Source organism: Vipera ursinii (genome assembly GCF_947247035.1).
Source record: "Vipera ursinii genome assembly, chromosome: 3".
Taxonomy (NCBI): domain Eukaryota; kingdom Metazoa; phylum Chordata; class Lepidosauria; order Squamata; family Viperidae; genus Vipera; species Vipera ursinii.
In genome coordinates this window covers 198976825-199048913 of record NC_139516.1, presented here as the reverse complement: position 1 = coordinate 199048913, position 72089 = coordinate 198976825, and positions in this window count along the sequence as shown.

Here is a 72089-nt window from a genome sequence, read left to right as displayed (position 1 = left end):
TGCTTCAGACCAGATTTCCACTTTGATTTGCCAAACAGCTTTCACCAAAGCTTCTGATCAAATTTACTATAGCCCTACCATGAAGGCATGCTTAATAAATAAATGTCCTACTCTAACAAACTATCCTGAAGCAGGAGTATGAGAGAAGCAGACAAAAATCCCCGTAAACAGAAATTTGGCGAGGAATAAAGTGGAAAGTTTTAGCAATGGAAAAACAAATAAACTTCGGAACAATGAATTTGAAAGTTATCTTGTTATATAATTAATCATTCCAAACTCATGAAAAGGAATGGCCAGAGCCTCCTTATGATTGATTACTTGATTGATTGATTGAGTGATTATTTGCTATGAAATCGTTTTCAACTTCTAGCGACTACTTAGGTTTTCTCCATGGTTCTAATTATGGCCCTTCAAATAATATGTAGATATGTCTGTAAACAGCTGAAAGGAAGAAAAAGAAAGTGATTAGGAAGAATGTTTTGGAAGCAGAGCAATGTTGTAACTTCAAATCACATGCATATAATTTATTTTATAATTAAAATTCCACCAATAACATTTATAAAAAAAATAGTAACCCATAACAGGTCCTCTATTCTTAATACATGAATATGAATTAGAGAAGAATTCATCAGCATCATAAACATGTTAATTTTGTCAGGCAAAATTAATTTGCAGGGGAAATCTCAGTTAACAACATAACAGAGTTGAAAGGGACCTTGGAGGTCTTCTAGTCCAACCTCTTTGTGGCAGCCCCTCAGATTTTGGAACACTGCTATCATCTCACTCCTAGTCCTTGTTTTCATTAGACTAGACATACCCAATTCCTGCAACTGTTCTTCATATGTTTTAGCCTCCAGCCTCCTAATAATCTCTGTTGGTCTTGTCTGTACCCTTTCCAGAGTCTCTACATCTTTTTTATAATATGGTGACCAAAACTGGATGCAGTATTCCAAGTGTGGTCTTACTAAGGCTTTATAAAGCAATACTAATACTTCATGTGATCACATAACAATATGAAGAGTCATGCCTTCCGCCTTTTTATTTAACAAAGCCATGTAATGTTTTAGATTTGATTCTGAAAAAAGTGCTTCTGGAGGTGAGTCCAGCATCTGTTTGACTCATTAAAGCAGGTGCATTTTGCATGATTGTGCAACTGCTGCAGCATCCTGACAAAAAATACAGCTGTATCAGAGCAAATGTTGCAACCATGCCTTTGGAGCTTGGATTTTCATCAGAATAAGAAGCAATGGGCAAAATAATTTGAAGGCATGGGATTAAGGCGGGGGGGGGGAAGGGGAGGGTGAGAGAGAGTATCAAACCAAACTTTAAGATGTGTGGGCTTCAACTCTACTCAGCCTTGCTGGCTGGTGAATTTTGCGAGTTCAAGTCCATACTTCTTAAAGTTGTCAAGGTTGAGAAACATTGAGTTAGAATCTGATGGACAAATGGCTTTGGTGATAGAGACAGTTTGCAAGTTCACAAGGAAAGGAGAAGAACAGAATAATCAAGTTGGAAGGGACCTTGGAGGTTCTTCGAGTCTAAGAGATGGGGGGCTCCAACATACCGGCCAAGGTTTGGATGGAACGTGGATTTGTTTGTAGTAAGCAAAGTTCATTCCAAAATATATGTATGTGAGGACAATTGGGAGGGAAACAAACGCTCGGCTTATTCTGAACCAGTTTGAGCTTTACCTGCGAAGGGAAGATCCATCCCTGCATGTTCTGCCTATGATGAGAGGAGGGGATGACACCGAGCAGGTTGGATTTTAAATGAGAAGCTGATGTTAATTGCATAGAGCCTTTGTGCCCATTTTTACTAGGACATCTGTTTCCTTTCTGCATGCTAAGACTTGCTCATCCCTGCTCTGAGAAATGTGTGTGTGTGTGTGTGTGTGTGATATTTCTGCTGTAGGCTGTATGAAGTGCAGATGGTTGGAAGCTGAGTGGACTTCCTCTGACTACAAGGAGCAGCTATTAGCACAGCTGTATAGAAACTGCTGCTTCGTCTCGCACAGAATTGACGGTGGAATAAGGAAAACCACTGAGCAAGTGAAGACCAAAGTCACTTGGGCAAACGTGTTTCCCTCCTGCACCTGGACAGACTCTACAGCCAGTCAAAAGATTGTAAACTGGAGCGGGGAGGGGGGAGGAGTGTTTTCAGCCTTGGCAACTTTAAAACTTCTGGACAGCTGGCTGGGGAATTCTGGGAGTCGAAGTCCACAAGTTGCCAAGGTTGGATAGTCCTGTTTAAAACCTGCTCAGTTCTATTGAGGCTGCCTGGTTATACAATTGGACTGCTAATTTTAGGCACCTTTGCACCACGTTCCCATTATCCAACCCCAACACAAATCTATTTGAAAGGGTCATCTTTAGTTCTGGTGATCTAGAAAGGCAGAGAAGATATGTGGAGCTTCATGAGCCAATCAATGTATCTCCTTTACCCTCCTCCCCCAACTAAGGGAGCACAATGAATCTCACCCAGTGGTGGGATTCAGCCGGTTCGCATCAGTTCGGCAGAACCGGTAGCTAATTTTTTGCTGCCCAGGCCCAGAATTGACTTCTGGAAGTGGCATCCACACAGAGAACCGGCTGTTCAGATATTTGAATCCCACCACTGATCTCACCCATTCAGGGCCCTGCACTTGAATTGTTGCTAGTTATGGAATGAAATAAAAAAACCTCCTCCTTATTCCCAGTACACCCAAAAGGAATTAAGTATATTGCCAATGATTGCAGAATTGGAAGATGGGGAAGTAATCCAAGCTTCTGGAATATAACATTACCCTTCTATTGGTTTGGGGGGGTGGGATTTCCAGGAGATGGGAGATGAAGAAGAGATCCTACCAATGGAAAATAGATTAGCTACAAGATTTAGAGAGTCATGACTCAGAGGAAAATATCAGTAATGCAGATATTCCTATACCTGAAATGTAGAATAAAGAATAGAAATAGCCAACCTTGGAAACATAGCAGATCCAAGTTTTAGGAAATGTAAAATGAGTTTCCTATGATTTAAGAATGAAGCTACTTTATCAGCAAAACCACGAGTGAATTTCTTTGTTCTTGTAATTGTCTGATCTAGTGGTTAAGGAACCAGGCTAGAAGCCAGGAGACTGTCAGTTCTTATCCTGCCTTAAGCTGGCTGGGTGATTTTGGGCCAATCACCAGGAGATTGTGAGTTCTAGTCCCATCTTAGACATGAAAGTCAGCTGGGTGACTTTTGTTCAAACACTCTCTCTCAACCCAACTTGCCTCAGAGAGTTGTTGTGGGGAAAATAGGAAGAGGACGGAGCATTGCATGTGTTCGCCACTTTGAGTTATTTATAAATAAAATAAAATTCCACCAATAGCATTTTTTTAAAAAAATAAGAAAAAAAATGCTGTAATCTGTAAATTCCAAAGAAACCAATAGAGTCAGAATACATCAGTTCAGCTCGTTAAAATAGGCAATAGTGTGAGATCAGAGAAGTCTAGAGCTAAGCCTGAAATGATGGGAAACAGATGTGGAAGAACCTGTTGTTCCTGGGAAACCCCTGCTCCCATGGAAGGTTACCAGGCACCCTCTTAAGGCTCTTTCTTGTTGTCATGCTACAGTGGTAATTATATTTCAGCCAACAGAACACTACACAGATGTAAAATTTGCTGTCCCCATTTGGCGTCTCTATCCTCCCATTGGCACAAGGCAGAAAATGGTGGTGCTATTCCTACTTACAATGTATAGGTCCTGCTACGAACACAGAGTGGTGGAGTTCCTTGGTTTTGGTTCCCTCTATTCCTACTAAGGGGTTACAGTGGCTCAGCAGTTAAAGAGGCTGAGTTTGTCAGCTGGAAAGCTGACAGCTCAGGTTCAAGACCCAAGAGCCACGCAATGGGGTGAGCTCCTGTTACTTGCCCCAGCTCCTGCCCACCTAGCAGTTTGAAAGCATACAAATGTGAGTAGATTAATAGGTACCAATTTGGTGAGACGGTAAGCATTCCATGCACCTTTGGCGTCTAACCAAGCTGGCTACTTGTCTATGGAAGTGTCTTCATGCACTACTGGCTCCCTCAACTAAAAAACAAAGATGAGTACCACCTTCTAAAGTCAAATGTGATTGGACAGGGAAACCTTTACCTACTCCTAATAAATATCACAAATATGATAGTGAAACAGTCTCAGAAAGAAGAAACTCCATGAAAGGATGTGTGGAATATCATAATCTCCAAGAAGAGTTGACATTATGCTTTTTTTTTTTTAGAGGAATAGATTTCCCTAAATTTCCACAGGCCTCCTGCATGGTGTAGGAAGACAGCACACACACCACCACCCCAGAGAAAGAAATATTTTGGGGAATATTAATAAGTAGAATATTATATTTCCCAAATAAATAGAGTAGTGGAGAAAGAAAATCTTAAAAGACAGAAACCAGCCCCCACAAACCAGCCCTAGACCCTCTCCCCCAGGGAGAGGCCAGCTCTGTAGAAATGCAGATTTGATAATCCTATTCAGAAAGCTTGGGGCCAGGAAGCTTGGAGCTGATGAGATTAGAAAGACAAAGACCCCTAAAATATACATACCCTACCCAAACTCTAAAGATATGACCTTTAGGACATAATAGGATTAACCCACCAATATCAAAAAGGGCACACTCAGACTCAGGTCAAAGTTCACGCCACAGCAACAGGAAACAACTCCAAACACAAAAGCCCAAGAAGATATAAAAACCCACCACTCCCAGCTACATGTGGTCAGCTTTCCCACAGCCTCATTTCTGTCTGGCTCTGCTCTTCAATAAACTACAACCTTCTTTCTAAAGCAGTCTCCATTTTGTTTATTTCCGGCTTGGACTGGACCCTGTTGAAGATTTTTTTTCTACAATGGAAATAAATTAAAATATAATCTGAACAGTTATTTACATGTTGTGGCACTTCCCTACATATTCTTACTTACATGAGCATAGACTTCAATCGGGGAAAAAATCTACTGACATTAATGAAGAAAATAAGGAAAAAGAAGTATTCAAATAAAAAGTCAATTCTATGGTCTCTCTCTCTCTCTAACCATTTCCAGACCATGGAGACAAAATGAGCTAGATGGGCCAATTGTCTGACTTAGTAAATGTCAACTCAGATGAAGCTTCTTTGAAAAGCATCATAAAGAGATGGATGGGTGGATGGGAGGGAGGGAGGGAGGGAGGAAGATAAATAAGAAGGGGATAGAAAGGAAGGGGGAAAGCAAAGGAGAGAGGGAGGAGAAAAGGGAATGGAAGGAAGGAAGGAAGGAAGGAAGGAAGGAAGGAAGGAAGGAAGGAAGGAAGGAAGGAAATTAGTCTGATTATTCTGAAGCCATGACACAACATAATTAAAGCTGCATCCCAGATGGACATGTTTTGCTGATGATATCTGCCTGTGAGCTCCTATCTCAGAGCCTTACAACTATTGGAGTCAGAGCTGACGTTGAAGGGTGGAACCTGTGACAACATCTACGATACATAAATTATCCTGACTGCAGTTAGAAAGCATATCCACCCCTTAGTTAACAGCACAGCTTTATAGCTTATTAAAGGCCAGATCCTAATCTCTCTGGAGTCCATGGGAGGCCAGCCATTGGTCTGATCTGGACTGGGACTTCATATAAGTAGTAAACACATTTGACCTTTTCAGACAAACTCTGATCCAATAAAGCTCAGTGGCAAATGCCCAGCTACTGAGCCAGGATTTTGACCTTCTGAAAAATCTGGGTTATATAGTTCTAGCTGAATTTAACAAGTGACAAAGAGTTCTAATTCTGGTAATTCCAGTGATGACTTTATTCTTAATGACACAATGTGAATCCTGCAGTTGGGATGTAATCTTTTCACCTGTGTAAAAGTATAGATCGCCAAGGTCAATCTTCCTACCTGCTTTGATATCTGCGGCTTTTGTCTGCTTTCATGCTGCAGAGCCAGATGTTTTCGTGAATGAAATTTTGCTTATAGTCACATTTCATCCTGGGTTACCCAGCTGTAAGAATTTACTTATTTATTTACTTAAGGATACAGTTATGTACATTATTTAAGGATCTTAAGGAAATGTGGAAATAGATTATTGTGGATTCTTCAGGACAGAATAATAGGATAATACAGCTGGAAGAGATCTTGGAGGTCTTCTAGTCCAACCTCCTGCTCAAGCAGGAGACCCTATACCAGGGGTGTCAAACTCACAATGTCAAGTGACGTGCCGCGATGTATTGCAACTTTTTTTCCATTGCTGGCAATGGGGTGGGTGTGGTTTTGGCATGATGCATCCAGCCCAAGGGGCCGGCAGTTTGACACCCCTGCCCTATAGCATTTCAAACACATGGTTGTCCAATCTCTTCTTTAAAACCTCCAGTGATGAAGCAGCCACTATTTCTGTATGCAACTTGTTCCACTGGTTTATTGTTTATTGTTTATTGTTCTCACTGTCAAGAACTTTCTCCTTAGTTCTAGGTTGGTTCTCTCCTTGATTAGTTTCTATTCATTACTTCAGATGCTTTAGGTTGACCCCCACTTCTTTGTGGCAGCCGCTCAAATATTGGAAGACTGCTATCATGCTACCCTGAGTCATTCTCTTCATTAAACTAGATATACCCAATTCCAGCAACCGTTCTTCATATGTTTTAGCCTCCAGACCCCTAATCATCTTTGTTGCTCTTCTCTGCACTCTTTCTAGAGTCTCAACATCTTTTTTATATTGGAGCGATCAAAACTGGATGCAGTATATGACACAGAAAATGGTTGGACATGAGAAAGTAGTTTAAAAAACCAGGGATAGTCCAAGGTAAAACAATTTAAAATATTTGAAGTATACAGAATATCTTATTATTTGTTTATTTATGGGCTCCTTTATCCAAAAGTTAGCAAAAAAAACACCTCAAAGAGAGCCATTTGCTGGTCTCCTTCAGGGGATGCTGACTTTCTACATTCCTCATGGAGGGGGGCCCTTCCCAAGCTGTGTTTCTTGCCTGTTTGTCGCTGCCACCTGTGTGTGCACCCGGCACAGAAGGCTGCCACAAAGTTGTAGATTGGCTCCCGGCCGGCCTGTTTTATCTCTTCCCCTCTCTCATCTCTCCTCCTCCTTCTTTTCGGTGCAGCTCCAGCTGACTCTTCCTCCTCCTCCCAAGGCTTCTCTCCCTCTCCCACCCAAACTGCCTCCTTTTATATCCCTTCCTGTTTCTGCCCCCCTCTTCCTCCTTTCTCTTCCAGGTGAGCTGGAAGTGCTGATCCTGCGGCATTTGCCTCACCCCAGCAGTCCTGCAGCTCCTGAGGACTCTCTCTCAGGGCAAGTCCTGCGCTGCATCGCTTTGCTCGTTCCCTCCCCCCGCTACACTTGGCTGGACTGGGCAGGGCCACATACCACCTGCCACGTGCCAATGTACCACCAGTTGAAAAGCCCTGGTTTAGAAAACCAGGGATAGTCCAAGGTAAAACAATTTAAAATGTTTGAAGTATACAGAATATCTTATTATTTGTTTATTTATGGCCTCCTTTATCCAAAAGTTAACAAAAAATTCAAAAGAATAAAAATAATTAGAGAAAATCAAAGAGAGAAAAATTCGTAAGAGTCTATATGGAATAGGAACTGGCACCAACAAACACACACACACACACACACACACACACACAGAGAGAGAGAGAGAGAGAGAGAGAGAGAGAGAGAGAATAGAATAGAATAGAATAGAATAGAATAGAATAGAATAGAATAGAATAGAATAGAATAGAATAGAATAGAATAGAATAGAATAGAATAGAATAGAACAGAGCTGGAAGGGACATTGGAGGTCTTCTAGTCCAGCCCCCTGCTCAAGCAGGAGAACCTATATCATCTCAGACAGGTGGATGTCCAGTCTCTTCTTAAAAAATCTCCAGTGATGGAGCGCCCACAATTTCTGGGGGTAAGCTATTCCATTGGTTGATTGTCCTCACTGTCAGGAAGTTTCTCCTTAATTCCGGTTTTATTCTCTCTATGGTCAGTTTCCAACCGTTGTTTCTCGTCCTTCCATTTGGTGCTTTGGTGAACAATCTGGCCCCCTCTACCTTGTGGCAGCCCCTTAGATACTGGAACACTGCTAGCACGTCTCCCCTATTTCTTGTTTTCCTTAGACTAGCCAGACCCAAATCCCATAGCCATTCTTCGTATGTTTTAGTCTCCAGGCCCCTGATCATTTTAGTTGCTCTTCTTTGAATTTTTTTTCCAAACTGATATATTTTCTTCGACATGCTGTTTATTTCTTTCCAATGCAACAATGCTGCATCCTAGCATTTATGAGTCTGGACCTCTGAGGAATGGAGAAAGCCAACAGAAAATTCCCTAGGATTGAATCATCACATCCGGACATGCAGGCAAATCCAATTTATAAGTACTTGGTGAAAAAAAGGGAATTATATACTATGCAAAGGGATACATATTCACTATGGGTTGGCAGAGATACTTGGATTTAATAGACTGTAAATCACAAAAGGAAGAAACATCCCAGATGAATACCAAGCAAATGAGCCATATCAATTTACAGAAATTATTTGTATGCTGTATTTTCCAGTCAACTAATGTCCACGAATATTTTTTAAGAATTAATTAACGGAATATAGGGTAGGTTGCAATGGGATGTATACAACATTGTCCCCATATAAAATCCCTTCACATCAAGGTCCAATTTCTCATCCTTTCCTATGTGGGGGGACAAATGGGGTACATTGAGCCTCCAGAGTAGTATGTCTATGGAGATTCTCAGTTATCCAGGACATAGTTATCCCAAAGGTGCTTTTTCAAAAGGCAACTGGACTTTATTTTTCTTTGAAGATGTTTCACTTCTCATCCAAGAAGCTTCTTCAGTTCTGGAAGAACTTTTGGAGAACTGAAGAAGCTTCTTGGATAAGAAGCAAAATGTCTTCAAGGAAAAACAAAGTCCAGTTGCCTTTTGAAAAAGCACCCTTTTGGGACTCCAGAGCAGTATTTCTCAATCTTAACAACTTAAGATGTGTGCACTTCAACTCCTAGAAATCCTCAGGCGGCCAACATTCATGCTGCCTGGGGAATTCTGGGAGCTGAAGTCCACTCATCCTTAAATTGCCCAGATTGAAAATCATTTTACAGAGAGATTTGGTGCATCTCAAACTGAACCTTTCATTCCAGAAATTCTGTTGTTTTAAATAAATTCAAGGGCGGGGGGTGGGTGGGAGAAATCAGTCCAGCCCGCCTTTCTGATGATGTGTCCGCTCTATCTTTCCCTTGTGATTCCTAAAGCAATATTTTTAAACTTGCAGCCTTGAATGCCGCCTTGTGATAGGCTAGACGTGAGTACTTGGCTCCTGACATGGCTTTTTTCTGACTGGCTGCCTAAAATAAATGGGAATGCTGGGAAGTGAAGCATAAGAATCTGTTATATGTTCAAACTGGTTGTGCTTTATATATTTTTAAATGATTTATATAATTTTTAATATTTGATTAGGAGCTGGCCAAAGTTGGCAGAAAGATGGGTGGCTACATAAATATTATAACAGTAGCAATAGCACTTGGACTTATATACCACTTTGTAGTGATTTACAGCCCTCTCTAAGCGGTTTACAGAGTCAGCACGTTGCCCTCCCCAACAATCTGGATCCTTATGTTACTGACTTCAGAAGGATGGAAGGCTGAGTCAATCTTGAAATGGTCAGGATCAAACTGCTGGCAATCAGCAGAAATTAGCCTGCTATACTGTGTTCTAACTATTGCACTACCATGGCTGGCAGTGGTTAGAATGCAGGATAGATAGATAGATAGATAGATAGATAGATAGATAGATAGATAGATAGATAGATAGATAGATAGATAGATAGATAGATAGATAGGTAGGTAGGTAGGTAGGTAGGCAGGCAGGCAGGCAGGCAGGCAGGCAGGCAGGCAGGCAGGCAGACAGACAGACAGACAGACAGACAGACAGACAGACAGACAGACAGACAGACAGACAGACAGACAGACAGACAGACAGATAGATAGATAGATAGATAGATAGATAGATAGATAGATAGATAGATAGATAGATAGAATCAGACAACAGGCACATTGTTCCACTATTCTGCAGATCTCAGTCTTGGGAAGTTTTCCTTATCTTTAAATGAAAACTATAGAGCTGCTCCTCGTACCCATGACTTCTGGTCCTAATTTCTGTGGCTAAGGAAAATAATTCTTCACCATTTTTCCTTAGCTTCCCTTTATCCACCAAAAAGTAACTGTCATGTCTTATTTTCTCCAAAGTGAACTGAAGTCTATCCACAAAGTGTTTCTCCCCAGATCTCCATATCATCTTTGTTGCCTTCCTCTGATCACTCAATATCTTAAGGTCCGGTATTCCAGGAGTGGTCTCACCAGTAGTGCCAAGAAGAGAGGAAAAATGATTTCACGTGTCATGACTTCATAACAAATGCTTTCCTATCTTGAACATCTATCTAAACCAAAACTATTTTCCTGCTCTCCACCCTGTCATCTGGCCAAGTTCTGATAAATGAGAGTTCCCTCCTGTGAAGGAAAACACATGCCCATTCTATCCATAAGGAATTCCCTATACGAGTTTATTTTAAAGTTTGAGAATTCTCTCGTTTTCTATGGTTCTGAAAATTGAAAGACTATGTATTTGACAGAGAGGAACCCACCAACATAGTGATAATGAATTTAAGGTTACCAAGATGACCCTGTATTTGAAGGCATTTTCTGAAAAGGAGATAAATCAAGATAAATTGGAATGGGTTCAGAGAGAAGCAATAAAAATGATTAAAAGGAAGGAGCCTCAGTCTGACAAGAAGAGATACAGGGCAGCAAATATGTTTAGTCTCAAGAAGAAAAGAGTAGAGCATGCGATGACACACTTCCAAGTACAAGACATTTGCTATCCAGAAGAAGCACAACACCTGTTCTTCAACATCTCAGAGTGTAGGGCATAGACCAGGGGTCTTCAAACTTGGCCCTTTTATGACTTGTGGACTTCAACTCCCAGAATTCCTCAGCCAGGCATGTCTGACTGAGGAATTCTGGGAGTTGAAGTCCACAAGTCATAAAAGGGCCACGTTTGAAGACACCTGGCATAGACTAATGGATTTATGTTGCACAGAGACAGTTTTTAATTGAACATTAGGAAAATGTTTGTAGCAGTGAGTGGACTTGACTGAGGAACCAACTACCTAGAAATATAGGACACAGAAGCATAGAGCTAGAAGAGATCTCAGAAGTCTTCTAGTCCAACCTTCTGCTCAAGACAAGAGACCTTATAGCATCCTGGTCAAATGGTTGTCCATTCTATCTTTGAAAAAACCCAGAGATGGAGCACCCACAAATTTGGGAGGCAAGCTAATCCACTGGTTAATTGTTCTCACTGTCAGAAAATTTCTCTTTATTTCCACATCGGATCTCTCATTTTTTTAAGCAAGCTTCCACCCATTGCTTCTTGCATAAGGAATGTTCTGTTCAAAAAGTAAAAGCTGTGTCAATCCTCTGCTGAAACTGAGCTGAGAATTGGATTCATAGATTTGTGTGGCATCTTCCAAGCTGTGACTGAGTTCACAAGTATCAGCTACATCCATAAATAGCGCCCACAAAATCCCACCTATATTTTAAAAACTTAAAATGGCATGAATCTCACGAATGGGCCAAACCATATGAGAATGTCAGGTTGCCATTCAGTGTTAAGTAAGCTATATATTATGGTCGGTTTGATTTTTGCTTAGTATGTTGGATGAACTCAGCCACTTGTGATTTATTCCACTAACAAGGTTGATAAGGTTGTTTGTTCCGGTAATGTGTGAATAGGTCTCTGTTGCTATAATTCAGTGAAGACTTTACCTAGTGCAGGTTTTCTTTCTGTCAAATCAAGGTGGTTTAATGGAGAACCAGGAAGTCTTTCTAGGCTGTCTTTTATAAGGTCATAAATAATAAAACCAATATCCATATTGTTCTTAAGAATGTTCTTATTTCCTCCAAATGTCCTTGACTTCCTGTCAAGCTGATTTACATTTCTTCTTCTGCTGACTTTGGCGGTCTGCTCTGCCTTTCAGTGTTCCTTTTGTGCAAGATTGTTGGCCTTCTTTTCATGAATAGGTCATTAGTGGAGGGTTGTGAAATGCTTCTTGTTCAGAGTCCAGGTCTGCCCACTTGAACATTGCTCAGGTGCATGGTCATAAGCAGTTTCTGGTGGCCAAAGGGGTCTGGCTTGAAGAGGGGGAATTTGATTCTAGTGGCCCTATTGCCCATTGGGCAAAGAGTACAACAGTATCTTCTATCTTCTACTGGTTTGTTTTTTTGTTAAGTGGGGGAAGCATGAAAAATATTTCTGAATGATTATAACGGGAGGGAGGAAATGGGAACACAGATGGAATCTTCAAATGATCTAGAAGACCAAAGAAAACAAATTCTCTTCATTGACGCCCCCTACACACACTGCACACTGAAGGTCTCTTGAAACAGAAATACTTGTGGGACATGTGGAATGAAAAATGTCAGCTCACACACTGCCCAGACTTGCAGAGTGTACTGCTCCTACCTCATGGCAGGCCCTAACATTAATATAAAAGAGTCTCTTTGTCTCAGCAAAAAAAAAGTATAATTCTCAGGGACAAGAAAAATCCACAAGCAGCCTCTCACTTTGACACAAAGGTCATGACATTAAAAGAATAATGCAAGGAATCATAAAGCCACCAACTTAATCCAGAAAAGCCAACCATTTATTTTGTTTTAAGGGAGACAAGGAGGCAACCCAAATGCAAATGAACTGCTTTTTCTGAATTTATTCCTTTTTAAAATAGATTTGGGGATTTTTTTTTAAAGCCATGCCATTAGATAAAGGTGACTTTTCGTTTTCTGTATCTCCAGCAGTTAAGGCCCAGGTTTACCTCCTATTCAACTATACACTGACTTCCTGTTGGGGGGAGAGGCAATTAGACTTTGGAATTTCACTTTTACCAAAATCTAGATGCTTTTGGACATGCAAGTACCGGTAATTGAATTGGCAGAGCAGGAATGGAGGGAGAGGTCTGGAAGTGGAGAATTAAATATTGTGGTGGTACAGTGGTTAAAATCAGTATTGTAGGCTAACTCTGCCCACTGCCAGGAGTTTGTCCTGATGGGCTCAAGGTTGACTCAGCCTTCCACAATCAGTAAAATTAGAACCCAGATTGTTGGGGGAAATAAGCCGACTCTGTAAACTGCTTAGGGCAGGCATGTCAAACTTGCGATGTCACGTGATGTTGTGTGACGTATCGCAACTTTTTCCCCATTGCTGGCAATGGGGTGGGTGCAATTTCAGCATGATGCATCTGGCACCCAGGCCGGCAGTTTGACATGGCTGCCTTAGGGAGTGCTGAAAAGCACTATGAAGCAGTATTTAAATCTAAGTGCTATTGCTATTATCCAAAGCCTTTGGAGGCCCATGAAGCTAGGGTGAAAACAAAGTAAGTTTTTACTTTTTCTTTGAGATCCTTCATACTCAAAGAGGACCCCATGTCTGGTCTGGAAGGCATCTTTATTGTTCATAGATGAATGCCTGCAGTCACGTAGTGATTTAATACAGGGAGCTGAAATTTCTGCCAGCTGTGCAGGCCACAGAAATTTGGTTATTTTTCTCCCATATGTCTTTGCATTGGAAGGAAAGCACTTCCTGGCACGTTTCTTCTGTCCTCTGCTTCTCAGTTACAGTGGCTGACTTCCCACCATGTTCCTTGGCACCCAACAAGTTCATGAGAACTGGGGGGAAAAAAACAGTGAACTACTTTCAATGCGATGAACACCAAGTGAATTAACCCTCCCTTGGCAACAGCTTCTAAAAACTTGCCATCCAAGAAAGTGTATCATCACAAAGCTCCTTATTGTAAAACCTTGGGGGACTTTTTGTGGTTTTTGTCCCATTATTTGCGGTGGTGGAAGCTATGTGTCCAGCTTCCAAGATGCCTCCTCCATTGGTCTTCCTTTGGTTTTATCGATACTGGAACTCTGAAGTAATTGGTAGAATAGATGGGAAGGAATTGGCAAAGTAAGATCTTCCCATCTGGGAGACATACAAAATCTCTCCCAGAGACTTCCCAGAATTTGTACCCAAAGATCATGCTAAGCTTCTCACTCAGTGTAGAGATTTCTTTTACCATCTTTTTCAGATGGAGAGTGGACTTTAACCTTTGAGAGATGGGTTGGGGGCTGCTTTTTGAAAAAGGAAAAGCCAGATCCTGCTTAGCACTTGGACAGGAGACTAACAGAAAGTTCTAAGATGAGATTTAAAGTGGAAGTCCAAAAATATCCCAAAGAAGGTAGTGGCAAACCATTCTGAAATTGTTAAAATGTAAACTATATGATATGCCCCTCAAGTCACTAGAAGCAAGCCTGACTCAAAGCAATCTTGAACCTTGTAGGAGAAAGATTGGAAGAAGATTAGGTCAAAACTGAAATGGGACTGAATTTAATGTACATTTAGATTTCACTAAAATTAAATTTTGCAATGTATGGCAGTGAAAGTTGGACCATAAGAAAGGCTGAGCGCCAAAGAATTGAAGCCTTTGAACTATGGTGCTGGAGAAGACTCCTGCGAGTCCCTTGGACTGCAAGGCGATCAAACCGGTCAGTCCTAGAGGAGATCAACCCTGACTGCTCTTTAGAAGGCCAGATCCTGAAGCTAAAACTCAAATACTTTGGCCACCTAATGAGAAGGAAGGACTCACTGGAGAAGAGCCTAATGCTGGGAAAGATTGAGGGCAATAGAAGAAAGGGACGACAGAGAATGAGGTGGCTGGATGGAGTCACTGAAGAAGTAGGCGTGAGCTTAAATGGACTCCAGAAGATGGTAGAGGACAGGAAGGCCTGGAGGAACGTTGTCCATAGGGTCGCGATAGGTCAGACACGACTTCGCAACTAACAACCACAACAACAACAACAAAAATTAAATTAAGGAATATAATTGTAGTTAAAAGAGTGGGCAGAGCTGGGGGTGGAGTTAAATGTACCCTCAGTTTAGAGTTGTTACATTCTCACAGATGTTCCAAGTCCAACCCCTCTTGAATTCCGTTGACCTTATCTGGTGTGAATTTAGTACTGAACTTTAGTTGACTAAATTCTTATGTATAGGCTTGAGCAATAAATCTTCTTAACTGCAACTTCACGTATGGTCCTGATCCTTTGCTCCTGACAGCAGTTAATATGGTTACAACGTGTGTACATTCATTGTTTGATTTGCCCCTTCTGGTTCCATGAAAAGTTAAACTGAATCAGCAAAAATTGGAAAGGGGCTTTGCTTATGTGGTGGGACTCAACAGGAACATGTTAAATTTATTATTAGGGATGTCTTTGTGAGGAAGAACATTGGCATGAAAGGAAGAAGGGCTAAAGGGCAGCTTTGAGATAGTTTCCTATTATTTCTAGAGAGTCTGCTCTCTCAAAATCATGGCACTAGGTTTTCATTGATTAGAAACTGGGATTTACTAACCCAAATTATATAAAAGTTTCTATCATACGTAGCATTATTTGTTTCTTTAATTCTGAGAATTGTAGGCTTACAACAACCTCATGCATTGCCAAAGAATACGTGTTTGCATAAAATTTGCTTTTTATGGGCATAGAGGGGAAGCTAATATATATACCGCCATGATTCAAATAGAAACACAAAACATTTCATTGCCAAGGTGAAAAGGGCGATCCGGATACTTGTTTTATCTGCTGATAAGCTGTGAATTGCTGATGACAAACACTGATGTTACGTAGTTTGGCTAATGAAACAGCTGCAGGAAAACAACCAAGTTCAGAGAACACCAAGGACTCCTGATGACAATGTCAAAAAATCCCATTTTCCCTTTTTGCTATTTTTTATTATTACACCAGACTTTATAATAGCAGACCCCTTTTATTGTGAAATTACTTCAAACAGCCTTCTTAATGCTGTGTAGTAAGATACATGGCCATTCAATAATATTTGAAAACTGGACTTAGAAGACCTAAATTAAACTATACAAAGCAGGAGATGAAATTCACTCCAGGTAGCTGGTGCCTGTATCATAAAACTGAAAGACAAAATTGTCCAGACAACTCAACAAGAGCATAATGTCTGTTAAGACAGGTTAATAGCTTTATTATTGTCAAAGTTGAAAACAATAGGACAAGATGAGCTATTCAATCAGAAGGTTGGCATATACTTATATTTAAGAGTATAAACTGGGAAAGGCTGACAAGTTTATGCAGTCAGCCATCTTGCCAGAATAAACCTTTCCTTATTCATTTTTTTTGAGCCTGAAATCCTGGCTGAAAAAAAAGTTGATTCTGGCAAAATTATGAAACACTCTCTTCTAAAAACTAAACTTCAGGAAAAGGGAAGAGAATTCAGCTTTTATTGCCAAGTTCTGCCAAATTTCTTTTCAACTGGAATTTGGGTAGAATATTTATGCATCTATGACATTTGTAACCCACTCCTCTACCATCACCAACTACAGCTCAAAGGAATTTAAAATTAAAATATTACGTAAGTTGAACTTCATCCAATAAAATTAAAATCTCATCTAAATTAAGATCTCATCTATTTGTGACAAATGTTTCCCCTCCTGAGATCCTTTGCTAGTGACAGCTCTGAGTTAGATGGACAAACACATTGACCTGGTAGAAAAAAAATATGACAGTTTTCATTTTCAACACACATGGCACAACCCCGACACAGCAAACTGTTAAAAAAACCTTGCCATTCACTGAGAGCAGAACTTGAAAAAAATACTCTCTATTCTGAATTCTATTAGCAGTGAAAAACTATATAAACAGTTAGGCATACTCAGTGCTTTTTTTGTAAAAGAAAAAGGTGCCGGAACTCACACATGTCATACAACCCGCCTTGCCTACACTACAAGGTTCCATTCAAAAAAGGTGCCGGAACTCCGTTCTGAGCATTCTGTGGGAAAAAAAGCCCTGGGCATACTACAATATTGAATGTATATGAATATGAAACAGATCTAGCTTAAGAAACGGGAGGGAGGAGAAGGAAAGGAGGAGAAAGGGGAAGGGGAAGAAGAGGAAGGGGAAGGGGAAGGGAATGAGAAGGAAAGAGGAACTTCTTTTCTATCCCACTGTATCAAATGCAATAAAAATATTTGAAACAGGAACATGTTTCCACATATAAAATGGAATTTACCACTGCATTCCAGTCTCAGATCTGAGACCTGACCAAAAGCAAAAGAGAATTTGAAGTTCCTTATCTACAATAGAGCTGGTCCTTTGCCCTTTTAAAACTGGGGAGAATTTTTAAAGCTCTGAAAATGTGTTGTAAAATGTCTGTGGGGGAGACTTGCCCATTCTTGAATTGACTGCTTGGATAGGGGCTCAAGAATTTCCAAACTAAAGATTTATATGTCACTTACTCTACATATCCACTTCCCATCTTCTGCTTAAATGTGCTCTCTACTAAACCTACTGACTTGATCTTCTTGCCAACACTAGATTCTAGCCATCTACTTATACTGGTTTTCCAAGAAAACTCACAGGAACCAGTGGATCACAATCACCTCCTTGAAAATAAAGACAATGCAGGAGGCAGGCATTTTGGTTTTAACATTTTTAATATGTATTTTTTAAAAAGAAAGCCAGCAGGGATATCCATCGGACCCTAGAGTAAGATAAATAATGATTCATAAATATTACACCATAGCTAGTGCCATCAATCAATAACTCGTGGGAGGTGGTTAGTTGTGGTTCCAACTTTATTGTGCAACCATTCTGCCTGATTCCCAGAATTTTATGGTATTCCATAGGCTATTGTCCTCTATTTCTACGTTTTCTTGCCCATCTTCAGGAATTTTTGATTCCCCCAAATCAATCTGATAAAGCAGGGGTCCCCAACCCCCGGTCCGTGGATCAATATCAGGCCACCGCATGTCAGCAACCGGTCCACCCACAAGCAAAGACCCATCCACGAGATGGAGGCAGCACACAAAACCACACACCCTCCAGTCCACAGAAAAACTTCTCTCCACGGAACCAGTCCGTGGTACCCGAAAGGTTGGGGACCTCTGTGCTAAAGGAAAAGACAGAAATGGCAGCCCAGTGACCATTTCTTTGTGGGGCTCAACCTCGGTTTGCTATGCTAAAAACAAAAAAAAAGAGAGAAACAAAAGTTTTACTGCATAGACTGGAGCCAAAACAGTACGCACATTTTATTCCTGCCTCAGAAAAGAAGGAGACAAAAAAAGAAATGCAAAAGAACATTTAACAATAGCAACCGACAACTTTTCCTTATGGATATTTCCAGCAAGCGGCAGCTGTTGCGTCAGGCATGATAGGACCTGTACACTAACTAGAAATGTTGCATTTCTTGAAAGATTTAATGAGCTTCTAGTTTTCTCAGCTGTAAGAAAGCTGATCTTTTATTCCGTCACAATGTTTATGAAAATGGTCAGTGATTATTTTTGGCTCATACCCACCAAAGTCTGAGCTCACCTCTTTTAAAATCCAAATTACACAGAAATATTAAATAATAATAATAATAATATGTTTGCCATGATACGTGATGTACGGCCATATTATTAGATTTTGGGATTTTATTTCTTTGCTTCTTTTCTCCAATCGTTTTGCACGATCTGCCTGAAAAATAACTTAAAGTAAACAAAATGAATGCTGTTGAAACTTTATTATTGAGGAGGGAAGTAAATGTAGATAGCTTTTCCATAAGATAAAGATAAAGGTTTCCCCCCCCCCCGCACATGCGTGTTAGTTTGTTTCCAACTCTAGGGGCCGGTGCTCATCTCTGTTTCAAAGCCAAAGAGCCAGCGCTTGTCCGAGGACGTCTCCGTGGTCATGTGGCCGGCATGACTAGACGCCAAAGGCACACAGAACACTGTTACCTTCCCACCGTAGTGGCCCCTATTTTTCTACTTGCATTTTTACGTGCTTTCGAACTGCTAGGTTGGCAGAAGCTGGGATGAGTAACAGGCGCTCACTCTGTTACGCAGCACTCAGGATTCGACCCGCCAAACTGCCGACCTTCTGATCGACAAGCTCAGTGTCCTAACCCACTGAGCCACCACGTCCCTTTCCATAAATACTTTTAAAATAAGTGTATGGAGAAGGGTAGATTTCCCATGTATACCCATTTCATGTGATTGGGCTAGCTCCACACAGCAAGAAAAATTGCCTATACTTCTAAATTGTGCATGAGAATCATTGTGTAGTGTTGGGGGGGGGGTTGTTTTTGTTTTTAGTTAACAAAATAACTTGCAGTGCAACCATGCCTGTTTCCACAATATTCCATTCTATTCCGTTCCATTTTTTAAAATTTATGCATCAGGTTTTTTAAAAAAACACCCATTTCCCTCACAGAGTGACTGTGGGTTGTATACAAACAGACATGAAAACATAAAAGCTAGCTATACTATTATAATAAAAAAAAGTTAAAAACATGAATAATGAAAAATTCAAAATTAAAAGGCAGGGAGGGATTTCATGGGGCCCCCAAGCAGGTTGGCAGATCCAAGGCTTTAAGCATTTATAAAAGGCCAGGAAAGTGGAAGCCCTCACTACTGGGGGGAGACTATTCCAAAAGATGGGGGGAATGGCAAAGAAAGCTCTTTCTGGACTCCCCCCCAATAAGAATTATTTAACTGACAGGGTCTGCAGCAAACCTTCCCTGCCTGACTGGAAGTCCTTCGGGAGAAGGGCGGTATATAAATCCAAATAATAATAATAATAATAATAATAATAATAATAATAATAATAATAATAATAATAATAATAATAATAATAATAATAATAATAATAATAATAATAGAACAAAGATGGTTTAATAGTTAACCTGGCCTTATGCCATGTAGGCTTTGAAGGTCATAACCAACATCTTGCATTGAACCTGAAAGAAAACTCCCCCCCTATGCAGCAGAGGTGTTACGTGTGCCGCACTTGGGGCACCAAGATTACTCATGTGGCCACATTCTGCACCAGCTGAAGCTTCCTTATACTTTACAAGGGTAGACCCAGGTAGAGCGCATTGCAATAATCCAGGCAGGGGATAACCATGACGTGAGTGACAGAGTAATTTCCTTCTGTCCTATTTACCTTCAACAGTTGGATTCTATGTCCACCAAGTAATCCTTTACTGCAGGCCATGTGACTGAAGTAGGATCTGGTGAGGTCATGTGTGTCATGGCCTCATGGGAAAGGAAGATCATTTCATTCTGTTGAGGGATCTGCTCTTCCATCTGGACTGTTTTAGATGTTATTCCTTTTTGAAAGCTTTTCCAGATTAGCCAAATCCAGTGTCAATATGTCAGCAAAATGATTCACTATTTTGCCTTTCTTTCCTCGCCTTTCTTCTGCAGCTGGCTGATACTTTATAGAATGGGAAACAGTGGATTAGGCTGTGTAAATCATGGGTACGAGAATAAGACATGGCCAGTGTCATGGAGACCAGAAAAGGGAAAGATTTTCTTTATAAAATTCTTTCTAACCCAACAGGATGTTGGAAACACATTATGTAAAGAGGTTTAGGATGTTGTCCATCTGTCTTTCTGTTTGTTTGTAAGCAGGATACAGCTCTCCCCAAACTGAATAGGACAAGACCAAGATAGGTATGGTGGAAGAAGCCATCAAAAGAAAAAGAAAAAAACATGTTTGAAAGTGGCTGCAGAAAAAATCCAGAAAAAAAGTCTCCAAGACTATCCAATGGGACAGACAATTCAGCAGTAGCTTGAAGGTTACCAATGGCTCCTTTCCCTCCTCTTAACCGCGTAACCTGTTGAAAGAAAAATCAGGTCCAGTTTCAAGCCGGGAGTAAATAAAATGGAGGCTAAGATGCTGGACATAAAAAATGGAGGCTGCTTAGGAAAGAAGGTTCCAGTTTATTGATGAGCAGAACCTGCAACAGCATGCAGTTCTAGGACAGCTGACCCAATGGAGTTGAGAGTGGATGGGGTTTTATACCTTCTTGGGCTTTTTATTTGAAGTGCCTGTTCCTGTCTGAGTACTTTAACCTGAGCTCGAGTGTGCCCTTTTGGTATTCTAAAAGTGGTGGGTTAATCCTATTATGTCCTAAAGGTCATGTCCTGTCCATAGAATTTGAGTGGGGAATGTAGACTTTAGGAGTCTTTGTTTTTCTAATCCCATCAGCTCCAGCCTTCCGTGCCCCATTCTTCCTGAATGGATTACCAAATCTGCATTTCTAAAAGCTGCTCTCCTCAAGTTTCTGCCCAAGATTTTTCTCCATTTCTCCTTTAGAGGAAATATAATATTCTGCCTCTTTAATATTCCCCAAAATATTTCATTCTCTGGGGGGGAGGATGCTGACTTCCTACAAACCCATCATGGAACTGCCAACAAGCAGTTAGTAAGAAGTCAGAAGTCATGTTCCACATGCTTACCTTTAGGTAAGGAGCTCTGTAGGTTTTCAGCTTTCTGTCTGGAGAAGAATGTGACAGTTTTGATAATGTTTTATTTTATTTTATTTTATTTCCATTTATATCCCGCCCTTCTCCGAAGACTCAGGGCGGCTTACAAGCTTAGCAGTAGCCTTCATTCTATGTATATGCCTGCTTGTTAGGGCTTTCACACACACACACCCCAAGCAGCATTATTACAAAGTCAGCTTATTGCCCCCAACAATCTGGGTCCTCATTTTACCTACCTCGGAAGGATAGAAGGCTGAGTCAACCTTGAGCCTGGTGGGATGTGAACCTGCACTAATTGCAGGCAGCTGGTGTTACTTAAGGAGGCATCAGCCCACTGCTCCACCAAGGCTCTTTAAATGCAGGGAAAAGGTACTTAGGACTTTCCTCAGTGTACTTTTCAAGTGAGATCATCTCATTCAGAGGTGAGGAACTACGGTCCCTTTATGACTTGGACTTGCCAACTCCCAACTTGCCCAGATTAAAGATGAAGAAGCAAGAAAAGCAGAGATCCAGAGGAGAGCATAAGAAGAATGCTTAAGGAGACCTAACAACCATCTGAGCACATACTGTCTCCCTATGTGATGCACTGAATTTGTGAGATTCACCAATGAATTGGTGAGTTGTACCAAGCTTCTATTTAGATTACAGCAATATTTTCTAAAAAGACATGCAATTTTTTGGTAAATCAGGCACCTTCTTCTCTACTGATACATGGAACCAGGGCTTATTTTTGTCACAGAACACTCAGAACGGAGTTCCGGCACCTTTTTTGGAAGGAACCTTGTAGGGTAGGCAAGGCGGGTTGTATGACATGTGTGAGTTCTGGCACTTTTTTCTTTTACCAAAAAAGCACTGCATGGAACCATCATATGACATGGGAAATACCATAAGGATCTCTCATGAAAACTAGTGGCTCAGGTGCTACTGTGCACATCTCTATGGAAGTCAACTGGAGGACAGAGAAAAAAAATATTAAAGAGGTCTCCATTTTTTTCACTCCTTGCTGACTCTTGCCATGTAGTTTGTTCCACTTGCTTGTCTAAACACTCTGAATCCCAGAAGAGCAAAACCATTTTATTTAAAGCAATAGTCCTCTGAATTGTTGCAAGCACATTCGAAATAATTCCTGACATGATCCACATTATGTCACTTTAAATAAGTCTAGGATGCTTTTCCCAGCGTGTTTCCCAGCATCTCTTCAACATCCAAGGAGTATCTGAATATTATCTGAACCTAAATTCACATGATACATAAATTGAGATTTGGATTTCTAGCATATGTGGGATCCACTGCAGGCATGGTAGGAAGGGCAAAGAGACAACCATCACACAAAAACTGTGTGGCCTATTATTGTGTCCCTACCCCCACCCCAGCTGGCAGCGGAAGGTGGCAGAGTGCCATTCTCAACCACACTGGTTATTTTATCTACTAGCTTAAACTCAGAATTATGTATGAAAAATTCTTTTTTCCAGAATATTCTGCTTCAGTCCTGACCAAATGAAGATTTCTGTTCCAGGCCATAATGGGGCTCAGCAAAATATATCAAATAGTGGATCAATGAACAGTCCAAACCACTTCCTCCTACAGAAAACTCTGGATAAATTATTTCTCAGAAGGGCTCCCAAGCAAGCGTTTGAAGCAAAGAAGAAAGAGAAGGAAAATGTACAGTAGCTGTACAAGCATTTTAGCTACACTTAGGCTAATGTCCTCTAAGCTAAAATGTTCATGAGCTGCTACTACTTGAGTGCTGAATACTGAAAACTAGATCCCACGTGAACAGAGAAAGAAGATAAAAAGTCTCCATTGAGCTGAACTCAATTCCTCTGGTGTCATCGGCACAGCCACATAGTTTTGTGACATATGTTGTGACATGATCAACATTATGTCAGTTCAACTAAACCTTGGATGTTCTCCAGCATCTTTTCAACATCCGAGTGATATCTGAATACACAACAAAATGGTATATGAATTCAGATTCCAATGATATGGAAATAGTTCACTATTGTTCTTTTCAACTCCTCAGTGGAATACAGAGCCCTGGGGCTTTTCAATGGTCTTTCATCCAAGACCAAATAAGGTCTGATTCCGCTTCTTTGAGATTAGTACTGTCAGCTAGATCAGGGCTTTTCAATCTTTTCACCCATTGTACTACTTTTAGGATATGGCAACATCCGAGGACCACCAGTTGCCTAGCAAGGTGTCAAAAACAAGATGACCAAAAAAAAAAGGAAAAAAGTGATGAAGTACAGGTAGTCCTCGACTTACAACAGTTCACTTAGTAACTGTTCGAAGTTACAATGGCACTGAAAAAAGTGCCCCTCCAAGCCACAGCCGAGCAAGACACCTGCCTGCCTGCCCGGTGGCGCTCTTCCTCCTGTCCAAGGTTTTCATTGTTGGAAGCATTTCTGTTCAGGATTGGCAGTGGGGTGGGGGGTGTGGTTGGTTTTTATTCCCCCCATCAGTGGGGTGGGGTGGGAGAGTTTGTTTTTTACCCCCACCCCCACCCCATATTCTGGGTGGTTGCAACACATTTTGGTCACTTCACATGACCCTGGGATACTGTGATCGTCACAAATATGAATCAGTTGCCAAGCATTTGAATGTAAATCACAAGATCCTGGAGACGCTGCAACATTCCAGCTGATCAGCACTTCTTCTGGGCTCAGCAGAAGTGCCAGGATCAGCGCCTAGCTCCAGCTGGAGCCTGGCGCTGATCCTGGTGCTTCCGCTGAGCCCTAAGAGACCTGAAGCTCCAGCCGTCTCTCGCTCAGGCTTGTGTGGTGCTGCCATCGGCTCAGCTCATTCCCCTCCCCCACTACCACTTTTCTAGGATGGTCGCGTACCACCTGCCAGGTGCCAACGTACCACAGGTGGTACCCATACCACTGGTAGAAAAGCCCTGAGCTAGATAGTGTCACGGGCTGTGACATGAACATATTAAATTGGTTAAATAATATCAGAATAAAAAAAATTCCAGTGGGAGTACAATATATCCATTCTTCTTCCTCAAGAACGCTTCTTTTTTTCCATCTCTCTGGAAATTTATCTATTTCTTTGTATCCCGCCTTGATTATTTTTACAAATAACTCAAGGGAGAAAACGTATCCAACACACCTTCCTTCCGTTTTTATCAGCACCACCACAACAAGTCAAGCCATTGTAGCTTCTTCACCATAGCAGCTTAAAAGAAATACTCTTATTTTATTGATCATTGTTTTCAAAGCCATTTGCGATAGTGCTAGATGTTTTCATTTAGGAGTGATTCGGAAGTCATTTAGGTCATTATTTCTTAAAAGTGTGGTCCTAGAAACTCTGGAGTTCCCCCAAAACCTTCTGAGAGCTCCATGAAAATCAAAATTATATGCCTGCCTATGTTGAAAAACAATACAATATTAAAATACCATAAATCATGAAAGGTGATAGCTACAGTGAATGTGTAAATTTTATTTTTTTAATATGGTAGATGTTGATAAATATAACCCATAGAAACAGAAGCTCTTTTGGGGTTCTCCGTAGTTTTTAAAAGAGGGAAGGAGTCCTGAGAGAAAAATATGTTTGAGAAACACTGATTTAGGCAATGAAGGCTGCTGGTTATAATCATAACATGCTACTGTTAGGCACAGAAACCAGGAACCGGGATAGAGTTCAAACTCACCACAAGTTTATTCTGTGCAACCTATACATAAGAATCTGATCTACTAATGATCAATGCAAATTGGCACCAGATAAGAGTCATTGGACTTCAAAGAGGGCTGGACTTAAATCTCTTTTGTGGGAATAGGAACTCCAGACTGATGACGCATTTGACCCCTCCCTCAGGTTTCGCCTAGTCATCTCCTACATCCATCTTTCGATAAATGAAGAGAGAAAAACTCCTCAACTCTCTTTGCAACTCTCAACCCTTCATGAAAGAAGGAACCTCCTTTTTCCTTTTTATATTCCTTTGGTGAGAAGCAAAGGTTTTATTCTACTTTAAATCTCAATCATTTCTGCCAGCCTTTTTTTCAGGAAATGAAACAGTCATATGCTTTTTATATCGGACTCTGAGGCTCACACAGAGGAAGAATGAGGGGTGGATATAATGCCTTGGTTGCCATCTTGAAGAGTTTTTGAGATCCTCTTGAAGACGTTCCTCCCTAACTCCCTGACATCAATGCCTAAATCACAAAGCTTTCCACTAATATCTTGATATGGTTAATGATTAAGACTTTCTGGTGTTTTCCCCTTAAGACATGGTCCTTTGGAGCATGGGATTTCTTCTGTCTTCCATGGTTTCTGTTAGCTGGCTCATGGTAGATCTGAAATTTAACACCTCTTCTGGTGATCTAACTCTTCTCTGTCTGCTGTGGTTCATTATAATTCCATGTTATCATCCAGTAAGATCTCAGCCAATTGATGTCACCACCTGTTACATGGTTGCTTAATTCAATATTTGGCTGGCCAGATCCATTGGCCCTCAAACCCACAGAGTTCAATAGCCCCAAATTCATAATTTTCAAGACATCTTCCGGTTGGCTAAAGTAGATGGGCTTCAATCTTTAGAAGTTGTGTATGAGGGGAAAAATCCTCTTAGTTAATTGATTCTATGTTCATTGCTTTTCCTCTCATATACTAATTGATATTAACTGTCAGTATTGTAACATATTTAACTAGTAACCTCTCATAGAACTTAGGGAAGGGAAATCTACATTAAAACAAACATTATATAACACATAAATTAACATGTTACACATAAAAGCATGACTTTAATGGTATATTACTTTGTAAAATATCTGTCTATGTATCATTTATCCAACTATCTCTATGTACCTACTTATCATCTATCTCTATCTGTCTGTCTATCTATCTATCTGTCTGTCTGTCTGTCTGTCTGTCTATCTATCTATCTATCTATCTATCTATCTATCTATCTATCTATCTATCTATCTATCTATCTATATCAATGCAGTTGATTTGTGTTACTCCTGAATTATCTAGAATTTGTATGTCAATGTGAACTGATTGGGATTTTTATTTGGGCAAATGTAGTGCTAGGAGCTCTTCAAGGAGGACCAAAATATGAAGAGCACATTGTTGTGTATGTCACACATACACTGGTAATGACCTATAAAGCCCTAAATGGCTTGGGTCCGGACTATCTAAGGGAACACCTGCTGCCGGCATCATCTTCCCATCGTCCTGTGTGCCCACACAGGGAGGGCCTTCTCAGGGTACCGCCGGTTAATGAATGCCGGCGGGTTATTCCCAGGGGAAGGGCGATCTCTGTGGGTGCGCCTGCCCTATGGAACCAACTACCCACGGAACTTAGGACTGCCCCCGACCTTTGCTCATTTTGCCAGGACCTGAAAACTTGGCTCTTTGATCTGTTTGGTCCAGACTGTGGGATTGTTAATTTAACTTGGTTTTAGTTTTACTCTTGGGGCTTGAATTTAATTTAATTGTTTAATTGATTTTAATTTTTTGTATTTCATGGTTTTAACTGCCCTGTAAACCGCCCTGAGTCCTACAGGAATAGGGCGGTATACAAATTCAATAAAATAAATAAATAAATAAATAAAATGATAGGCCTTTGTTTGTGTGGGAACAACCACCATCTTAACTTTTCTGACCTCCCCTGCTTAAGAAGCGCAAGAAAGGTAGTCTGCCTCTTTAAAAATCTGCTCCATGTATCCCCTCCAATGTTGTTTCTTCTGCCATCACTATGAATTATCCATGTTTATACTAATTGCTGCTTAAAATACATCTTCTTCACACTGTCAGAATATAAAGGAAGCCTACAGACAGTTCATTTCCTTTCTTCTTTATGTGACTGGATTTCCTGATGCCATTGTTCTGTTTTGATTTCTTTCAGAGAATAATTTGCTCTTTGTTCCCTGTAGAGTATTGTAGAGATTATATATGTATGTATAATGAATACATTGCAGCTGCTAGAGTCACCCTCCAAAATTCTGTGCGATCTTTTTCTCCTTGTTTCTCTAAATTCAATATCCTTTTAGCTTCCTTTTGGCTTATTTTGTTAGATTTCCCAGAGTGCCTCCTTACCAAATTGTTTACATTATGTTAAAGCTCTCCTCCTCTTTACATCTGTACCACTGTGGCTCCCTCACACATGCTTTATAACTGAATAAGAAAAGCAGACTTTCCCCAAACATCCTTATTTAAAACTGTGTCTTGTTCCCTCTACTCATTAGAGAAATCTAGTCAAAACAACCCTGGTTATTTTATGTTACCTCAGTGGGATCTTTGCTAATGTCAAAATGTTTGTGTTGGTCTATTCCTGCCCAAACTCTTAAACCTAACTGCTTTGAGGAACACCAGATGTTCAGTGAGAAGGGACAGGTCACTTCCTCTCTGCTAAAGGATGCTGCGTGGGACCTCAACTAAGGTGAGTTCCATTATAATGGAATGCAAGGACTAGAAAGGACTACACAATCTGATTCTTATTGGTATGAAACTATTGGATAGGGGCAGAGGGATCTGGTGATCTACAGAATGGGCCAAAATAGTCGAGATAGGGGCTACAACCATGTGATTGAAGCTATAAAGTTTTATACAACAAGGGTCACCCAGGAGGGACTCAAATCACTTTTGTTTACTTTGGCTTCAAATAGTATAGACCTCTGTTTAACATCAATGCAGCTAAAGACAAGGTCCATTGATGGATGTAGGCAACATCTAGGGTCTTGGCAGGAAAAAAAGAAGAAGTTACCGAGGCATATTTGTACCAGGATTAATGCATGTAACGAAAGCCCTTAGAACACAGAACATTAGATTAGAAATGTCTAGTCTAATGAAGAGAAACACTAGGGACAATATGTTAGAAGTCTTCTAGTACTTGAGGGCAGTGGTGGGATTCAAATATGTGAACAACCAGTTCTCTGTATGGATGCTGCTTCCAGAAGTCCATTCTGGGCCTGGGCAACAAAAATTAGCTACCAGTTCTGCCAAAGTAGTGCGAACCGGCTGAATCCCACCACTGCTTGAGGGGCTGTCACAGAGAAATGGGGGTTGACCTGTTCTCCAAAGTACCTAAACATAAGATTAGAAGCAATGGGTAGAAGCTTGTTAAAGGAAAATCCAACCTGGAGCTAAGAAGAAATTTCCTGACACTGACAACAATTAATCATGGAACGATTTACCTCTGGAAGCTGTGTCTGCTCCATCACTGGAGGTTTTCAAGAAAAGATTGGATAGCCATTTGCCCAGAATGTTATAGGGCAGTGGTGGCGAACCTATGGCATGCATGCCACAGGCGGCACTCTCTGTGGGCACATGTGCTGTTGCCCCAGCACCGCCTCCCCCTGAAGCCCCCTCCTCACCAGCAGCCCCACCCAGAGGAGAGTTGCCTCCAGGCGTGGCCCGTGCAGAGCAGCACAGCCAAGCACATGGCAACCAGGCAGCAGGGGCAAGACTCCACCCTCGTGCCCCATCGTGCACAGATGATGCTGCAGAGCACAGGCAGAGGCCGTGGCTGCCATGGCGCTGCAGGGCCACCTGGGCGAACTGCTGCGGCAGGCCATGGAGGCAGTGGGTGGCCCTGCAGGCAGGTGGGCAGAGGCAGGGTGCGGGGTGGTGACAGAGTAGGCAGGGCAGGGGGGTGGGGCAGGGGCAGGGCAGGAGGCAGGGCAGTTTTGGGGGCACTTGGTCTCTAAAAGATTTGGCATCACTGGTATAGGGACTCCTGCTTGAGAGGGGGTTGGACTAGAAAACCTCCCATGCCCCTTCCAACCCTATTATTCTATGTTATATGTTCTACATCGAAACAAATTACATCTGCTGTATGTAGGTCCTGTGCCCCAAGAAGCATTATAGTACTCCTCTATTACTTTGCTCCCTTGGCACACCTAAACTGGTATTGCTGCAATGTAGTAAGTAATTAAGTCAATGGCAAGCTACCAGTCCAGCACACTAAAAAGCAGAGACATCACCCTGCCAACAAAAGTGCGTACTGTATAGTCAAGGCTATGGTCTTCCCAGTTGCAATGTATGGCAGTGAAAGTTGGACCATAAGAAAGGCTGAGCGCCAAAGAATTGAGGCCTTTGAACTAGGGTGCTGGAGAAGACTCCTGCGAGTCCCTTGGACTGCAAGGCGATCAAACCGGTCAGTCCTAGAGGAGATCAACCCTGACTGCTCTTTAGAAGGCCAGATCCTGAAGTTGAAACTCAAATACTTTGGCCACCTAATGAGAAGGAAGGACTCACTGGAGAAGAGCCTAATGCTGGGAAAGATTGAGGGCAATAGAAGAAGGGGACGACATAGAATGAGGTGGCTGGATGGAGTCACTGAAGCAGTGGGTGTGAGCTTAAAGGGACTCCAGAAGGTGGTAGAGGACAGGAAGGCCTGGAGGAACGTTGTCCATGGGGTCGCAATGGGTCAGACATGACTTCACAGCTAACAAAAACAACAAGCTACCACTCAACAGAGCAATGGGTAAATGACATTAGTTGTTGGAGGAGGGAGATCAGCCAATTGTAAGCCCAGGGCTTCTGTCATAGTGCCTATTAATACAACTATGTCCATAGATATTAGCTCAGTGAATGGGAATGTGGATCAAACACCAACATATTAGAATAACTCTTCAGTTTATAGTGTAATGAATTAGTTTTGTCACACTAAATGAAAAGTACGATGATAATGAATCATCAAATCAGACTTGTATTTATTTCTTCCTTTGGATGACCCAAGGCAAGTGTTCCTATTGGTTCAAGGGTTCTGCTTCCCTCTAAGACTACAGTAACAAGCCTCCCATAGTTATTTGATAGTGAGATGGATAGCATATAACTTTAAATAAATAAACAAATAAAAAAGAGGAGCAGGCCCTCTGGAGGAGGACTATGTCTAGGAATGTGTCTAGAAGAAATCTAGTAGACCCTACATGGGTTTCCAAAGTCTTTGATCAAAACAGTATTTATTGAGTCCTGACCAGATTTTTTTTGCAGGCTTATCTCATTCTCACTTCAGGGAAAAAAAGCCATCATTATTCTAGGGGGAAAAAAATCTCTAGAACAAATCTCACTTTATTAATGACATTTAACTGCTTGAGCTTGCTTGCTAATGTGGTATAACATCAACTCTTAACTCCTTCCTCCTTGCAGTTGCCTTTTCCTTTCAGGAAATGCAAAACAATATTGACTTATATGTAAACTAGCACAGCTGCATAGAAAAGGAGCAAGCCAACATCTGGAAATTTGTATAAGAACAATTTTGGCTAAAAGCATGAGTGAGAAAGATGTGAGGCTTTTCTCTCAGGGTGGAAACCAAGCAGGTCATTTTTTTTTTAAAAAAATGCTTCTTCTATTATGGTGGAGTATTTTTCCAAGTAGTTTCTTTCCAAAGTGCTTCAGGAAACCTCTTCAATGCTAAAAAACCTTTGCACATCTGCTGTGTGATCCCACTGTGTCACAGAGGATTCTGGATCTATGTGCATATAGAGCATTGGCAATTTTTTTAAGAGTCACTATTGTCCCTCCTCCATAAGAAAGGCTGAGCACCAAAGAATTGAGGCCTTTGAACTATGGTGCTGGAGAAGACTCCTGCAAGTCCCTTGGACTGCAAGGTGATCACACCGGTCAGTCCTAGAGGAGATCAACCCTGACTGCTCTTTAGAAGGCCAGATCCTGAAGCTGAAACTCAAATACTTTGGCCACCTAATGAGAAGGAAGGACTCACTGGAGAAGAGCCTAATGCTGGGAAAGGTTGAGGGCAAGAGAAGAAGGGGATGGCAGAGAATGAGGTGGCTGGATGGGGTCACTGAAGCAGTAGGCGTGAGCTTAAATGGACTCCAGAAGATGGTAGAGGACAGGAAGGCCTGGAGGAACGTTGTCCATAGGGTCGCGATGGGTCGGACAAGATTTTGCAACTAACAACAACAATTGTCCCTCCTGAACTCTCTGGATCCTAGAATGATGATTTTTCTGGCCTACTAAAACTCAACTCTACATTTAATTTCAGCCTGAGGGGTATATCACACCTTAATTTTGTTTAACAATTCCATAAAGTCTCTGGAGGTAACACCAATATGCAGAAGATATCCAGTTATATATTTCCACCTGAGTCAAATGGAAGATCTGGTGGAGTTCTGACTCAGGGCCTGGAGGCTGACTGGGCTTTCATGGGAAGCCATAGACTCAGGCTCAACTGAAGCAAGCTGTGAGGATTGTTCACACAGAAGCCAATCAATTCTGGGATTCTACCATATTTGTTTCTATATGGATTGCATTTTCCCCAAAGAGCAGGCCCACAGTTTGAGGGCTCCTGGCTGCTGCTTAGAAAAGCATGTGGAAACAGAGTTAAGAAGGCCTAGAATGGGACTCAGTGGGGATCAGTGCTTCCCCATTCAAGAAGTGTATGCAATCTGGGATCTTCCTGGTTTACAGCTCTTGTTCGATGAGCAGGTGGCAGCTATGGTCAAGGTAGCCTTTGCACAATTTCATCTAGTGCAGGGCTTTTCAATCTTTTCACCCATTGTACCACTTTTAGGATATGGCAACATCCGAATACCACCAGTCGCCTAGCAAGATGTCAAAAACTTGATGACACACCCCCCCCCACAAAAAAGGAAAAAAATGATGAAGTACAGGTAGTCCTCGACTTACAACAGTTCGCTTAGTAACTGTTTGAACTTACAATGGCACTGAAAAAAGTGCCCCCAAGCCACAGCCGAGCAAGATACCTGCCTGCCCGCCTGGTGGCGCTTTTCCTCCTGTCAGAGGTTTTCAATGTTGTGACCATTTCTGTTGAGGATTTGCAGCGGGGGTGGGGTGGGGGTGTTTGGTTTTTATCCCCCCCCCATCTGCTGAGTGTTTGCAGCACATTTTGGTCACTTCACATGATCCTGGGACACTGTGACCATCATAAATATGAATCAGTTGCCAAGCATCTGAATGTAAATCACAAGACCCTGGAGATGCTGCAACATTCCAGCTGATCGGCGCTTCTTCTGGGCTCAGCAGAAGTGCCAGGATCAGCACCGAGCTCCAGCTGGAGCCTGGCGCTGATCCTGGCGCTTCCACTGAGCCCTGACAGCCCTGCAGCTCCAGCCATCTCTCGCTCAGGCTTGTGCAGTGCTACCACCAGTTCAGCTCATTCCCCTCCCCTGCTACCACTTTTCTTGGATGGTCGCGTACCACTTGCCAGGTGCCAATGTACCACAGGTGGTACCTATACCACTGGTTGAAAAGCCCTGATCTAGTGTGGCAGGTATGCCTTTTGCTAGATTGGGAGGCCCTTCAGAAGGTCACTCATGCCTGGTCACTTTGCGGGTTGACTACTGCAATATGTTGTACACTGGACTGCCCTTGAAGACCATCAAGAGGCTCCAGCTGGTCCAAAATTCAACAAAGCATGCAGTGGTTGATATGGCTCTCCTCCCAGAGCTGCACTGGTTGCCAGGTTGCTTTGGGGTATGAGTTAAGGAGACGTTCTTACCCATAAAGGCCTGTTTCTCAGAGCCTTGAAGACGAGATATTTAGCAAAGATCATTGAATCCTTCATCTGAATAATGCAGGTTTTATGTTGTGGTTACATCATTTTAGATTGATAAATATTATGATGCATATACTGAAATCAATAGAATCATCTACAGTTTAAAGAAATGAAGTTACTTTAATAAATTACATTCTCTCCTCCTCCTCCTCCTCCTCCTCCTCCTCCTCCTCCTCCTCCTCCTCCTCCTCCTCCTCCTCCTCCTCCTCCTCTCTTCTTCTTCTTCTTCTTCTTCTTCTTCTTCTTCTTCTTCTTCTTCTTCTTCCTTTTCGTCTTCCAATACTAGGGAAGTTGAACTATTGAATAGGATGCAACCCATTTTTGAGCTCAAAACTAACCAGTTGAAGATCAGTGTCTTAAATCAGGCCTAACCAATTATTACAGTCCTTTTGAAGCAGTTCCAAAAATCTGATACTTACAGCTCTTTTCTTCTTTGGAGATAAAAAAAATTGGACTGGAGTATTGTCTGCTTCATGTATCTGTTTCCTTTTGTCTTGAGTTGAGAAGTATGTTATGGAGTTTGTGTATATTTTTTCAGTCATTCATAACTTGGGAAACAGCTTGAAACCTGCAACTAAGTTTTAGTGTTGTTGTTGAATGTTCACATCATGGCCAATACTGTCTACTTTATGGCCTGTTTTGCAGGGCAAATTAGACAACTGAGAAATTTATACCCAGATTTTATATTTAAAAAATCAGAAATAATTTTCTACTCTGCATAGGATACAATGTCCAGGGCTGTTGACTCCTTCTAGTCTACTTCCCTAATAAAAATGTCTTCTCTAGTGCAGATGTTTCTTCTTTAAAAGAAAAAAAGAAAAAGTCCTCTGGTTTTCAAAGAATCTGGGGTGAAATCATTTAATATTCCTGTTGCCAAGAGAATGAAATCTTAGAATACTGTCAAACACGGTAGCAAGCTACACTGTGCGTGACTGTGTGATTTACATATAACTTTGTGGTTTTTTTAATAAACTACAGGTAGTCCTCAACTTATGACCAGTTGCTTAGTGGCCATTTGAAGTTACAACAGATCTCCCAAAAGGTCCTAATGACCCAACGGTGTCCCCCACTCCATGGTCACATGATTGAATTTTGGGCACTTGGCAAGTGGCCCACATTTATGGTCATTTGCATCATTCCATGGTCACATGACCATGATTTAAGACATTTTTGCCGAAAACTAGCATTTACCACTGCAAAAAAAACTTAAGTTCTCTACAAAAATCTGAGCTACTAACTGTCAAGGGAAATTAGCAGCAGTTAAAAAAGTATTGAAGGTGCTCTTGTAAGTACTCAGGACTGATGAGATGTTTGACCCCTCCCTTGGGCTCAGCCTGGTCATCTCCTATATAAACTACCCTGGAATAATCTTCCATGTCACAGAGGATAAGTCCATAAACTGGCTTCAGCTAACTACTTTTCTCAGTGGGCCCAGCAGTAAAACTATTTTGAGCAAAAGCTAATGCCTGACTCTTTTATGAACACAACTTGGTAGTTATTCCCATTTTTCAGAGGTTGCACCATTCTAGTTCAAGTTCCTAAGAAATCTTCCTCAAATCATCTTCAAATGTTTTAATGTGTACCTGATGCTGTTCTTCGTATGAAAGCAAGGCCAAGGTTGAATCCAGCACATGGATTCACATCTTCAAATATTGGCTAAGGCTTGTTATTTTTTTCCTAAAGGTTTAGCCCCATATACTGTATATTAGCCAACCCCTTTTTCTGACAAAAAGAAAAAAAGAGTCGGAAGAGAAACTACACCATTATGGCCTCTCTCCTCATGCACCATTGACAATGGGGCATGACCGGCCAGGAAGAATCCCAATGATTACTTTCAGCATCAAACTGACCACAGCCTAATCCCTAATCCCTACTAATGACTTCTTGTGAGTCATAGGTTTCCTGGACATCTTATTCTGAGCACCAAATCAAAATACCAAATGATTCTGATGTTTGCATGCTTTTCTCAGTCACATCCACCTGACCCTCCAGAGTAGGGAGGCAGGGAATGTTACAGGTCCCCTCGGAGGTCTATCTAACAGGATCAAGAAGGGCCTTCTCTGAGGTGGCTCCCTCCTTGTGGAAAATCATCCTCACAGCAATAAGATTGGTCCCCAATTTGGCACTCTTTCACAAGGCCCTGAAGACTTGGTTTTGCCAATGGACCTGGAGACCCCACAGTGAGATGGATGGTGGGGAGTTATTGCTTTTTATTGTTTTTGTATTGGACTTCTATCCTTGTGAGCACGTCATGGGCAATCTTGCACAATATGTTTAATAGTTTGAATATTAGCATCACAACTGCAACAAGGGAAAATCTTTCCATCCCCACCGATACAGGGCAGAGGCACTTCTTCCAGTATCACACCTAATTCTCTTCAATTCTGACCAGACAAAACAAGGTGGGATAAAACCAGGTGGTCTGGTAGAGGGATCAATAATGGCCTGGACACAAGAAAGTACCTTGGAGGTACCTGTATCATGTAAGATTTTCTATCATGTGCTTCTTTGGTTCCCTAGAGATCTGCATGAAGCAACATCAGAAGCGATCACATGGATAGCTGAACTGGATATCCTGTTATGAGGCCACAGCAATACCCCCACAGAATTTTTACTTAGAATTACATAGACTGTATATATATATATATATATTTACTTCTCTTCTTTTATGTTTTAATTATATACTAAATAATAATAATAATCCTTGTAAGCGACCAGGACTCATTGAGAATGAGTTGGGTAGCCATATCAACTTTAAGGAAGGAAGGAAGGAAGGAAGGAAGGAAGGAAGGAAGGAAGGAAGGAAGGAAGGAAGGAAGGGCAGTGTTAGAGGGAGTTTCCTCGAACTCCCATAGAATCTTTGTTACTGTAAGTCAGGAGCCATTGAAACACAGCCTGTGGGCTATTTTTTTTACTATAAATCCAGCTAAGAACTATGGCACAAATTGATTGCATTTTCATTACCTCAATATTCAAGTTGTTCAAAGTAAGGCACTCTTTTCTAATGTCACCAAGCTTTGCTTAACAGGCAGTTAAGATTCAACAGAACCTCACAAAGAACAATCTGACTTGATTAAACTGACTTGCTCCAGTAATAAGAGTGCATTATTAATCCTCCTATTTATCTGTTTTTAGTTAAATTTACACTGATTCCTTAGTGTTATTAGCCTCAGTATTCAAAGAACTTTATTCAAACTCAAAAGAAGTGTCTTCTGTGCTGCCTATGTTCAGTGACTCTATTGTTTTATTTGCCTTATTTTATCTTTTAGCTTATGTTATGTTGTTTACATATTGAATGTCAACGACTAATTAAAAGTAGTACCATTGGTGGTGGTAGCTGTAATGCATTATTTATTGATTTTCATATTCCACCTTTTGAAATAGATCCATGTTAAATTTATTAGATTTTTATCGTGTCTTTATTAATAACTCAAAGCCCAAACCTGCATAATACTGCATAATACAACGGCGGCGTTGTTGGTTCGTTCCGGGGACGGCGGCGGCGGCGGCGTTCTCCGGGGCCGTCCTGGGCCTGCCTTTCCATCGACCGTTCGCTGGGCGTCCTCGGCGGTTGCGGAGCCGGCCTTCGGATGGTCCCTCGCTTCTGGCGGTTTCGGTGGAGGCGTTTCGGGCCGTTCGGGCCGCTTCTGTGGTCGGCCTGGTCTCCCTCGGCTGTGGCGGCGGCGGCGTTCCTGGCTCGCTTGGATGGCGACGGGGATGGCGGCGGCAGCGGCGTTGTGCCGGGGCCGCTTTAGGCCTCCCTTTCCATCGATTGTTTATTCTCGGCTCCATCAGCGTCCTGGCGGCGGCAGCAATGGCGGCGGCGTCTGCAGCAACGCTCCGGTGGTGGCGGTGGCCCTGGTGGCTCAGCGGCGACGCTGTAATCAACTTATTGTTTCCTCTGCTTGCTTTGCTCTTTCTGGATGGCCTGGTACTCTTACTGCTGTTGGTGGCCTCGAGGGTTCCTGGGCTAGCCGGTTAATGCCGGTGGATCCCAGTGGAGCCCAGTGGTCCCTTGAAAGATCTATGTTTCTCGTGACACCAGTTGTGACTCTGGTTGGTGCCATTGGATTTGTGGACCTAAAAGAACTAGATAATTTGGAAGACCCCAATGATTGCAGAATTGGCCATGATCAACTTTTTCGAAGGACAGAGCAGCGGAGGATTTGGCCACCTAGTAGTGCAGACTTTGATGATGTAATACACTATCTCATCCCTGCCTTCGGACTGTTCTCTATTGCCATTCACATATCGGCCCCAAAGGATTCAGAGTTCCCTGGGTACTGGCCACAGTGAGAGGGTGGCCTGAACTTACATCTGCTGCCTCTAGAGGTGAGAGCTCTAGGGGACATGCTGTACCCAGGATGGATGTTTCGGACTATTCCCCCCTGGTATAGGCTTTCCAACTGTCGTGAGAGGGCGGTGGTTGGCCTGTCCTGGGGTGACACCCAGCTGAGTGGCAGTGGCTGGGTGGAGGCTCGGGACATCTATTTGCTCTCTGTTTGGTTCCTCCTTAAATCAACTGATTATGGACTGCCTATATCTGGACTGCTTTATGCCTTGTTTTAGGTACTCCTCTACGGACTTGCTCGCCCTCAGGGGTGCTCCCCCTTCCTGGAGGCGGCCCGCCTTTCCAGCCGAGTATAATCTCGAGGAAGGTCCCATCTATTGGGATCCTGAGAGATGGCCGGGCACGGTTATGGGCCTCCGACGTAAACCTAACAGGAGGTCCTTGATTTGTTTTTTGTCAAAATTTTTTTGGGGGTTAGGGAGGAGGGAGGGTTCTTTTTTTGGTTGTTTGGACGAGGGGGGCAGTCCAACTACCTTTGTTCAGGCTAGTGCTGAGGCTGATCGCGGAGGGGAGGAGCGGGGGTCGGCTGCTTCTGGGGCTCCAGGGCCAGTCGTGGGATTGTCCATTCCCACGACGATAGGGAATGGCAGCAGGTGTAGGAACAGAGGGCCGTATCGGTCTCAGGGAAGGCCTCTCCGCTGCTTACAAGCGGTGAGGCACTCCGACCCTCTGGTTCCGCCCCGAGGTCCCGGGAGTGAGGATGTGCAGCCTCCTGAGCTCCGGCTGGTGTATTTGAATGCCAGGTCGGTCGTTAATAAGGCTCCTCTCGTTCGAGACTTGGTCGAGGGTGAGCAGGCTGACCTGGCTTGCATCACGGAGACCTGGTTGGGCCCAGAGGGCGGTGTTCCTCTGGTTGATCTTTGCCCACCAGGTTTCCGGGTGCTGCACCGGCCTCGGGCTCAGGGTAGGGGTGGGGGAGTGGCTGTTGTTGTGAGGGAGACCTTGTGTCCGCGGGAGGCCACCGTTCCCCAGACAGTCGGGTGTGAGTCTCTCTTTTTGAGATGCGGCCCTGGTGCGCAGTTGGGCTTGCTGCTGGTGTACCTTTCGCCTAGTCACGCAGCAGCAGCCCTGCCTGAGCTGCTTGATGTCCTCTCTGGGCTGGTGGTTGAGTTCCCGAAACTTATAGTTTTGGGGGACTTCAACCTACCATCGCTGGGAGGATCATCTGAGTTGGCTCGGGAGTTCATGGCTTCCATGACGGCCATGGACCTGACGCAAGTAATTACGGGACCGACTCATGAAGGAGGCCACACCCTTGACCTTGTTTTCTTGTCTGGACGGTGGTTAGATGATCTTGGTGGGGGCTCTCCAATTATTATGCCCCTGTCATGGACCGATCATCATCTCCTGCGGCTGGTCTTCCGTTTTGCCACCCCCCGCCGTGGGTGTTTGGAACCACTCAAATGGTACCGCCCCAGACGCTTAATGGATCCCCAGAGGTTCCAGGCGGCGCTGGGGTCCCCACCTGCCTCCCTCGCTCACAGCTCGGCCGAGGCCTTAGTGGAAGCCTGGGAAAGGACGGCCACTGAGGCCCTTGACCGAGTTGTACCCTTGCGGCCCCTGACCCGGTGCAGATCCCGCCGGGCTCCATGGTTTTCTGCGGAGCTCCGGGAGATGAAGCGTCGGAGACGGGGCCTAGAGAGCGGTTGGAGGTCCAGCCGATCCGAACCCGACCGATTGCGACTAAGAGCCTATATTAGGTCTTATCTCGCTGCAATTAGGGAGGCGAGGTCCAACCACTTCGCCACCCTTATTGCGTCCGCAGATAATCGCCCGGCTGCCCTGTTTAGGGTGACTCGCTCCCTCCTAAATCAGGAGGTGAGGGAGGATCCCTTGCAGGGACGTGCCGAGGAGTTTAACCAACATCTGTCGGACAAAATCGCTCGGATTCGGACCGGTTTGGACTCTGACTGGGCAGAGTCTGACGATCAGGACACGGGTGGTCTTGTCGATATCATCTGGGAGGAGTTTGATTCTGTGACTCCGGAGGAAGTGGACAGGATCATGGGGAGGCTGAGCACCACCACATGTTTACTGGACCCGTGCCCTTCCTGGCTGGTTTATGCAGCCCGGGAGAGGACACGCAGCTGGTTCCAGGCAGTTATATCGGCTTCTTTGAGTGAGGGTATCTTCCCCGCCGTCTTGAAGGAGGCGGTGGTGAGGCCTCTCCTCAAGAAGCCTGCCCTGGACCCGGCTGTATTGAACAACTTTCGTCCTGTCTCCAACCTTCGCTTTCTTGCGAAGGTTGTTGAGAGTGTGGTGGCGCATCAGCTCCCTCTGGTCCTGGATGAAGCGGATTATCTAGACCCGTACCAATCGGGTTTCAGGCCCGGGCACAGCACGGAGACGGCATTGGTCGCGCTGGTGAATGATCTCTGGAGGGCTCGGGACAGGGGGCATTCCTCTGTCCTAGTCCTATTAGACCTCTCGGCGGCTTTCGATACCATCGACCATGGTATCTTGCTGCGGCGTCTCAGGGGATTGGGAGTGGGAGGCACAGTTTTACAGTGGTTCTCCTCCTATCTCTTGGGACGTTCGCAGTCGGTGTTGGCAGGGGGGCAGAGGTCGACCGCGAGGTCTCTCATTTGTGGAGTTCCTCAGGGGTCGGTCCTCTCGCCTCTCCTGTTCAACATCTACATGAAGCCGCTGGGTGAGATCATTCGTGGCTTTGGAGTTGGGTATCATCAGTACGCTGATGATACCCAACTTTTCTTTTCGACCCCAAACCACCCCAGTGATGCCCTCAACGTGATGTCCCGTTGCCTGGAGGCGGTTCGGGTCTGGATGGGGAGGAACAGACTCCAACTCAACCCCGACAAGACTGAGTGGCTTTGCATACCTTCATCCCGGGTTTATTCGGACATTCCACCTCTAGCTATGGGGGGTGAATTATTACCCCCCGTAGATAGGGCTCGCAACTTGGGGGTCCTCCTAGATTCACGGCTCACCTTGGAAGATCATATAGGAGCCGTGACTAGGGGGGCCTTCGCACAGGTTCGCCTGGTGCGTCAGTTGCGGCCCTATCTTAGCCGGGATGATCTATGCACGGTCACTCATGCGCTCGTGTCCTCTCGTCTGGACTACTGCAACGCTCTCTACATGGGGCTGCCCTTGAGGACCACTCGGAAGCTCCAACTGGTACAGAATGCAGCCGCGAGAGTGGTGCTGGGAGTCTCCCGATACTCCCACGTTACACCTCTGCTCCGTGAGCTGCATTGGTTGCCAGTTGTCTTCCGGGTGAGATTCAAGGTACTGGTAACGGTATTCAAAGCACTCCATGGCATGGGGCCGGAGTACCTCAGGGAACATCTGCTGCCGGCATCAAGCTCCCTGCGCCCTGTGCGTTCCCACAGAGAGGGCCTCCTCAGGGTGCCACCGATCAGAGAATGTCGATTGGTGGCCCCCAGGGGGAGATCCTTCTCTGTGGGCGCTCCGGAGCTGTGGAATCAGCTACCGGTAGAGCTCCGGACGGCGCCCGATCTTCGCTCCTTTCGTCGCGATCTCAAGACATTTCTGTTTGTACAAGCCGGCCTAGCCTGAGGGGGAGTGTTGGGGTTGTTTTATCTTTCGTTTTTTAATTTTTCTGGGGGTTTTTAGCGTTGTATTTATATTGTTTTTAACTAGGGCAATTGTTTAATCTTTTTTTAATGTTTGTATTTGCTATTTTATTCTGCCCTGTGAACCGCCCTGAGTCCTCAGGGAGAAGGGCGGTATATAAATGTTATTAAATTAAATTAAATTAAATTCTCCTCCTCTTTTCCCCACCACAACCATGTGAATTGGGTTGGCTGACAGAGAGTGACTGATCAAAAGTCATCCATTTAGCTTTCATGCCTAAGGCAGGACTAGAACTCACAGCCTCCTGGTTTCTAGGCCAGCATTATAACCACTACATATTGGCTCTCTGAATGTTGTATACCAGGGGTCCTCAACCTTGGCAACTTTAAGACTTTTGGACTTCAGCTCCCAGAATTCCTCAGCCAGCTTTGGGACTTCAACTCCCAGGAATTCTGGGAGTTGAAGTCCACATGTCTTAAAGTTGCCAAGGTTGAGGACCCCTGTTATATACTGTAAATGGAGACCCAGTTTGGTGTTGTAGTTAAGGCATCAGGCTAGAAATCTGGCTACACAAATTCTAGTCCTGCCTTGGACACAAGTCCAGCTTTGTGACTTTGGGCCAGCCACCTTCACTCAGCCCTCAGAAGGAGGCAATGACAAATCACTTCTGAAAATCCTTGCCAATAAAACTTCAGGCAGTTGTTCAGACAGTCTTGGAGAATTGGATATAATTAAATGGGAGCGGGTGTGTGGAAATACTAGTGGCAGTGTTACAAAAAATCCGCATAAGGGTCTTGCTGACCTTATGTGACACTCTGCTCCCCATCAGAAGTGACTGAGTCCATCTCTTTGTCCTTCCCTTCCTAACCTTTCATCTTCCTAGCTCTTATTTACAACAGAGCTACTGGTTTCCATAAAGCTAGGACAAGTTAAAAGGAGACAATTAAAGCCAAGCAGTTTTCCTTACAGGATGAAGGATTACTGTCCTCCAGCTTTTAAATGCCAAATACTCTTCCCTGCTTATCTTGGATGCAAAGCCGGCACTGAAGTGTGTTTCAGATTAGTGACTTTCAGGTTAATTAAGACAACTTTAAACATCTTCAATAGATAGCAAAGGGCATGACCCTGCTGTACAAAGGGAAAAAAATGGAAGAGAAGAAGAGAAGAATGGGGCCTCTCTAGCTTCCCCTGGAGCAATTTATTTCGAGAAAATGAAGGCAAGTTTAAGCCTCCGGTGGCAAAGACACCAAAAAAATTTTGACCCAGATTGCCGTGTCTGATGTAAATGAACATTAGTACTTAAGTGAAAATGGTTCTGGTTATTTTTTTAATTTTCTCTTATTTACATCCTGCCTTCTACTCCTGCCAGGGCAGCTGACAATGATTAAAAATTATCTATCTATCTATCTATCTATCTATCTATCTATCTATCTATCTATCTATCTATCTATCATCTATCATCTATCTCTATCTCTATCTCTATCTCTATCATCTATCTTATTATTTACTTATTAAGTTTATATGTCATCCCTCTCACTAATAAGGCGAATTAAAAAGAGTTATATAAAAATTAGAACCAAAGGGATGGACAGTGTGTATGTGTGTGTGTGTGTATGTGTGTATGTGTGTGTTCTCTTCTTCTTGACCTGTCAATCTCGTCCAGCAAAGTGTGCCCCGTCAGGTCCCCAAGTCAACTGACTTTTGGTTTTGAGATTCTTCCGGAAGACCCAAAGACTGGGATCAGAGTTCACCTCTGATGGTGCGATGGTCCACAGGGCAGGGGGCACAGGAGAAAAGGCTCTTCTCCTGAACCCCCCACCAACTGAAATTCCTTAACAAATGAAGTCAGCAACAGCTGCCTTCAGCTGGAACAAGTAGGGCAGGCTAAACCCACTGGGGTGAGATGGCACCTCAGATACCTGGACCAATAATTGTCTTGGACCTGGAAAAAACACTGATTTGCATTATTATAACATATTTTAAGACCCGCAGCTAGAGATCAACCTAGTTTGAAATCACTTCAGAAACATACATCAATGTCAGGTTCTTGGCTTGAGGCAAACAATTTACAGTCTCCAAATGTTGATAAACAGCAGAATTTGGAGATTCAGTCCAATTTTTTTTTCTTATGCAGGGTCAGACCCTAGACTGTTTTGCAGTCTAGTAAGATGGGAGGGATCCCATTCATCTCCAAGGGGTTACTCCCAACTTATGTTGTTATTACTGAGGATGTATCCTGACATTTAACTTGCAATAAACTTCATAGTAAATTAAAAAAAAAATCTACACAATCCAGCTGGGACAACGGCACTTCCACATCCATCATGTTTCTTGCTTTCCCTCCCCAGCTGATCTCGCAACTGAGAAGCCCTAAATTGTCATTGTTGTTCTTCCCAATTCACAAGGCAACAATTTAGTTCTTTCTCCTAGCCCAACTATAATAGTAGCACAAAGAACAACAGACACCATCCCACATACTCACACACACTTTGCAAATCAGGTGGGACTCTTAAATCATATTCAATGTTCTGGGAAGCCTCAGAGCCCAGTAGATTTACCTAAGTTAACCTTTCCTGTTTTTGAATTCATAAAACAACACAAACAACTGTTTGGCTCTGGTTTTAAATTCTTCCTCTCCCACCTCATTATCAAAAAACCATTTGGCTGATGGCAAGGGAAAGAAACAAAAGCATTTTTCATGGTGGACATACAGTAGCACTTTCTCTCACAGAAAATGGATTCTCCTCACTTCTTAACACATTGTCCTTCACAATTTGGGCCTTCTTTTCTAACTGAGAAATCTGATAGAAAATCTGAAAAAAGAGAGCATGAAATGTCTATCTTGAATATGAGAGAATATAATATTGGGGTTGTGAGGCCTTTAAAACCAGATAACGGGGATGCAGACATTGGTTTGATGACTAAATGGAAGCAAATGTATAACTTCTTCTGGTCTTCTGGGCTTTGAAGCCCAGGTCTGTAAGTCTGCCAGATAAAGATGCTGAAGAAAGAATCTAGTGGGTCCATGTTGGAAATCTGATTTTAGATACATCCTCCATATATATCCAACCACTCTTACTTCTCCTGTTGATGGGATGGGCTCCATAGGCAAAGAAAAATTATTTTCCAAAGGACAAAATTAAAAAAACATCCCAGAGTTCGGTGTAGTAATTAAGGCATCAAGTTAAAAACTGGGAGACTGTGAGTTCTAGTCCTGCCTTAGGCACAAAGCCAACTTGGGCCAGTCCCTCTTTTTCGGCCCTGGGAAGAACAAAGTCAGGGGAAACTACTTCTGAAATCTTGCCAATAAAACCTGCAAGGATTTATCCAGGCCAGGAGTCAACACTGCAGGCAAACTCTGCCCACAGCCTGGAGTTTGATCCCGACAGGGCTCAAGGTTGACTCAGCCTTCCATCCTTCCAAGGTCAGTAAAATGAGGACCCAGATTGTTGGGAGCAATATGCTGACATTGTAAAATGTCCAGAGAGTGCTGTAAAGCCCTATGGGGCTGTATATAAGCCTACATGCTATTGTCATCTTCTGTGAGTACAAATTTTGCCATATTTACTGGACAAAAGCAGTTACAAATTCTGTTTTTCATTTCTGAGCCTAAGAAAAAGCAAGTCCTTTCAAGTCTGGCCATTCTGAGCCCATGAAAAGCTCCAGAACAATCCAAATGAGAGTTTTACGATCGGCAAAATATTGTACAAATGTAACTATAACAGGCTGTTTTTTAAGCCAATAGAACTTACAAATCATCAGTGATAGCAGCTAAAAAATTAACCCTAGTTTAGAGAGCTGAGATAAATTCTGAGATAAAAACATCTTCTCAGTATTTACAAAATTTGTCAACTATTATTCTTAACCAGTTCCAGGCAAATTTTATAATTTACAGTACCCAAGGAAGAAACTTTACCTCTTACTGAAGCTCCCTAATTCATCAGCATCACTAGCAAATATACCCGATTACTGAGGTTTGTCTGCCTTGTCAATATTGGAGACATAAAAGTGTTGTGCAAATTTCTCTGTAGTACACACTAAAGATACGTCCATCATATTTTCTCTCTCAATCCATCAGAGGCACCAATGCTCTATGTATGGGATCTTCTGATTTATTTCAGAGTTTGGTCTGCTACTCCCCATGCATGCCTCTCAAACACAAATGCAGGTAGCCCTTCACTAATTCATTTAACAATTATTCAAAGCTACAAACAGCACTGGGAAAAACAAATGACTTACAATCGGTCCTCACACTTTAGACCAGGGGTGTCAAACTGCCGACTTGCAGGCTGGACGCAGCACGATGAAACCGTGCCCACCTCATTGCCGGCAATGAGGGAAAAGTTACGCTACATTGTGCAATGTCACGTGATGTCGCAAGTTTGACATGTCTGCTTTAGACTATCACATCATCCCAACAATCATGCAATCAAAATTCAGTTGCTTGGCAACTGGCATATATTTATGATGGTTAAAGCATCCCAGAGTCATGTGATTACCATTTGTGATCTTCCCAGTTGATTTCTGACAAGCAAAGTCAAGGGGGGGGGGAGTGTGAGCCAGATTCACTTAACAACCATGTGATTCAATTAACAACTGCAGTGACTTGCTTAACAATCGTAAAATCAGTTAGAACTCACTTAACAATCTCCTTGTTTATCAGTGGAAATTCTGTCCCAATTGTGGTCATAAGTCGAGGACTACCTGTAACAAAAATAAAAGTTATTAAAATACACATTATCATTATAGTACATGGAAGCTGTTTAATATAAAACATTTGTATTTTAAGGGTGGAGGGAAGGGAAGGCAACATTTGAGTCAGGGAACACATAATACCTTAAACATGCTTAACCGTGTTTTTTTTAAAGAAAAATAAAGAATACTCTTAAAACTTCACTACTTAAAGATCCAAGTAGGTCATTCTGAGTCACTGACCCCTTCCCTTCTCCTGCCCAAATGTTTATAATTTATGGCTTATTGCAATGTGAGAATCCAGCCAGTTGTGAATCATTCATATCATTAGTAAAATGACGCTTAAGAAAACTGTAGCTTAGAATGATGTATGAGTCCCTTTACTGCAGCAAGAGGGGCTTGGAAGAAAAAAAACAACCCCACTATTTCTTCTCTGTCCCCAAAAGTACTGAGATGTCTCCAGGTAAACAGGCAACACTGAAATTTAAGAAGCACATATCACAATAACTATTTTACAGCCACATATTTCTCAAGACAGAGTGGTGGATAGACTGTATACAAGCCTTTCTAGGAATCAACTTACAAAGTCAGCAGATGTTAACGTGTGTGTGCAAAACTGTGCTTTTTCTCCATACTGATAGAAGTAAGCCCAAGTATTGTCATTGTTAATTAACAAGGCAAATAAATCTGAATGCCATCCTGCTTTAAACAACTGTATGAGAAATCGCCTTTCCCAGGCTTTGTGTATGCCGATGAGGAGAGCTAAACGTGGGAATCAGACTGTAAGGAAAACAGATACTACTATAGCTGCTGCAGATAGGTTTTCAGGGCAGGTTCAATGCCAAACCTGCCTCTAAAGTTAAAATCTAATTAAACAATGACAATTAGATTCATCTGCTCTCCATTTCCTTCCCCCAGGTTGTTTGCTATTTTCTAATATCAACACAGAACGTGCTTGAACCACATTTCTGTTAGGGGTTTCTTCTCTTACAGTTTCCTGTCGAACATCTGTTTTCTTAAATTATTCCCTATGTAGAACAAGGCACTGATTTTTTTATCCCCATGGCTATCACATTATTTGAATTCATCTGCTGGTAATTCTTTCTTTCTTTCTTTCTTTCTTTCTTTCTTTCTTTCTTTCTTTCTTTCTTTCTTTCTTTCTTTCTTTTTTTCTTTCTTTCTTTCTTTCTTTCTTTCCTTCCTTCCTTCCTTCCTTCCTCACTTCCATCCTTCCCCATGCACAAACCCATGTCTAGCACTTCATTTGAAATGATCTAATGGTAATTCCTTCCTCCCTTCCCTTCCCTTCCCTTTCTCCTCCCTCCCTCCCTCCCTCCCTCCCTTCCTTCCTTCCTTCCTTTCTCCTTCTTCTTTTCTTCCCCAGCACACACACTCACGGAGAAGGTGCAGTTCCAGCAATAAAACAAGATGGTCCTACCTCTGCTGATCAAGATGGTCCTGTGACTGAACCCATCCATCATGAGATTTCTCAGAATATTCCTGTTTCATTGTGAATGTTCTGGCAAGGAAGAAATGAAATCTTCCATAGTGAATGCGGTCACAAATGTGTCTGCATTTCAATATCTTGTATTCCAATGTATTCCAGCCTAAGGGGACATCAAATAAACAGCTAGTACAGACTGGATGACAGTTGTCATTGCAGTTTTATAGTAAAATAAGAAAAGTTGGATAACAGAAAATCTAGTCATCTGGAAGTTCATTAAACATGAGTTCATTAAACATATATAAGGTAAAGGTTCCCCCGCACATATGTGCTAATCGTTTCCAACTCTAGGGGCCGGTGCTCATCTCCGTTTCAAAGCCGAAGAGCCAGCGCTTGTCTGAGGACGTCTCCGTTGTCATGTGGCCAGCATGACTAGACACCAAAGGCGCACGGAACGCTGTTACCTTCCCACCGTAGTGGTCCCTATTTTTCTACTTGCATTTTTACGTGCTTTCGTACTGCTAGGTTGGCAGAAGCTGGGACGAGTAACAGGCGCTCACTCTGTTACGCGGCACTCGGGATTCGACCCGCCAAACTGCCGACCTTCTGATCGACAAGCAACGTTTCGACGAAATCTCATCCGTCATCCTCAGGCTGGTGACTTCAGCTTTGTTCTTCTTCGAAACGTTGCCCTGATACCTCAAATTCTACGTGGGGAAAAACCCGAATGACCAAAGATCTACATACAAACACCTGCAAAAACCTCAGAATATATATATATATAATAAATAAATAATATATATATATATAAAATATATATATATGAATTCTTATGGTTGCTTTTTCTTTTATATTAGCATATTTCTAGGTTTTCTCTGAAAATATATAGCTATTGTCTGGTGAAATCCAAAGACACAGTTGGTTAAGATACTTCAAGGGTGGCAGAAGGCTGATTTACATACCTGCAGAGTCCTTCTTCAAGAGAACCTGTAACAAATACCAGTGTGGAAAATCTGCAGAATTCATTATAGAAACTTAATGGATCTAATTCTTAGCACACTTCAGGAATCCAGTCCAAAGTAAACAGCATACTGTATAACTTGGTTTCCTTTATGACTGGTTCTTAGCTCGCCTTCCTTCAAGCCATTCCTGGTGGCTTGAAGGAAGGCTATTCTTTCCACTTTTACACCTCACATTACTTTTGCAACTACCTTGTGAGATAAACCAGGCTCAAGTGAGAACAACTGTCTGAACGTCATCTCAAAAGCTTCAATGTTAAAAGGATAAGTTTTTCTTGAGATTTTTTTTTTGATCATGTTATCTGACATTCCTCATCCAGATCTAAATGGATACACACTTGGGATGGGTCCTAGGACAACTCACCACAGCCAACTCGCTGTGGTTAACTTACCACAGCTGACTCTCCACAGCCAACTTGACATAGAACAATTCAAAGCTGTACTAATCATTGCATTCAATTACTTTTATCATTGACCACGTTTTTGTCAAAATTATTGTAACTCTTCCATTTGTGGGTTAACCATCAAAATTAATTTAAGTTTTGTATTTGTTGAATTGTCTCAAGGTGAGTTGCCCATGGTATTTTGGCCACAGCAAATTGCGCGCAGTGAGTTGGCCCTGTCCCATTCCAACTTGGGACTTGGGACCACATCTGCCTACTTCCACATTTTTTGATAAAGTTCTATAGCCTTGCAAATTATTTCTTCACATTTTTTAATGCACCAGAGTGGAAACTTACTTCAAAACACATGGATAATCATAGTAATTGCATTTAATTTTAACAACATTTGAATGAAATGAAATCAAAGTGAACATTTCTCTCCACCGGTTATTAAGCCCTTTTTGGAGTGCAACCACTATGCAACGCAAGTGTCCACCTAGAAACATGGCTGCTTATTCTTATTACAATCTAAACTGTGGTCTCTTGGCCTGGTTCTTTTTCTCTAACCAGCTTCAGCCATAACAATTTGAAATTATGGTAGGCAAATTTTTTGTTTGCCATCCCAGGAGTTAAACATGAAAGGAACACCTTGTGAGCCTTGATCTCCGGGTTGATGTGACCCAGCCTATAATTTGGTAAAAGCTTACACTTACTGAAAACAAAAGGCATTGTTTTGTTTTATTTTCAAGTGTTATCTTTAGATTAAGCAGGAATAGATTTATTCAAGGATCAGAACCTTCATGATCCTCATCTTCCTCTTCCTCCGCATTCCATTCCCATTTAACATCAATCTTCTTCCATTTTCCTCTCCAAATGCACCAGTCCAATTGCACCAGAGATCTAAGGCATTATTTTTCTTCCCTAAAAATGATTCACTTATTGTCTGTCTCTTGGATGACACATACTTTAATTATTTTAGCAGCACCACTGGAAGCACTGGATAGATTTTAAAGACAAGGACCAACTTGGATTTTTCTTGTTTGCATATCAATTTTTTCCAGCTGTGTTAACAAATTGACATAAACCAGATGGTGGAGTGAAAGAGGGATACTGAGAAAGCTCAAAGGGTCTCCAATACTTATGCAGTCATTAACACCTCCAAACCTTGTGAATACCTTCATTAAGTAAACTTACACCTCTTACTAAAGTCAGCAGGGAATTTTGACTGCTGTGGTGTTTCTATATCTTACGTGGGAAGTGGTTACACCTTAACCATCCTTGTATATTTCTAGAGAACGACAACTATCTTAATCAGCTGCAGCAAAAACAAGACAGAAACTATGTTTACATCTCATTGTAAGCTATAGTTTGTTTAACTATAATTTGTGGAATAAATCACTGAGTTTGCAAAGTATGGGTCAGCAATGGTTTAGAATCTGCCGTTGTTGTGTTCATGCAACACAGTTCCACAAAAACAAACAAATCCTTTAAGGAATTAAACAAATGAAGTCAGTGGCGTAGCGTGGGTTGTCAGCACCCGGGGCAAGGCAACCGGAAGCGGAAATAGAGGGGCAGGCGGGCGGTGACGTCACGGCACCGCCGAAAAGACACGCCCCGCAGCGGCGTAGACTTTCCAAGAAGAGTCGCGCGCATGCGGGATGCTTCCGGGTCCCTCTCGAGGGCGGCTGGGCGGGGCTCCGACCTGCAAGAGCCGCTGCATTCAAGCTCGCACGTGAGCCCCGCTAAATAAAGCCACGCATGCGCACGAAGCTAGGCCGGCCGGCCAGCGGGTCCGTCTTCGCTCGGCCAAGCCTGCCGGGGCGCCTGCGGGGCGCTTGCGGTTGGCCTGAGCCTGGGCGGAGAGTTGGGCGCTTCTATTTATTTTATTCAGTTTATGTGGCCGCCCATCTCACCTGCCGGACTCATTTCGCTTTGCAAGAAAGAGCAGCTCAAGAGCGGAGCCAAGCCAACTCTGTGCAGCCCTTGGGGCTCCCTGAGCAGCTCAGTGCGAGTGCGCCCCCCCGATGTTGCGCCCGGTGTGGCCGGCCCCCCCTGCACCCCCCACGCTACGCCACTGAATGAAGTCCAAAATGTGTAGATCCTTGAAACCTGATTTTATTGTGACTTATTTCCCAGTACAAACAAATTGGTCAGTCTTTAAGGTACCAAAAGATTCCTTGGTGTGTGTTTTTTTAAATCATTTGTCTGATATTCTGTGACCTCCTATAAACAGGAATAAAGCATCAGCAATGCAAAGATAAATTCGTCATAACACCCTGTAGGTTAAACAGCTGCAAGCTTCTGTGATGCACCAAACCCTTCTTCAGGCAAAGCAAATATTTGAACTGTATGACTTTATGCCCTTATCTGCTACACAGTGAATTACAGGTCTATCTGGTTTAGTTAAGATGGAAAAACTATGGTCTTCCAAATTTTCTTCTAGATATTGTAGATTCCAGTTCTGGTCTTCTGTCTTCCTGGCACACTGCCTGTGGGTGATAGGAAGCTCAAACTCCAGCAGTCTTTGGAGGGTGAACATATCACAACTTTTATTAAAGAGGATCAGAACAGAATAACAGAGTTGGAAGGGACCCTGGAGGTCTTCTAGTCCAACCCCCTGCTCAGGCAGGAAACCCTATACCATTTCAGACAAATAGTTGTCCAATCTCTTCTTAAAAACCTCCACTGTTGGAGCATTCACGGCTTCTGGAGGCAGGTTGTTCCACTGATTAATTGTTCTAACTGTCAGGAAATTTCTCCTTACTTCTAGGCTGCTTCTCTCCTTGATTAGTTTCCATCTGTTGCTTCTTGTCCTGCCTTCAGGTGCTTTGGAGAATAGGGTGACTCCCTCTTCTAATACCCCATCCACATTGTGTGGAAGAAATCACCCAACATTTACTATCAGAGCACAACGTCAACAGTTTGCTGCTATAGATCACTCTTGGCATTTATTCTTCAGAAAGAGAATACACTGAACTGAACATCAGTGGCTGCTGATATTGATAGCATGACCATTTTTCACACTTACGACCATTGCGGCATCCCCGTGGCCATGTGAACAAAATTCAAACGCTTGGCAACTGACTCATATTAATGACAGTTGCTGTTTCCTGTGATCACCTTTTTCAAGCCTCTGACAAGCAAAGTCAATGGGGAAGCCAGATTCACTTAGCAGCCTTGTTATTAACTTAACAAACTGCAGTGATTCACTTAACAACTGTGGCAAGAAAGCTCGTAAAATGGGACAAAATTCACTTAACAAATGTCTCACAGCCACAGAAACATTGGACCCAGTTGTGGTTGTAAGTCAAGGACTAACTGTACTGGATCAACTATGTTAGGCATATGGTGTTAGCCTACAATGTTGGGTTGAAAATATATTAACCATGATGTTGTTATGTCTTTAAGAAGTTAATTGGCCAATGGGTGTGTAAGTGTTCTCATGGCCATAAGAGGAAGCTAGGAACGTAGCTTCTCTCTCTCTCTGAATTCACTGATCTCTACTATTACTGTTTTTGCTCTGCTGTTGGTTTACTACTGTTGTAACCTGAACTGTGTATTGACCTCTGGACCGGTAAGAAGACTTTGTAGTTTGGATTACTCCTTGGACTGTTGCTATTGTTTATGACCTGGACTGTTTATTTTTTGACTGTGCATTTTTGTTTTTACACCACCTCAAAGTAAAATACTTTTTGTTTTTACAACTCAGTGTACTCCTGTGTGTGACTCTTACTGCTCTCAGTACTCTTCCTTGTCTGTGCAACTCTTTGGTAGCACAAGGAGACCTCTGCACAACAAATTCCTTAACAAACTACCCAGAGTTTTGTATTTAAGAAAGACAGCCATCTGCATTTTGGAAATGAAGAAATATGTTTTGTTAAAAGTTTTCATGAACTCAGGTTGTGAGAAGGGGTTAGCAGACACCTTCCCATGGCTGTCTACCTGAGCCTGAGGACACAGAAATGTGTTAAGGGCCCTGTAACTTGGTTTTATTACTAGTTGACTGATCATCATGGCTGCTATTTGTACTTATTAATATTGTTTGAATATTTTAAAAACGGCTTTAACTGTTTTATCATTTAAAGTGGTAAGCTGCCCGTTTGTTCTCCTTATTTATAGGGTACTAGGTATATTAAGGACAGCATTTCTAGAATTTCCTTAGTTTTTTCCCTTCCCATCAAACGTCACTAACCTTTGAGAAAACAACTAATCATTCTCCTTAATGCAGGCTAGGTAAGGAGAGAAGTAAAAATGAAAAACCAGCTATCTGTCCAAATGTGTCCATTCTTGTCTGACAGATAACATTCGGGCTCCTTCTGGACATGGGTTTAATGCTAGACTAAAAGAGTTCTAAACCAGTGTTCAAAAATAGTTTAAAAAAAACAACAACCAGCTGCCAGATTCAAGGAGTGTTGTGAAGCAGCAAAGACAGATGTGCTCTCTCCCATTTCAGCAGGACCATCACTACACGGTTGATCAGCTGCCATTCATGCTGATCCAGGTCTCTGTGACATAACCTAGATTGAAAGAACTGGATTCAAATGCTACCTCTAAACTGAATGGCCCTGGAAGACAATGACCAGAGGCTGGAGGGGAGGAGATATGCCCCTCCCCACCAACTGAAAGATGGGGTCACCAAAGTATGCCACCAGCCAAAAGGACAGTGACGTGCATCAGATTTTAGCCATTAGCACAACTAATTCTAGGATATTTAACATTGGTGCAACTAACAATGACTTAAGGCTGCCTTGGGTGTGGGTGGGGATTAGATGAAGCAATGTGAAGTATTAATATAACTTTACAATACCTTGGTAAGGCCACACTTGGAATACTGCATCCCGTTTTGGTCACCCCAATGTAAAAAAGATGTTGAGACTCTAGAAAGAGTACAGAGAAGAGCAACAAAGATGATTGGGGGACTGGAGGCTAAAACATATAAGGAACGGCTGCTGGAATTGGGTATGTCTAGTTTAATGAAGAGAAGGACGAGGGGGGACATAATAGCAGTGTTCCAATATCTCAGGGGCTGCCACAAAGAAGAGGGAGTCAAGCTATTCTTCAAAGCGCCCAAAGGCAGGACAAGAAGCAACGGATGAAAACTAGTCAAGGAGAGAAGCAACCTAGAACTAAGGAGAAACTTCCTGACAATTAGAACAATTAATCAGTGGAACAACCTGCCTCCAGAAGCCGTGAATGCTCCAACACTGGAAGTTTTTAAGAAAAGACTGGACAGTCATTTGTCTGAAATGGTATAGGGTTTCCTGTGTGAGCAGGGGGTTGGACTAGATGACCTCCAAGGTCCCTTCCAACTTTATTATTATTATTATTATTATTATTATTATTATTATTATTATTATTATTATTATTATTATCATTATTATTCATAAAGCAGGAAACTCAGTCAACTGAACACTCAAACTGACTGGCACTAATGGTTGACAAGGGTTGCTGCCAGCATCCTAGGTATCAACCAGGTATCTCCTTAAAATGTAAGATGTTCCGAGTAGCGCAGTTTTTTGTAGCTTTACTGGAGTTATTGCAGGAAGCTGCAATTTCTTGATGTATTTTGCAAAGTTTTTGGACACAGTTCCCAGTGCCCCGATGACAATGGGTATCACTGTTACACGTTTCATCCATAATCACGCAGTTTCAATGGCCAATCGCAATTTTTTCCAGTTCTTTTTCTTCGACTCTGGCATCTCCTGGTACAGCGATGTCAATCAACTATACACTTAGGTCCTCTATGACTGAGATATCTATTGTGTTGTGTTCCAAATTATTATTATTATTATTATTATTATTATTATTATTATTATTATTATTATTATTATTATTATTTGTCATGAGAACACAACATTGGACATGTGGGTGCAGCAGTGAGATGCAAAGAAGGAAAAAGCTCTCAATCTCACATGCAAAAATAAAAAGAAGAGTCCGAATGTACGACTGACATTTTCCGTAAAGCCAGCCTCTTTGCCAGGTCTCTTTCCCTTCTAAGCCTTGGTGGTCAAGCTGCTGTTCTTTTTCCTTGAATTGTTTCTTCAGTGGGCCACACATGCACATTGGCTTCGAGACCACTCCAGCTGTGTGAAGATCCTCATGTTGCAAAGCTGGTTGCTGCCAGGAATTAATCCTGTAGACGTCTGCAAGTGATATTTCATAGGGTCTACTGCCTTTGCGCACGGAAGTCAAACGTTTTTGGATTTTTGCAGGATTGATAATCACTGTTTGTCTCAGATATTTGGACTTCAGTCTCACTGAGCGTGCGTGCTTGAGAAAAACCAATGTTTTGTTATTTGACACAGTCATACATATAGACTTGAAGAGTCAGTATTACACAAGAAGGATTAAAGTAAAATAAATTAGCTTGTTTGGTTTGCTTTAAAAACTGTGCTGTCCTTTATTCAAACAGATTCCAGATCCAAGAGCTATAAAAACCGTGCAAACGACACAAATCACCATGATGCAAACTTTAAAACTGAGCAGCACTGATATGTAAAACGGTACAACAAGCAATTGGACATAATCTGCCTTTATGCTTACCAGGTTTCCAGTCCTGCTGTTGTACTGCCTTATGAGGAAAAAATTAAATAGACAAAATCTTTGCCACCATATAACCAAAAATTAAAAAGCCAACCCTTGTCAATAAAAAACAACCCCAACCAATTCTACTCTGACCCTCTTTATAACCCTATTTGTTTTCCAGATGTACATGAAAATGAGCAGAAAAATCTGGCCTATAGCTTCAGTAACTTTGAGTCGTCTTTATTTTGTTCTTTGAAGAGAAATTTTATAGCTGAACTTTCCCTCATACCTCTTGTAGCTCCTTTTGGGAAATATCATCTAGCAATAGGCACACAGGAAGAAGCTAAAAAGACAGACATTTAAGTTGTACCTTTATAATACGTAGCTGTGGAAAAGGCCTTAGTAGAAGCATAGCTAGTAAACCCCATGGCCACACAAAAAATATTAAATATGAAAGCCAACTTAACAAATGTAGACCCTCTGTTCAAACAACCTACTATTCTCCCAGATAAAGCACATTCTGGGTTAATGTGACAGGTAAACTTGATAATAATGGCTTAGTTCCCATGACAAGGAATGCGGTAGCTCAGTGGGTTAGGATGCTGAGCTTGTCGATCAGAAGGTCGGCAGTTTGGCGGGTCGAATCCCGAGTGCCGCATAACAGAGTGAGTGCCTGTTACTTGTCCCAGCTTCTGCCAACCTAGCAGTTCGAAAGCATGTAAAAATGCAAGTAGAAAAATAGGGACCACTACAGTGGGAAGGTAACAGCGTTCTGTGCGCCTTTGGCGTCTAGTCATGCCAGCCACATGACCACGGAGACATCCTCGGACAAGCGCTGGCTCTTCGGCTTTGAAACGGAGATGAGCACCGGCCCCTAGAGTTGGAAACGACTAGCACGCATGTGCGGGGGAACCTTTACCTTTACCTTTTACTCCCATGACATATTGAATCAAAAGCAAAGAGTGTCTTGAATTGATCTTAATCCTCATGACTTCCCTTCAGTTTCCATTGTCTTTTTCTTAGATTTGGGTTGTTGTTACTTCCCACTTTGTCTATAACTCTACAATTTCCTGGTGATCTCCATCTAATCAAATCCATAAATCGGTTTGGGTAATGTATGATTCCTTCAGTTGAGTCCATTGGGTGACAGAGAGTCAGGAATCAGCAAATAACAACTTTAAGATTTGGTGGGAATCCAATATTGCCATAAGTTTTTATGTGAAAGTACCTGCTCAGGACACTACAATTCTAGATATTTTTGTATGCTATCCAAGAAAAGTTGTGGTTCTTTCTCCCTCTCCAAATGTAAACTATCAGTTTGAAGAAGAAGAAATTGTTCTTCTCTATTCTGGTCAGACCATTTTAGACACCACACCTTAGGACAGCAACTAAAATAACCTGGAAGGAAAAGCTTTAAAGAACACCTGAAGGGATTGCGTACGGAGAAGAGAAGATTGCAGGGAGATGTCATCAAGTATCTCAGGTACTGTCAGTTCTAGGTAGTCCTCAAAATACGATAATTTGTTTAGTGACTGTTCAAAGTTATAACAGCACTAACAAAAGGTGCTTATAATTGATCCTTGTACTTAACGACCATCACAGTGATCAAAATTTGAGTCCTTGGCAACCGGCATGTATTTACAACAATTGTAGCATTCAGTGTTGGGATTCAAATATCTGAACAACTGGTTCTCTGTGTGGATGCCACTTCCAGAAGTCCATTCTGGGCCTGGGCAACAAAAAAATTAACTACCAGTTCTGCCGAAGCGGTGCGAACCGGCTGAATCCCACTACTGGTAGCGTTCCAAGGTCATGTGATCAAAGTCTGGGTAGTTACAACAGTGTGTGTGTGTGTGTGTGTGTGTGTGTGTGTGTGTGTGTGTGTATGCTTCTCCTTCCCTCCCTCCCTCCCGGTCAATTTTTTTACTCCTGGCCACTGCCTGGGCAAGTCCCTGTAGTTTTCTTGGCAAGTTTTTTCAGAAGTGGTTTGCCACTGCCTCCTTCCTAAGGCTAGCAGAGAGGGACTCTTGCAAAGCCAACCCAATCGGCTTTGTGGCTAAGGTGGGACTAGAACTCACAGTCTCTTCATTTCAACCTCATGCTTTCACCACTATACCAAACAGGTACAGTACTCAGTTGCAACTTTTTTTTTTAATCCCGTTTATATCCCGCCCTTATCCGAAGACTCAGGGCGGCTTACAATCTAAAGCACAAATCAATGTGCTTAGCAATAGCCTTCATTCTATGTATATGCCTGCTTATTAGGGCTTTCACAGACCCCCCCCCCCAAGCGGCATTATTACAAAGTCAGCTTAATTGCCCCCAACAATCTGGGTCCTCATTTTACCTACCTGGGAAGGATGGAAGGCTGAGTCAACCTTGAGCCTGGTGGGACTCGAACCTGCACTAATTGCAGGCAGCTGGTGTTACTTAAGGAGGCATTAGCCCACTGCTCCACCAAGGCTCTTATAGGAACTAAATCCAGGAAATGGCTTTGATCATGGCAGTCATTCTTCCCATCCTTTTTCTTAGCAGATAGAAACAAGACCAAGGCTGTATCTCAGTTTGCTAACTTGTCCTATCCAGCCTTTCTCTTGAAGGCTAGAGAGGAGCCCTTCCTGGGAAATGATAGAAAAACCGGGTGGAGTTGAGACCCAACTTCAGTTTTGGGCCGAGTGTAACCTCTTGTTCACAGATGTTAAGTTAGTAGGTAACCTCTCCTTTCCTTGGCTTCCTTCCAAGACTAATAATAGCTCAGGGAGAAAGCAAGCCTGTTCCTGCACACTTCTATTTTGCTTTTACACACACACACACACACACACACACACACACACACACCCCGCTCTGCCTTTTCCCTGTTATAAAAACATCCCTGATTTCTTTTGACAGAACTGTAAACAAGGAGACTGGATGGCCCGGGGAATCTGTAACAGGATATACTGTAGAGCCTTTCACCCCTAAGTACTGAATAGACATGATTAGCATATGATCCATATGCAGAGGCTTAGGACACAAAGCAGAGTTGGTGGTCTGCGTCTCCTGTGAAGTCTCAACACCAAGAAGCCATCCTGACTGGGCGGGGATTAGCCCAGAGACAGCCCCCCCTCCCCCCCCTCCCAGGTCTGCTTAGGCACTTGCATGTAGCCAGCAGGCAATATCCCAAAGTTGCTTTTTCAAGAGGTAAACTGGACTTTCTTGTTTTTCTTTGAAGACGTTTCGCTTCTCACCCAAGAAGCTTCTTCAGCTCTGACTGGATGGTGGGGAATGGAAGGATTTATATTCCTTGCAGAGAGATGGCCATTCGCATTCTTTTAGAGCGGTCGTTGAGGCCATTTGGAGGTTTGCCTGTGTCCTCAGGGTCACCTGAGTAGTGCAAAGGGTAGTGCAAATGGGTGTGAGTAGTGCAAATGGGTGTGGAGCCTTCTTGGCTGCAGGATGTTTTCTGCCCTGTTGAAGACAGGCACAGGCTGTTGGGGATGAGTCTGTGTTGTCTGAATCTCAAACTGAAGGGCAAACGGTTCTTGTAGTCTGCAATGTTTTCTGGAAATCCGTTCATACTCCCTCACCATTCGACACGTGTTCATTCCAAAGTGCATAGCTAAATGTCTATGGAGATTCTCGGTCATCCAGCTGTCTGCAAGGAATAGAAATCCTTCCATTCCCCATCATGTAGTCAGAGGTGAAGAAGCTTCTTGGAGGAGAAGAAAAACTTCTTCAAAGGAAAACAAGAAAGCCCAGTTGCCTCCTGAAAAAAAGCAAACCGTTACTTGGATGACTGAGAATCTCTGTAGACATCCAGCAGGCAATATTGTATTTATTTATCGTATTAGCCGCCTGTCTCTCACACAAAAGTGACTCTGGGTGGCCTAGTATACTTAATCACAAACCAATCAATATATAAAAAACAGTCACTGTTTTTTAAAAAAAACTATCAAAGGGCACCTAGAACAAGAGAAAACGATATTAGCCACAGTAAGGAAGCAATGACAAAATATCGCAATGTTGTAAATGTTGTAAAATGTGCTGATTGTGTGCATTGTGTTTCACTGCACTTGCTGGAAAGTCCCAGTTTGCTGAGATATTTGTCCCATACCGGACAGAGAAATTATCCGTATTAATATTTCTTTTTTTTTTCTTTCTTTCTATCAGCCCATTTTCAGTTTGACAAAGCATAACTGGCTTTTGAACCTTCTTTCAAAGCGATGGGAGATCTTAATGAAATTCCCCTAAGCAAAACTGGACATTTTGGCAAAGTGAGACAGTCTCTTTTTAGCACACTGTGACTTCTCTGCCTTCCTACGTTCCCATTAACTCCCATTTGAACAACTGGGCACTTACTGTGTGGTGTTATGACTTCTGGATTGCCCTTCCTTCCATGGAAGCCCAGAGTAATTTCAATAAATAAATACATTAATGAATGTCTTGGGGTGCTGTGATTAACCACTGAAAATGATTGAGGGGATCAAGACTCTACATTCAAGCAATAAAACTACATCTATTGAAATATAATACACTTCCAGTATGATGGTTCTCCAGACCCTCCTGTTGAGATACCTTTGACTCCAATGGGGCAAAAAATAAAAATAAAAATAAAGAGAGGGGGGGGGGAAACGTCCTTTGGCAAAAGATGAAGTGAGAAGAAAGGAACACTCAGTAATCTTCCCTCTCCTCCTGCCTCCATCTCTTAAAGTCTTAAAAGGATCCTGGGTGGTTGAATTTATGATAAATGTTCTGTTTCCAACTTGGTCATAGGTCAACATTTACAAGTCTACTATAAACTGCTAGTCTGCAGTCCAGTTGGAGCATTTGGAGAAGAAAAATAATGATATTTTTTTTTTAAAAAAAAGAGCTGCCCAGGAGGGGGGAAAACGTGCCCCTTAAACTCAGCTTTTAAGACTTCTCCATATTTTATCTTCTGCAGAGTTTACTTGACCCACTGAGATGGGAGTCTTGGCCTTTTATCAAAGCTAGTCCAGGTTAAAAGATGGATAAAATCTCCTCACCGTTTCTTCCTTTGAACCTTGCTATTCCCGGGGAGGCATCTTGAAGACTTATTAAAGCTTAGACTGTTCCTCAATTAGCAAATCAGAGGCATATTCGGTTCAACGAAGAGGTTAACGAATAGGGAAACCTCTAGGAGCTGTGGATCAGGATGAAAGCTACAGCCAGAGCCCCCTTATCGGAAACACAAGGGCCATTCTGCTCATTTTGAACAACTGAAAAGAGCACCATCGGCAGCTCTTTCATCTTGGCATGAAAGACAAATCCAGTGTGTACATTTGTGCATGGATCTCAGAATATTTCAATGAAGGCGGAAAGGGAAATCCATGAACACTCGGAGGAGATAATTGACTCCTTGACAAGGTGCACCAAGAAAAAAAAAGGGTAGCAAGAGACGATATTCAAGGTTTCGACAGAATCATCTCATTCTTTCCTGCCTTTGTTCCATGTTTATTGTTGTTACAGTTTTCTTAATGGCAAAATTAAAATGGTTGCACCATTGGGTAGAGTTCCATTTCCCCCCTCCCTTCATGTAACAAGGCATCCAAAAAAAAAAAAACACCCTGCAAACCAACTTTTCTTCTCTGCGGTAACTAATTACAGCCAATTAAATTTCATTCTAATGTTGCCAAATGGCCAAGGCTGCAAGTTTTAATTGGTTTAATCGGCAGCTTAATAATCAGGGGCATCATATCAGAATTTGGTGGAGGACAGAGGGGTACAGAGGGGTTGGATTCACAGGGGAAAGTTTCAGAAAGGCTTGCTTTGGGATATACTCAAATTCAAACAGAAAGAGAAAGCAAAATCGTTTAGGACCAGCTTCTATAAACTACATTCTGTAGAATTATAGAGTTCTGCAAAAACCTAATAAGGTCCCGTAAGATTTTTTTTTTAAAAAAAAGTTAATTCAGATACAGCCAGTTTTGTTGGGAAGTTTAGGACTTAGGACTCTTGATCTTGAAATCTGCCACGTTGGACTGGTGTCTTCAAGTAAAGGAACATATTCTGTACAGTAGAATGCCTGTCCAATGTGGGCACCTTACTTTTTGGTATCTGAACACACCAGCACTGCATGGTACAAAGTCCTTTGGCATACTGGATCGCTTTACCCTACGTGCTAAGCCATAAAGCTAATGATTTGATAGTTCAGTATAGTGAGGAACCCAGCCAGCTGAAGATTATTAAATAAATCACATTCATTCATTCTGTACCATCCAGTTGTTGTCAACTCCAAGCAACCACAGAGTTAGATTTTTCTCCATGATGATCTGGTCCACCTTAACCTGGTCCTTCAGCTCTTCTGATGGCACTCCCATCACCACTGTAATAGTCTATCCACCTTGCTGCTATGGTCGTTCTCTTTCCTTGTACCACTCCCAGAATTATAGCCTTCTCCAGAAAAGCTAGATCTTCAATTGGAGCAACACAAAAATCATTGGCTACGCTACCACCAGCCACGCTCATGAGTTCTTCGAAGCCAGGCACTCCACAAGCAATTCCATCAACAGACACATTGATCTACAACCAGTCTACAAGCCCCACAGAATCCAAATCAACCGTACAACCAACCAGAGACAGCACCAGCCCTCAACCAAGCCCCCACTCCCCCCCAGCTGTTCACCTCCCAATGACCTAATGTAACCTCCCCATCACAAGATTCTCACTGATGACTCACACCTGACCCATCACAAGACCCCACACCAGGCCGTGATCTGAAACACCCACACCTGAAGCCCTTATAAACAGAAGAACACCAACACTGACATCCCCTAAGCTCTGCTGAAGAGGCTACCTAGTCTGTTAACAAAACATTTGGAAACCAACCCACAAGCTCAGAGAACAAACCTTCATCCTTATCCTACACCCGAGCTACAGATATCCACCACTATTGCAAGCTAGATTTTTGCATAATGTGCCCAGAGTAAGATAATTTGAATTTGATCATTTGTGTCTCGAGGGACAATTCTGGGCTGGTTTGTTTGAAGATATATTTGTCTGATATCTTGACAATCCATAGTAGTCTCAAAGGAAGTGAGATGGTTTAATATGATGCATGCATGATTATTTATGTAGACATTTGAATCTATTAGCTGATAAAGGAATTTATTTGTAGCTCAGGGTTGAATTGTGGAGTCTTTGGTGCTCTCTGAGTTTGCTTGTTTTCCTGCAGACCTTTCATTACCCAAACTAGGTAACAGCATCGGGGCTAATCGTAATTCCAGTGATTTTGGTCACTAAATTGGTTCACAGATAACATTAAATTAAAATGCTTGCTTTTTAATGAATTATTATGTTCACCCATGTGGTATACAAGAGCTAATAAAGTAAAATTGCTGTGCCCATATACCATGTAATATCTAAAGACACAAACCATAGTTTGGCTTAACATGAACATCTGGTTCTAACTTACTAAGGTAATGGATGGGTTCTTATAACGTGCTGAACTACAAATAATCTAGTCACCTTTTAGCCTGGCTTAAAACTATTGTCACCCTGCTTATGTTTCACAGGTGGCATATAAACCATGATAATTGTGACACATTTGATGGCGGACGTGCTCGGCTGAGCTCGGCTGAGCTCTGCGAGCACCAGCTGTTAGGTGTCCCTTGGGAGCCCCTCATGAGCCTTCGGGCTTTTTGAGTATGGGGATTGAGGGGTTGGGGAATTAGGCAGCGAGACAACTAGGAGGTCGACGAAGCTGGCAAGGACTTCTCCATCTGCTGAGCTGCCCGTCTGCTGGCCCTGCTGTTTTTCGGCTGCTTCCTGTTGTCCGCCGGCTGTTTCTCTTTGCTGCCGCCTTTTTCGGACTATTTACGGCTGCTTGGGGCCGCCCGCTGGCCCTGCTGTTTGTCGCCTGCTTCTTGCTGTCTCCCGGCGATCTTTTCCAGCGGCTGCTTTTTCGGACCATTTGCGGCTGCTTGGGCCGACGCCGGCTGTCTTCTTCTTTGTCAGCTGTTTCTCCCCGGTTTGTCTGCGGCTGCTCGGGGCTGACGCCGGCGTTTTTTTTCCTGCTCCTCGGGCCTTTTGGGCCGCCTAGGCGTTCCCGGACTGGCCCCGGTTGTCGGGGTGGACGCCGGTGAATCTGCTCGGGCGGCGGCGATTTCGGGCGATGACGAAGGCGGCAATGTTGGTGATGGCGGCAATGGCGGCAATGGCGTGGGCGGTGTCCCCGGCGCTGGTTGCGGTGGTGTCTGGGCCGCGCCTGGCGCCGACGGCGGCCTGCGCTCGGCAGCAGCGGCGGCAATACGTGTTCGGCGGCGACGGCGAAGATGGTATGTTCTGGCCGTTTTTAGCGGCCCAACAGCTGATGAGACATTTCTGGGGCCTGCTTTTGGACTGCTTACGGCTACACCAGCGTTTCTTGGTCCGTGTGCCCGTTTGCCGGCGACTGACTTCGAGCTTTCTCGGCTTTTGGCCCTCTCGCCAGCGGTGGGATTTCCATGTTGCCCTATTTCGCCTTGGGCTGCTCTTTAGCGGCACTGTCGCCCTCGGGCCGTTTCGACGGTGGAAAGGGCGACTGTTAGTCATCTTGGCGGCGACGGCGTCTTCAGTCCATTTAGTGGCGGAGAAGATGACCGCGGATCATCATAAGGGTACTAGGATGACGTGGTTCCCCCACCGCCTTTGGACTGCTTTTGCAGCGATGTTCGCAATTTGGACCATCTTCACTATCCTGGCCTGCTTGCCCTTTTTGTCTCGGACATATGGACATATATACTTATCATCTTATCTGCCTACCTTCCCCCTCTCCCCTTGGATTTTTGGGACATAACTGGGTATCGGCCACGGTGGGAGAGTGGCTTGACTTTATCCATCTGCGACCCCATGGAGGTGAGAGCTCTATGGGGTTGCCTACCCAGAGGATATCTGGCCCACCTCCAGGAACAGAGTTGCAACCCGTCGTGAGAGGGCGGGGGGTGGCCTGTCTCTGGGGGCACCCAACTGAGTGGCAGTGAAGTTGGGTGGGGACCAAGATACCTGTCTTTATGCTTCGATCCTCCCACTAATTGGGACGCCTTTCCTGGACTTGCTAGACTTATGCGGAAATATACTAGCACGGATTTGTGTGCCCTCAGGGGAGCCCCCCTCTCCTGGGTGCGACCCGCCTCTTTAGACACCTTCAACCTCGATGACGGGCCCGAGTTTTGGGACCCTGAGAGATGGCCGGGCAGGGGCAGGGGCCGTCAATATAAAGTTAACAGAAGGCCCCTGATTACTTTTTTATCTAGATTTTTTATAGGGTTAGGGAGGGGGGTGGGTGATAAGGGTTGTCTGGCCTTGGGGGGTGGCCAATCAACCATGGTTCAGGCCGGACTTGGGTCTGACCACGCGGCGGGAGAACGGGGTGTCGCTGTCTCCGGAGCTCACGAGCGGGTCGTGGGATTACCAATTCCCACGACGGGGAATGGCAGCAGGCGGATAGACAGGGGGCCGTATCGCTACCGGGAGGGCCATCTCCGCTACTTGCAAGCGGTGAGGCGCTCCGACCCTCTGCTTCTTCCCCGAGGTTCCGGGAGCGAGGATGTGCAGCCTCCTGAGCTCCGGCTGGTGTATCTGAATGCCAGGTCCGTGGTTAACAAAGCTCCCCTCGTTAGGGATTTAGTTGAGGGTGAGCATGCGGACCTGGCCTGCATCACGGAGACCTGGTTGGGCCCAGAGGGTGGGGTCCCTTTGGTTGACATCTGCCCACCAGGCTTCCGGGTGCTGCACCGGCCTAGAGCTCAAGGTAGGGGTGGGGGAGTGGCGGTTATCATTAGGGAGACCTTATGTCCGCGGGAGACCACCGTTTCTCAGATAGTCGGGTGTGAGTCTCTCTTTGTGAGATTTGGTTCTGGGGCGCAGTTGGGTTTGCTGCTGACGTACATTTCGCCTAGTCGTACAGCGGCAGCCCTGCCCGAGCTGCTTGATATCCTCTCAGGGTTGGTGGTTGAGTTTCCCAAACTTATAGTTTTGGGAGACTTCAATCTACCATCCCTGGGAGGCTCATCTGAGCTAGCTCGGGAGTTCATGGCTTCCATGACGGCCATGGACCTGACGCAAGTAATTTCTGAACCAACTCATGAGGGAGGCCACACTCTTGACCTGATTTTTTTATCTAGACGGTGGTTGGATGATCTTGGTGGGGGCTCTCCATTTATTATGCCCCTGTCATGGACCGATCATCATCTCCTGCGGATGGTCTTCCGTTTTGCCACCCCCCGCCGTGGGGATACGGAACCAATTAGATGGTACCGCCCCAGACGCTTAATGGATCCTGACAGATTCCAAGCGGCGCTGGGGTCCCCACCTGCCTCCATTGCTCACAGCTCGGCGGATGCCTTAGTGGAAACCTGGGAAAGGGCAGCCACTGAGGCACTTGACCGGGTTGTACCCTTGCGGCCCCTGACCCGGCGCAGATCCCAGCGAGCTCCATGGTTCTCCGCGGAGCTCCGGGAGATGAAGCGTCGGAAACGGGGCCTAGAGAGCTGTTGGAGGTCGAGCCGATCCGAACCCGACCGGTTGCGGTTAAGAACCTATATTAGGTCTTATCTCGCAGCGATGAGGGTGGCGAGGTGTAATTACTTCTCTACCCTCATTGCGTCCGCAGATAATCGCCCGGCCGCCCTGTTTAGGGTGACTCGCTCACTTCTTAATCAGGAGGTGAGGGAGGATCCCTTGCAGGGTCGTGCCGAGGAATTTAGTCAACATCTGTCGGATAAAATCGCTCGGATTCGGACCGGTTTGGACTCCAGCTGGGCAGAGTCAGGCGATCAGGACACGGACGGTCTTGTCAATGTTATCTGGGAAGAGTTTGATTCTGTGACCCCTGATGAAGTGGACAGGATTATGGGGAGGCTGAGCTCCTCCACATGTTTGTTGGACCCGTGCCCTTCCTGGCTGGTTTATGCAGCTAGGGAGAGGACACGAGGCTGGCTCCTGGCGGTTATATCTGCTTCTTTGAGTGAGGGTTATTTCCCCACCGTCTTGAAGGAGGCGGTGGTGAGACCTCTCCTCAAGAAGCCTGCCTTGGACCCAGCTGTATTGAACAACTTTCGTCCGGTCTCCAACCTTTGCTTTCTTGCGAAGGTTGTTGAGAGTGTGGTGGCGCATCAGCTCCCTCTGGTCCTGGATGAAGCGGATTATCTGGACCCCTACCAATCGGGTTTCAGGCCCGGGTACAGCACGGAGACGGCATTGGTCGCTCTGGTGAATGATCTCTGGAGGGCTCGGGACAGGGGATATTCCTCTGTCCTAGTCCTATTAGACCTCTCGGCGGCTTTCGATACCATCGACCATGGTATCTTGCTGCGGCGTCTCAGGGGATTGGGAGTGGGAGGCACGGTTCTTCGGTGGTTCTCCTCCTATCTCCTGGGACGTTCGCAGTCGGTGTTGGCAGGGGGGCAGAGATCGACCCCGAGGTCTCTCGCTTGTGGAGTTCCTCAGGGGTCGGTTCTCTCGCCTCTCCTGTTCAACATCTACATGAAACCGCTGGGTGAGATCATTCGTGGTTTTGGAGTTGGGTATCATCAATATGCCGATGATACCCAACTTTTCTTTTCGACCCCAAACCACCCCAGTGATGCCCTCGCTGTGATGTCCCGTTGCCTGGAGGCGGTTCGGGTCTGGATGGGGAGGAACAGACTTCAGCTCAACCCTGACAAGACTGAGTGGCTGTGCATTCCGGCATCCCGGGACATTCAAAATGTTCCACCTCTTTCTATGGGGGGTGAGCTCTTACCCCCCGTGGATAGGGCTCGCAACTTGGGAGTCCTCCTAGATTCACGGCTTACCCTAGAAGATCATGTAGTGGCCGTGACTAGGGGGGCTTTTGCCCAGGTTCGCCTGGTGCGCCAGTTGCGGCCCTATCTGGACCGGGATGCCCTGTGCACGGTCACTCATGCGCTCGTGACCTCTCGCCTTGACTACTGTAATGCTCTCTACATGGGGCTTCCCTTGAAGACCACTCGGAGGCTCCAACTGGTACAGAATGCGGCCGCGAGAGTTGTCTTGGGAGTTTCCCGGTACTCCCATGTTACACCTTTGCTCCGCGAGCTGCATTGGTTACCAGTTGTCTTCCGGGTGAGGTTCAAGGTCTTAGTTATGATCTTTAAGTCCCTACATGGCATGGGTCCGGGGTACCTCGGGGACCACCTGCTGCCGGCTTCAACTCCCCTCCGCCCTGTGCGTTCCCACAGAGAGGGCCTCCTCAGGGTGCCTCCGGTCAGGGAATGCCGACTGGCGGCCCCCAGGGGGAGAGCCTTCTCTGTGGGTGCCCCGGCTTTGTGGAACCAACTGCCGGTGGAGCTCCGGACGGCATCGGACCTCCGAACTTTCCGTCGTGGTCTGAAGACCCATTTGTTTGAATTGGCCGGTCTGGCCTGATGGGGGAGTTGGGTTTTAAATTGTCTTTTTAGATTGTATTATTGTTTTTAATTGGGCACTGATTTAATCTTTGTTTTAACTTTTGTATAGTATTGTATTTTTATTTATATGCCCTGTGAACCGCCCTGAGTCCCCAGGGAGAAGGGCGGTATATAAATTAAATAAAACATAAACATAAACATAAACATTAAATAAAGCATGGTTAAATAAGCCATGGCTTAACAAGTGGTTGAACACAGCCACTCTGAATACTCAATACATGAGAAAAAAATTAATTAGGTGAAATATTTTGGTAGAATTTAATCTATTTCTGTCTATTCCTGTTTCTATTTGAATCTATTTCTCTGGTTGTGACATTTGAAAACGCAAGTGGCACTTTTTAAAATAACTATTTAAATGATAGCGATTAAATGTTAGTTACAATTGATAAATTTTAAACTATTTGTTTTCACAGTAATGTCACCGGTCTTTTCTTTAGATAAGAAGCGAAGCACTGAGGCAGTCAAAGGCTGATCTTGTTATTTTGTGCCACAAACTTGAATTTACTTCCAAGATGCACTGAGAAAATAAATAATTGCTACACTGTGGGCCAAAATGTAAAAATTGGTAGCCCTGTTTTTACTACCAAGCTGTATTTTCTAGTTCTTTAAGGAAACAGATTGGTGTACTCTCATTCAGGGCATAATATACGTAAACAGTCGAATGCTTTTCAGAATAAGAAATATAATGCTGAGCTTCCCCACCTCCTAACAATTTATTTATTTTTTCTTCCTAGTATTTAAATTATAATGTTGCTACTTAGAAAAGAGCAATGGTTTTCACACAGCAAGATGTTCATTGTTAGGTGTTCTATAGAGTGTGAATCTCCATTTTCTCCCTGTGTTTCTATTTTTATATACAGTGTGCAGAAAATACATTTTAGAACAAATAAATTGTTGGTAAAACTGGGCCCTTTTGAATAGTCTCTGTAGTTAACCACTGGTGAGTGAAAAGTTTTCTTCCTCCATTGCTTTCTTCATTTTTTGTTCTAAGTCTTTAACTTGATGCTTCAGGGAGGATATTCCTCTATCAATGCATCAACTACATTGTTACTGGGCTAAACATCATGCACACAGGAGGTTTTATGGGCATTGCGATTCAGCAACCAGAAAAGCTTTTTACCATCTTAAAATTACAGTAGCTTGCAATCTATAATCTCAAATTAAGAAAATGGAATTGGTTTTAACTGAATACACACTGGTTACATTACAAAGGTGCTATATCAAAAGGCAACTGGACTGTTTTTTTTTTCTTTTTCTTTGAGGAAGACATTTCGTTTCTCATCCTATTGTGTAGTGGGTCCGACGCAAGAGAGACGCCAGCCGGTGTGTGAGTTCAGCTCTTTATTGGAAGGGGAAGTGAACTGAGGAATGAGGGCTACCTGGCCTCCTTATATACCTGGCCAGGTAAGCTAACAGCCAATGGGGTTGGCCCTAGGTTTCCCGCCGAAACTGTCCAGGCCAACGCCCCCTGAGGGCTGTTGCTATGCAGATGCCTGCATACATAACACCCCTCCCCCCTTAGAGAAGACCCACATAACAACAACAACATGCAACTACTATAACTATGAGTATATATATAAAAAAACAGTGGTGTCCTTGTGTGAGGATCACTTGCACACATAGTCCGACAGGTAGGCTGGTGTCCTGTGTGGACGGGTGGATCGTCTGGGTGTGCTTGGCCCCTGGGCTTGGACCGTGGGTTCCTGAGGCCTTTGTGCAGGGCTGCAAGGAGCCGGCATCAGGAAGTCCTCCTCCTCTGGTCCCTGCCCTGTGACATCCTCAGCTGGGTTGACCCCTCCTGGAGTGTGGTCCTCCTGTTGATCGTGTGCGTTGAGTTCAGGGACGTGTGTGACGCGCTCAGGGGCGTGTGTGACGTGCTCAGGGACTCTTCCTCTGAGCTGATCGATGTGTCGCCTTATGCGTCTGTCCCCCTCCACCCCTACAATGTACGAAAGGGGTCCTGTTTTCCCGACCACTGTCCCTGGAACCCAAGGATGTCCAGCCCCATAGTTCCTTGCCCAGACCAGGTCCCCCAGGTTGAGGACCCTGTGTGTGGATGATGATGGCAATGGTGATGGTAGTGATGCTGGTGGTGATGGTGATGATGGTGATGATGGTGATGTTGCCCTACCGGTTTCGGCTGCTACCCGGTCTGGGTGTAGGCGGTCCAGCTTGGTGATGAGGCGCCGTCCCCATCGCAGTTCTGCTGGGCTCTTGCCGGTAGCCACGCATGGTGTTGTGTGTTGGGCTAGTAAAAATTTGGCCAGTCTGTGGTGCCAGTCCCCGCTGATGATGCGCCGGAGTGCGTCTTTGGTCGTCCTTACCATCCGTTCGGCCTGCCCGTTGGTAGATGGATGGAAAGGCGCAGAGGTGGCGTACCTAATCCAGTTCGCCTTCAAGAACGCCTGGAAATCAGCAGCAGTAAACTGAGGCCCATTATCAGACACAATTACGTCGGGGAGGCCGTGTGTGGCAAAGAGAGCTCTGAGCACCTGGATTGTCCTCCCCGAGGTCATGTTGGGGACAGGGACTACCTCTAACCACTTGGAGTGACTGTCCACCACTACTAAAAATAGTTGACCCTGGAATGGCCCCGCATAGTCAATGTGAATGCGGGACCATGGCGTGTGTGTGGCCTCCCACCGGTGTACTGGTGCATGTGGCACTTCTGGCCTGGATCTCTGGCACGTATAACAGGCCTTGACCCGATCCTCAACCTCCTTGTCCAACCCGGGCCACCAGAGGTAGCTCCTAGCCAGTGCCTTCATCCTGACCACCCCCGGGTGCCCTTCGTGTAAGGAGTCCAATACCCTGGCGCGTAGTGCGGGTGGAATGATGACCCTGCTACCCCAAAGGAGGCACCCTTTGTGTGTGGAGATTTCATCGCGTCTAATGAAATAGGCCTGAAACTCTGGTCCCGGGGATTTGTCCTGCCACCCTGTGCAAACCCATGAGTGCACCCTGCCCATGATGTTGTCTGTGGCTGTGTGGCTGGCAATGTCCTTGGCAAGAACTGGGCACTCGGGTAGTTCCTGCAGGGCTAGGATCTGTGTGGCTGGTGCTGGGTCTGGGTCGTGTGTGTCTAGGGGGAGCCTACTTAGACTGTCTGCATGGCCCATCTCCTTCCCTGGCTTGTGTACCAGCTTGCAATTGTATGCTGCAAGGAAGATGGACCACCGGAGCATCCTGGGGGACAGAATCTGGGGGGTTTGCCTGTCTGTGGTGAACAGGCCCAGGAGTGGTCTGTGGTCCGTGAAGACAGTGAACTCCCTGCCATATAAGTAATCATGGAATTTCTTGATTCCTGCCACAATTGCCAGGGCTTCTTTGTCTATTTGGGCGTAGTTTCTTTCTGCTCCGGACAGTGTCCTAGAATAGAATGCTATGGGCACTTGTGCCCCGTTGGGCTCAAGGTGGCTTAGGACAGCGCCCACAACATAAGGGGATGCATCGCAGGTGATACAAATGGGCTTGGACTCGATGAAATGGGTTACTGTGGACTTGTCCGACAGCAATGCCTTCAGGGCCTTGAAGCTCTGATCATGGGTGGCCGTCCAGGCCCATGTTGCCTGTTTGTCTAGCAGCCTGTGGAGCGGTTCAGCGATGGCTGCCTTGTGTGGGAGGAATGTATGGTAGAAATTCAGCAGACCCAGGAATGCCTGAAGCTCTGCTTTGTTCTTGGGTGTGGGTGCTAGTTTGATGGCCCTCACCTTGGATTCTGTGGGGTGGCTTCCCCTGGCGTCTACTCTGAACCCCAAAAATTCTGTGGAAGGAACACCTATGCTGCATTTTTCCTTTTTGAGTTTGAGGCCAGCTGTGCGCAGCCTTGCCAGCACTTCCCTAAGCCTCCCTGCCAGTTCCTCTGCTGATGCTCCTGCGATCAGGATGTCATCAAAATAGGGGCAGACTCCTGGAATGCCCTTGAGTGTCTTTTCCATAACCTCCTGGAAAATGCCGGGAGCAACGCTGACTCCAAACTGCAGCCTGTTCACCCGGAACGCCCCCCTATGGGTTACTATGGTTTGGATGTCAGCTGTTTCCCTAGTGACCGTGAGTTGCTGGTACGCCTGTGCAAGATCGAGCCTTGCAAAAATGGCGCCGCCTTGGAGGGAAGCGAGAACGTGGCTGACCGCGGGAACCGGGTAAGCGTGCGGGTTTAGGGCGCGGTTCACCGAGCACTTATAGTCGGCGCAGATCCTTATTTCCCCATTGGGCTTAAGGGGGGTCACAATGGGGGTTTCCCACTCCCCTCCATCTACAGGCTCTAAGATTCCCTGGGCCACCAACTTATCTAGTTCGTGCTCGATTTTGTGTTTGAGTGCAAACGGGACTCGCCGCGGCCAGACCCTAACGGGGGAGACGTTTGAGTTAAGCTTGAACGATATGGGGGCCCCAGTGTACTTGCCTAATGACCCGTCGAAGACGTCGGCGAACTCCCAGCAAACGGCCTCAACGGAGTCCCCCTGGATCCGATGTATCCCGGATACTGAGATTCCCAGGGCTTCAAACCAGTCCAGCCCGACCAGGCTGGCTCTGCGGCCCTCTACCACTACAACATCCAGGTGCCCTTCGTGACCCTTAAAGCCCACTGAAATGGTGGCCTCCCCCTTCACCTTGACCGGCGAATTCTGAAAATCGGTCAGGGTTAATTTAGTAGGCCGTAATTTAATCCGTTGCTTGCTCCGGCTAATTATGTGGTTAAGGGTCTCGTCCGAAATAATCGAGACCGCTGATCCGGAGTCAAGCTCCATGCTGCAAGGGACACCTTGCAAACAGATTGTTAATCTAATTTTGGGTTTGAGCAGCCAGCGGCTACCCGTATGGTTAATGGCCAGCCGGCTCTCGACATAGCCAATTTTTGTTTTGATGG